At 52.4% G+C, this 67,939-nt stretch overlaps 2 protein-coding genes across 2 annotated transcripts in view; both read right to left on the bottom strand.

Moving 5' to 3' along the window:
- Window positions 1–21,215: 21,215 nt before the first annotated feature.
- On the bottom strand, window positions 21,216–34,942 carry LOC140189064 (transforming growth factor beta-2 proprotein-like). Its single transcript, XM_072245768.1, has 7 exons — window positions 33,358–34,942; window positions 31,615–31,778; window positions 30,865–30,997; window positions 30,166–30,276; window positions 29,002–29,167; window positions 25,737–25,890; window positions 21,216–21,844 (listed from the first exon to the last, which is right to left on the bottom strand). The coding sequence occupies exons 1-7, from the start codon at window positions 33,695–33,697 to the stop codon at window positions 21,686–21,688; spliced, it is 1,227 nt and encodes a 408-aa protein (XP_072101869.1). The 5' UTR covers window positions 33,698–34,942; the 3' UTR covers window positions 21,216–21,685.
- Window positions 34,943–64,207: 29,265 nt separating this feature from the next.
- trmt112 (tRNA methyltransferase activator subunit 11-2) overlaps window positions 64,208–67,939 on the bottom strand; it is a 10,260-nt gene continuing 6,528 nt past the window's right edge. Inside the window, exons 3-4 of the mRNA XM_072245492.1 lie at window positions 67,571–67,663; window positions 64,208–64,574 (exon numbers count right to left, since the gene is read on the bottom strand). Of these exons, the coding sequence (XP_072101593.1) occupies window positions 64,473–64,574; window positions 67,571–67,663 (195 nt within the window). The 3' untranslated portion in view covers window positions 64,208–64,472. The remainder of the gene's footprint in view (window positions 64,575–67,570; window positions 67,664–67,939) is intronic.

Here is a 67,939-nt window from a genome sequence, read left to right as displayed (position 1 = left end):
TGGAGAGGACGTTTCCTATCATGAGGGAGTCTAGGATCAGAGGTCACTGATAGAGAGGATGTGGAGAGGACATTTCCTATACTGGGGGAGTCTAGGACTGGAGGGCATAGATAGAGTGATGTGGAGAGGATGTTTCCTGTCGTGGGGGAGTCTAGGACCAGAGGGCACAGATAGAGTGGATGTGGAGAGGATGTTTCCTGTCGTGGGGAGTCTAGGACCAGAGAGTACAGCCTCAGAATACAAGAATGTCCATTTAGAACAGAGATGAGGAGGAATTTCTTTAGCCAGAGAGTGGAGAATCTGTGGAATTCATTGCCACAGACGGCTGTGGAGGCCAAGTCATTGGCCATATTTAAAGTGGAGGTTGATAGGTTCTTGATTAGTCAGACTGTAAAAGGTTATGGGAGAAGGCGGAGAATGGGGTTGAGAGGGATAATAAATCAGCCAAGATGGAATGGCAGAGCAGACCCGATGGGCCGAATGGCCTAATTCTGGTCTTATAGGCAGTGCCACAGTTTGCACACCACAGGAGACACTGGAATGTGCAGAGGGAGAGAGAATTTTTAAAAAGGTCAGCAGGGGCAGCCGACAAATTTTGCACGCCGCAGGATTGTGTAGAGGGAGGGAGAGTTTAAAATTAGCAAATGGGGGCAGTTGACACATTTTGTGAACCACAATCCAATGGGGGGGACATTGGATTATGCATAATTAGGCACTTGGAAAGGACCAACAAAAAGAAGTTGGGTCTGAGTGGAGCGGCCATTGTGTGAGTGGGCAGGTGTTGGAGTGGGTAGTTGAGGCTTTGGCAAGGAGAGGTGTCGGCCGTAGGTAGATTTTGTTTTCCTTAATTATGCTCTCTTTCTTTCTTATTGCACATTCGGAGCAGCAGGGATGCCAGACAGGATAGCGGAATTCTCCTCTTGTGGGAGACCTCCAGTGTCCCTGAAGACAGTGCAGCTGAAACTTCTAACAGACCATGTTAAGGAGCTGGAGGTGGAACTGGTTCATTCAGGAGACTGAGGGGTTGATAGGACATCCGGGGAAATAATTACACCTGGGGTGCAGGACGGTGTTGGGAAATGTATGATAATGCATTTTGGTAAAAGGAACAAAAGTGCGGACTATTATCTAAATGAGGAGAAGGTTCAAACATCAGAGGTGCAGAGAGACTTAGGAGTCCTCATGCAAGACTCCCAGAAGATTAATTTACAGGCTGAGTCTGTGGTAAAGAAGGCAAATGCAATGTTAACATATATTTCAAGGGGAATAGAATATAAAAACAAGGAGATAATGCCGAGCCATTACAAGACATTAGTCAGACTGCACTTGGAGTATTGTCAACAGTTTTGGGCCTCATATCTCAGAAAGGATGTGTTGTCATTGGAGAGAGTCCGGAGGAGGTTCAAGAGGATGATTCTGGGAATGAAGGGGTTAACATATGAGGAGCATTTGGCAGCTTTGGGCCTGTACTCACTGGAATTTAGAAGGATGCGGCGGGATCGCATTGAAACATACTGAATGTTGAAAAGACTAGACAGGGTGGATGTGGAGAGGGTGTTTCCTATGGTGGAGGTGTCCAGAATGAGAGGGAACAGCCTCAAAATTGAGAGACAACCCTTTAGAACAGAGGTAAGGAGGGTTTTTTTCAGCCAGAGAGTAGTGAGTCTGCCACAGACTGTGGTGGAGGCCAGGTCCGTGGGTATATTTAAGGCGGAAGTTGACCGTTTCCTGATCGGTCAGGGCATCAAAGGATACGGCGAGAAGGCAGGTGTGTGGGGTTGAGTGGGATCCGGGATCGGCCATGTTGGAATGCCGGAGCAGACTCGATGGGCTGAATGGCCTAATTCTGCTCCTATGTCTTTTATGGTCTTATGGACACGGGTAACTGGATGACTGTCAGGAGAGGGAAATGGGTTAAGTGGCTACCCGTCCCCCTCAACAACAGGTATATCGTGTTGGTTACCATCGGGAGGGAATGATCTAGCAGAGGACAGTCTCTGCCACTGAGGCGCAGAAGGGAAAGGAGAGAAGAGGAAAGCTGTGGTGAGACAGGATTTGTTGGGTTAGGGGAAACAGAAAGAACTTTTCTGTGGACGAGAACGAGATTTCTGGATGACGTCTTACCTCCCGGGTGCCAGGGTCCAGGACGTCTCGGACGAAGTCTGCGCAGCGTTCCGAAGTGCGAGGGCAAGCAGCCAGAGGGCGTGGGTCACGCCGGTACCAGTGAGGTGGGCAGAGTGGGCGATGAGGTCCTGTGAGGCGATTTCGGGGAGTTAGGTCCCAAGTCGAAGGACAGGACCTCCAGGGTTGTGATCTCAGGATTGATACCCGTGTCACATACCAATGAGGTCAGAACTAGGAAGATTATACAGTTTAACATGTGGCTAAGGAGATGGTGTGGCTCCAGATTTTTGGTCATTGGGCTCTTCTCCAGGAAAGGTGAAACCTGTACAGAAGAGACGGTTGGCACCTGAACTGGAGGGGGACTAATATCCTAGCAGGAAGGTTTGCCAGAGCCACACGGGGAGATTTAAACTAGAGTTCCAGGGGGATAAGAACCAGAGCTCCAGAACAGGTAGTGGAATGGTTGTGGAGGAAAGGTGTTGTTAAGCCTACATACAAGGCTAGGAATCAAAATGTTGAGCGTGGTGGGACTAATGTTCCGATCTGCATTTATTTAAATGCAAGGAGCATTGTAGGAAAGACAGACGAGCTCGGGGCATGGATCAACAATGGAACTATGACGTTGTAGCCATGAGTGAGACCTGGTCGCAGGAGGGGCAGGACTGGCAGCTCGATGTTAGACGTGATAGAGCGGGAGGGATGAAAGGGGGACGGGTGGCATTACTGGTCAGGGAAAATGTCGTGGCGGTGCTCAGTCTAGACAGACTGGAGAGCTCGTCTAGTGAGGCTTTATAGGTGGAACTGAGAAATAAGAAAGGTGTGACCATCCAGCAGTCCCAGGGACTTAGAGGAACAAATTTGCAAAGAGATCGCAGACTGTTGCAAGAAACATAAGTGGGTGATTTTAACTTTGCATGTATTAACTGGGACTCAGCACTAGAAATACAAATAGTACAACACAGTACAGGCCCTTCGGCCCACAATGTTGTGTCAACCCTCAAACCCTGCCTCCCATATAAGCCCCCACCTTAAATTCCTCCGTATACCTGTCTAGTAGTCTCTTAAACTTCACTAGTGTATCTGCCTCCACCACTGACTCAGGCAGTGCATTCCACGCACCAACCACTCTCTGAGTAAAAAACCTTCCTCTAATATCCCCCTTGAACTTCCCACCCCTTACCTTAAAGCCATGTATTGAGCAGTGGTGCCCTGGGGAAGAGGCGCTGGCTATCCACTCTATCTATTCCTCTTATTATCTTGTACACCTCTATCATGTCTCCTCTCATCCTCCTTCTCTCCAAAGAGTAAAGCCCGAGCTCCCTTAATCTCTGATCATAATGAATACCCTCTAAACCAGGCAGCATCCTGGTAAATCTCCTCTGTACCCTTTCCAATGCTTTCACATCCTTCCTATAGTGAGGCGACCAGAACTGGACACAGTACTCCAAATGTGGCCTAACCAGAGTTTTATAGAGCTGCATCATTACATCGCGACTCTTAAACTCTATCCCTCGACTTATGAAAGCTATCACCCCATAAGCTTTCTTAATTATCCTATCCACCTGTGAGGCAACTTTCAGGGATCTGTGGACATGTACCCCGAGATCCCTCTGCTCCTCCACACTACCAAGTATCCTGCCATTTACTTTGTACTCTGCCTTGGAGTTTGTCCTTCCAAAGTGAACCACCTCACACTTCTCCGGGTCTCATGCTGTAAAAGGACTAGATAGGATAGAGTCTGTCAAGTGCGTTTGGGGAAGTTCCCTCCACCGGTACGTAGAAGTCCCAACGGGAGAGGGTGTGGTACTTGATCTGCTATGAGGGAACGAGACAGGGCAGGTGACAGAAGTTTGTGCAGGGGAGCACTGTGCACCTAGTGACCGTAATGCCATTAGTTTCAAAGTAAGTATGCAAAAGGACGGGTCTGGTCTGCAGGTTGCGATTCCAAATTGGAGAGAGGCCAATTTTGCCAGAAACAGAAAGGATCTGGCAAGTGTGGATCGGGACAGGCTGCTTTCTGGAAAACGGGAGGCCTTCAAGAGCGAAATTTTAAGAGTAAAGGGTTTGTATGTTGCTGTCAGAATAAAAAGCAACACTTAAGAAGGAAATCAGGAGGGCTACAAGAAGGCATGAGGTTGCTCCAGCAGACACAGTGAAGGAGAATTCCAAGGACTTCTACAGGAATATTAAGAGCAAGAGGATTGCAAGGGGCAAAATTGGTCCTCTGGACAATCGGAGTGGTAATCAATGCGTGGAGACAAAAGAGATGGGGGAGATCATAAATGGATTTTTGCATCTGGAGACAGGAGTGTGGACTCGGGAGGCAGACAGAGTCTATAAATGTGAGGCAAAACAGCATCAGCATAGACCCTGTACAGATTAAAGAGGAGGAGGTGTTTGCTGTCTTGAGGCAAATTAGGGTGGATAAATCCCCAGGGCCTGAAAAGGTGTTCCCTCAGACCCTACGGGAGGCAAGTGCAGACATTGCAGGGGCCCAAGCAGAGATATTTAAAACGTTCTTAGCCACAGCGGAGGTGCTGGAGGATTGGAGGATAGCCAGTGTCGTTCTGTTGTTGCAGAAAGGCTCTAACAATAAGCCAAGAAACTCTAGGACTGTGGGTCTGATATCAGTAGTGGGAAAGTTACTGGAAGGTATTCTTGGATAGACATAGACTTATTAAGGATAGTCAACATGGCTTTGTGCGTGGTAGGTCATGTCTGAACCAATTTTCTGGAGTTTTTTGAGGAAGTTACCAAGAATGTTGAAGAAGGCTGAGCAGTGGATGTTGTCTACCTGGACTTGCGCAAGGCCTTTGACAAGGTCCTGCATGGGAGGCGGCTCAAGAAGGTTCAATCACTTGGCATTCAAGATGAGGTAGTAAGTTGGATGAGACATTGGCTTTGTGGGAGGAGCCAGAGAGTGGTAGTAGACGGTTGCCTCTCTGACCGGAGGCCTGTGACTAGTGGAGTGCCACAGGGATCGGTCCTGGGTCTGTTGTTGTTTGTCATCTGTATCACTGATCTGGATGATCATGTGGTTAACTGGATCAGTAAATTTGCAGATGACACCAAGATTGGGGGTGTAGTGGACAGTGAGGAAGACTATCATGGCTTGAAGTGGGATCTAGACCAGCTGGAAAAATGGGCTGAAAAATGGCAGATGGAATTTAACGCAGACAAGTATGAGATGTTGTACTTTGGTAGGACCAACCAGAGTAGGTCTTACACAGTGAATGGTCGGGCATTGAGGAGTGAGGTAGAACAGAGGGATCTGGGAATACAGGTCCATAATTCATTGAATGTGGCGTCACAGGTAGATAGGGTCGTAAAGAAAGCTTTTGACACATCAGCCTTCATAAATCAAAGTACTGAGTATAGGAGATGGGATGTTGTGTTGAAGTTGTACAAGACGTTGGTGAGACCTAATTTGGAGTATTGTGTGCAGTTTTGGTCACCTACCTACAGGAAAGATGTAAATAAGGTTGAAAGAGTACAGGGAAAATTTATGAGGGTGTTGCTGGGACTGGAGGACCTGAGTGATAAGGAAAGATTGAATAGGTTAGGACTTTATTTCCTAGAATGTAGAAGATTGAGGGGAGATTTGATAGAGGTATACAAAATTATGAGGGGTATAGATAGGGTAAATACAAGCAGGCTTTTTCCACTGAGGTTGGGTGGGGCGACAGCCAGAGGTCATGGGTTAAGGGTGAAAGGTGAAAAGTTTAAGGGGAACACGAGGGTGGTGAGGGTATGGAGCAAGCTGCCGGAGCAAGTGGTCCATGCGAGCCTGATTTCAACGTACGAGAGAAGTTTGGATAGGTACGTGGATGGGAGGGGTATGGAGGGCGATGGTCTGGGTGCAGGTCGATGGGAGTAGGCGTGGCATGGACCAGATGGGCCAAAGGGCCTGTTTCTGTGCTGTACTTTTCTATGACTCTACAGTATGAGCCTATAATTTCATACACCTCAATCAGGCCCCCTCCTCTCCTCCATGGAAAATAATCTCGGTCTCTCCGGTCTCTCCTGATAACTCCATCCCCGGCCAAGTCCGGGTGAACCTCCTCTACAGTCGCCTCCGTCCTGTAGCGTGGTGGCCAGGACTGAACGCCTTCTCCCCAGACCTCTCCCCTTCTGCTGCTGCCTTCAGGAGTCCTGGACTGGCACACTGAGGTCCACCAGCTCCTCAGTACTCCCTGCCACTCACGTTGTACGCCCGACGCCCCAGAATGCGTCACCCAACACTTCTCAGGGTTAAAATCCATCTGCCCTGCCTGCCCCATCGACTGGTCGGTATCACCTTGCGATCGCCATGTGTGGTCGGATGTCCAGACTGACGGAGAGTGGACAAAGGCCCCCCTTCCCCCAGGTCAGCGATTTCTCAGTGGGTCGGAGTCCTGTGCGGGCTTGAAGAACAAGTTCTGGTGCACTCCCCACCCATTCGGTTTGCAACTCAGTGAACCCGTTCCAGGCCTACTGTTCATGGTTCTGTCACCGGAGAGTTCTAGGCCCGGTGTTTGGTGGTCCCTGTGTCCTGGGGTAGACGCCGAGGATCGAGGCCCGAGGTTTGAACCGGAACTCTGGCGGTCGAAGCGATACCTGGTGCGCGCGGGCTCGAGTCGGTCCGCAAGAGGCTGGAGGCCTGTCCTGGGACAGTGTGTGTGTGTGTGTGCATGGGAGGGAGGGAGGGACGGGGCCTTGTGGTTGCCATTGTTGTTTGTTCTGCTGAGCATTGTGGGTATGTTACGTTGGCATCGGAGTGTGTGGCAACACCTGCGGGCTGCCTCTGCCCATTCTTGGGAGTGCTGGTTGCTGATGCAAACGACTCATTTCATTGTCTGTTTCGATGTACGTGTGACAAATAAATTTCAGCCTTGTACCCTCAATCTTTATTTATTTATTGGAATACAGGCCATTCCAGGCCTTTGAGCCACAATACCCAGCAAACCTCAAATGAACCCTCGGATCACGGGACAGTTTACAATGACCAATTAACCTACCGACAGTTGGTCTTTGGACTGTGGGAGGAAACAGGAGCACCCGGAGGAAACCCACACAGTCATGGGGGAGAGAACGTACAAACTCCTTACAGTCCGCGTCGGGAATTGAACTCGGGTCCGCCTGTACCGTAAGGCATTGCGCTAACCCTTGCCGTCCCATCTTGATCTTGATTTAAAACTACCCTCCTCACTATCGAAGCAACACACACACACACACACACACACACACACACACACAGTGCTGGAGGAACTCAGCAGGCCAGGCAGCATCCGTGGGGAAGCTCCTCTCTCCCGACGTCAAACTTTGTGTCGTCCGTAAACTTCCTGGCCCATTCCCGTCCAAGTCTGGCCACCTAAAACTTTGGCCAACTTCTACAGATGCCCGACTGGTTGCGTCGCGGCCTGGTACAGGAGCACCAACTTCCAAGAGCCGAAAAGCCTGCAGAAGGGAATGGATGTATCCTCATCCAAGGCAGGAAAATCCCTCCTCACCATTGAGCACAGCATCCATTGTCAAAGAACCCCCCCCAATCAGGCACTCACCTCAACTCTGAACTGACTCCACAATCTACTTCTAAGAACTCTACAAATCATGTTCTCAGAATTATTTATCTACCTATCTAGCTATTATTTCTTATTAAGATTTTTAAAAAAATATTTGTCTTCTATTGCACATTGGTTGTTGCTCTTTGTTCGTGTGTAATTTTTCATTGATTCTATTGTATGTCTTCGTTCTATTGCGAATGCCCGCAAGAAAATGAACCTCAGGGTGGTTCACGGTCACCTCAGTATATGTACTTCGATAATAAGTTTATTTAGGAGTTGAACTTTGAACCTTGTTGTTGTCTCGTACGTGACGAACAGACAGGGTCCCGGCACCAATTCCTGCCGGCCACAGGCTTCCGATCGGGAGAACATTTCACCCCCCCCCCCCGACCACCAGGGTCAAGGAAGTACATGGGAAATCAGGTGGGTCTCAGCCTGAAACTTTTCCGTAGACGCAGCCCGGCCTGGGAGTTCCTCCAGCGTTCTGTGCACGTAGCGGGGTGGGGGGTGTAGTGTTTGAGAAAGTCCGGCGAAGGCAGACTAAAAAAGTGCAAGGGTCACGACGAGGTCGACTGAGGGGTCGAGTTCGTCTTTCAGCGGGTGAGAGGTCCGGTCAAGGGTCTGAGAACAGCAGGGGAAGAAGTCCATAAGACCGTAGAGCGTAGGACATTCCCGCCACTGTCTGTAAGGAGTTTGTACGTTCTCCCTGTGACTGCTGGGGTTTCCCCCAGTTGCTCTGGTTTCCTCCCACAGTCCGGTCGCTGGGTTAATCAGTCACTGCAAATTGCCCTGCGGTTAGGCTAGGGTTAAATTGGGCGTGGGGGGGTGGCTGGGTAGGGCGGTCTGAGGGGTCAGGTGGGTCTATTCGTTCTGTAAAGTAAAGAAGCAGAATGAGGCCATTCAGCCCATCGGGTCTGCTCTGCTGCCCCATCACAGCCACCCTTGGGCCTGGAGGTACGCATCCTTCTGCCCGATGGGAGGGCGGGGGAGAAGGAAGAACGCCCGGGCTGGGAGGGGCCCTTGATTACATTGGCTGCCTTCCCGAAGCGAGGACTGGAACCACTAGAGGCGAGGCTGTGTTCTCTGTGACGGGCCGGGCCGAGTTCACAGCTCCCCTGTGGTTTCTTGCGGTCATGGGCAGGGGCAGGTGTCACATCAAGCCGTGGTGGGATACCTTCTGTGGTGCGTCAATAAAAATCGGGCCGCGGGACGGAAAAGCAGTCCGTATCATTTCCTGCACCAACTGTGCATGTGTCAAGAAACACAGGTCAAAACAAAACAGGTTTTGTGATATTTACACAAATTCTGTGCAGAGGATTTCATTGTACGGCTCAGATTTTTTTTGGAGTACCAGCAGCAGAGGAAATCTGTGGACGGCGGAAATCCAAAGCAACACACGCACACGCGCACCCACGCACGCACACGCACGCAACAAACTCAGCCGGCCGGGCAGCATCTACGAAAAGAGTAAACAGTCGACATTTCGGCCGAGACCCTTCGTCGGGACTGGGAAGGGAGGGGGAAGAGGTCAGGGTAGGAAGGTGGGGGGGAGGGGAGGGAAGATGTACCAGGAGGCAGGTGATGGGTGGAGCCGGGAGGAGGGGGCAGGGAGTGAAGGAAAGAGCTGGGAAGTTGATTAGTGAAAGCAATAAAGGGCTGGAGAAGGGGCACTCTGATAGGGGAGGGTAGAAGATCATGGAAGAAAGGGAAGGAGAAGGAACACCAGGAGAACATCTTTCCCTCCCCCTCCCGCACTTTCTGCTTTGCACAGGGATCGCTCCCTACGTGACTCTCTTGTCCATTTGTCCCCCCCATCCCTTCCCACCGATCTCCCTCCTGGCACTTATCCTTGTAAGCGGAACAAGTGCTACACATGCCCTTACACTTCCTCCCTTACCACCATTCAGGGCCCCAGGCAGTCCTTCCAGGTGAGGCACACTTCACCCGTAAGTCCGTTGGGGTCACCTACTGTGTCCGGCGCTCCCGGTGTGGCCTCCTGTACACCGGTGCGACCCGACGCAGATTAGGAAACTGTTTGCTTCGCTCCGTCCACCAGAAAAGGTGAGACGTCCCGCTGGCCGCCCACTTTAACTCACTTCCCATTCCAACTTGTCAGTCCACGGCCTCCTCTACTGTGACGATGAGGCCACACTCGGGTTGGAGAACAACACCTCATATTCCATCTGGGTATCCCCCGACCTGATGGCATTACGTCGATTCTCAAACTTACAGTAACTGTCCCCTCCTCCCCCCACTCTCACCATTCCCCATCCCCTTTTCCTTCTCTCACCTCATCTCCCTACCTGCCCATCGCCTCCCTCTGGTGCTCCTCCCCCCTTTTCTTCCACGGCCTCCCGTCCCATCCTCTCCTATCAGATTCCCCCCTTCTCAGCCCTGTATCTCTCTCACCCCGCAGGACGAGAACAAGACCTGTCGAAGGGCGGATGAACCCTCTCGTAGGGTCGACGGCCATCTAGCACACGCGTGCCGTGAAGCGCGGAAAGGGCATCCCTTGCATCGAAGCCTGGTCTGGCCGTTCGCTGCAACGGAACCTCCCCCCAGCCGTCTTGGACCCCACCATGCCGCTGGATCCGGGAGGGGATGTTGAGAGAGTGGGTCTGGACCTGTGCAACCCCCTACTCACCTAAAATCCACTCTCGCACACGCTGTTCCTTCCTGAGGGGTGGGGTATCCCTCAAACTCCACTAACTGACTGAAAGGAACCATCATCATCCTATGGGATGGATAGCCAGAGAGAGAGAGAGAGAGAGAGATCTCACCAATCAGCTTCCCAGCTCTTTACTTCACCCCTCCCCCTGTTTCACCTTTCACCCTGTGCTTCTTCCTCCCCTCCCCCCACCTGAACTCTGAACTCCTCACCCCTTTCTCTCCAGTCCTGACGAAGGGTCTCGGCCTGAAACGTCGACTGTACTCTTTTCCACCGAGGCTGCCTGGCCTGCTGAGTTCCTCCAGCTATTTGCGCGTGTGTTGAGTTGGATTTCCAGCCCCTGCAGGTTTTACTTGGTCGTTAACTCCGGGAAAGGAGGGGAGGCTGGAGTGGTAGACATGCTCGAGTCTACATTGTGGCGCGTGGCCAAGCGTTTCGGGCGTCGGACTAGCGGTCTGAGGGTCGTGAGTTCGAGCCCCAGCCGAGGCAGCGTGTTCTGTCCTCGAGCAAGGTGGTTAACCACACAATGCTCCAGTCCACCCAGCTGAGAATGGGTACCGGCAAAATGCTGGGGGTTAACCTCACGATAGACCGGCGTCCTATCTGGGGGTGGGGGGGGTCTCGTACTCTCAGTCGCTTCACGCCACGGAAACCGGCATAAGCACCGGCCTGATGGGCCGATAAGGCTCGGACAGACTTTAACCTTATCAAGTCTACATCAGCAGTGTTGATATTGAGAGAGTTGAGACCTCATGCGCCCAGGTGTGAACACCAGCAGCAGCCTGTCCCGGACTAGCGGTGTAGTCACGGCAACGCGGCGACACAACGATTAGCCCGTCGCTTTGCAGCGCCTGTGATCAATAATCGAAGTTCCATTCGTAAGAACATAAGAAATAGGAGCAGGAGTCGGCCATCTGGCCCGTCGAGCCTGCTCCACCATTCAATAAGATCATGGCTGATCTGACCATGGACTCATCTCCACCCACCTGCCTTTTCCCCACAACCCTTAATTCCCCCACTGTGCAAAAATCTATCCAACCTTGTCTTAAATATATTTACTGAGGCAGCCTCCACTGCTTCATTGGGCAGAGAATTCCACAGATTCACCACCCTCTGGGAAAAGCAGTTCCTCCTCATCTCCGTCCTAAATCTACTCCCCTGAATCTTGAGGCTGTGTCCCCTAGTTCTAGTCTCACCTAGCAGTGCAAACAACGTTCCTGCCTCTATTTTATCTATCCCTTTCATAATCTTATTTGTTTCTATAAGATCTCCTCTCATCTTCCTGAATTCCAGCGAGTACAGTCCCCTGGTGGACTCCATCTCTCCTCATAAGTTAATCCTCCTCATCTCTGGATCAACCTGGTGAACCTCCTCTGCACCGTCTCCAAAGCCAGTAGATCCTTCCTCAAGTGAGGAGACCAGAACTGCACGCAGTACTCCAGGTGTGGCCTCACCAGTACCCTGTACAGTTGCAACATAACCTCCCTGCTCTTAGATTCAATCCCTCCAGCAATGAAGGCCGACATCCCATTTGCCTCCTCGATAGCCTGCTGCACTTGCAAACCAACCTTCTGTGATTCACGCACAAGCCCTCCCAAGTCCCTCTGCACAGCAACATGCTGCAATCTTTCAAAATTTAAATAACCATCTGCTCGTCCTTTTTTCCCTTCCAAAGTGGATGACCTTAATAACGTTTAAGGATGTTGGGGAAGTAAGACATGGTTCTTAGACTCTTGTAAATAACGGGTTAAGAAACTTAAATACCACCCTATATGTGTTAGTGAACAGATTCTGTTGCTTTCGCTGAAGAGTATGCCCGTAGTTTGTTTAGATTAACAGCCCGTAGCTGCCTTTTCAAGGTGACATGAGGGCTGGAATTACTCATAGATCATGTTTTACTGTTTTGCTCCACTGATTTAAGTCTTTTCTTTGGAGAGGCTCAATGATAAAGGCATCTGTCTGTAATTAAGTCAGGGGCCTGGCGACAGGAACGACTGATACGGGGTGGACAATATATCTATTTGTAATTGAACTCTGATTTAGTGGACTCTCTTATCAAAGTAATTGGGTTTTGCTCTAACTGACTTAGCATACATTGTAACTGAGTGTTCTTTGTCTGCTCATTCTATAAATTGTAGCGCTTCTGATTTTAAATCAGAAGCTCGTTGAGCCGCCAGAGGGACAGAGGGATAAACTCTGTCTCTTCGATGTCTGGCTTAGAGCCCGGCTGAACTGGGAACAATAAACTGGTGAAGAGGTTAAAGTTAATAACTGTGTGGTGTGATTATTGGTCCGGCAATCTTTTTTAAGTTTACAACCTCGCGTTTAGCAGCGTGGTGCTCCATCTGCCAGACACATGCCCACTCACTTAACCTATCTATATCTCTCTGCAGACTCTCCGCATCCTCTGCACAACTTGCCTTTTCCACTCAATTTAGTGACATCAGCAAACTTAGATACACCGCACTCGGTCCCCTCTTCCAGATTGTTAACGCTTATCGTGAACGGTTGCGGGACACCGCTCGCCACTGACTGCCAACCAGAGTAACACCCATGTATCCCAACCCTCTGGCTTTCTATCGGTTAACCAATCCTCTGTCCATGCTAATACGTCACCCCCAACTCTAGGCATCCCTATCTTATGGAGAAGTCTTTTATGTGGCACCTTATCGAACGCCTTCTGGAAACTACGAAGGCCGCTGCCTGTAAGGAAGTTCTCCCTGTGACTACACATGTTTCCTCCGGGTGCTCCAGTTTCCTCCCACAGTCCAAAGACCTGCGGAATTTTTAATAGGCATCCGTTAGTCTCATGAGACCATGGATTTGCGCCTTGGAAGGTTTCCAGGATGCAGGCCTGGGCAAGGTTGTATGGAAGACCGGCAGTTGGCCATGCTGCAAGTCTCCCCTCTCCACGCCACTGATGTTATCCAAGGGAAGGGCATTAGGACCCCATACAGCTTGGCACCGGTGTCGTCGCAGAGCAATGTGTGGTTAAGTGCCTTGCTCAAGGACACAACATGCTGCCTCAGCCAAGGCTCGAACAAGCGACCTTCAGATCACTAGTCGAACACCTTAACCACTTGGCCACGTGCCAACACACGAATTAGGCTTAGTAAGTTGTGAGGGTGCTACGTCGGAGCCGGAAACACAGTGAGGGGGGTAGGTTGAAAGGGGGGGGTGTGAGGGGTAAGTTTTTTACTCAGAGAGTGGTGGATGCCTGGGATGTGCTGCCTGGTGTGGTGGTGGAGGCAAATATGTTTGAGGATTTTAAGAGACGTTTAGAGAGGCAGATGGAGGGATGTGGACATGGTGTAGGTAGGAGGGGTTCGTGTTTGGGTGTTTTTGATTTGCATTGAGGGCCGAATGGGAGAATCCGATGGGAGAGGACAGAAGACAATGGAAGAAAGGAAAGGGAAGAGGGCAGAGCACCAGGGGGAGATCAGTGAATGAACAAGGGAGTCAGGTAGGGAGCGATCCCTGCGGAAAGCAGAAAGTGGGGAGGGGAGTTGTTCTTGGGGGTGGGATCCCGTTCCCACAACTTTTCCATAACATTGCCAGTTCCCATAACCTTCACCAAAATAATCAGGTCGAATGGTGCCACAACCTCTCGCTCAACATCAGCGAAAGCGAAGAGCTGATTACCGAGGATCGAAGGAAGAAACTGGAGGCCCATGAGCCAGTCCTCGTCAGGTCATCAAAGTCCTGGGCGTTACCATTTCAGGGGTCCTGTCCCGGGATCAGTGCCTCTGATCCTGGAAGTTTTCTAAAACTTCAACAAACTTTTGTAGATGATCAGTGGAGAGCTGCCTCACGGCCTGGTACGGGAACTCCAGTGTCCAAGAGCGGAAAAGCCACAGAAAGGAACGGATACGGCCCAGCCCCATGGCAGGAAATGCCCTCCCCACCATTGAGCACATCTACAGGGAGCGCTGCTGCAAGAAAGCAGCATCCATCGTCGAGGACCCAACCATCCAGACCAAGCTCTCTTCTCACTGCTGCCATCGGGGAGGAGGTACAGGAGCCTCAGGTCCCACACCAACAATTATTGCCCCTTAACCAGTGTGGATAACTTCACTCACCTCAACTCTGAATTGATTCCACAATCTACAGACTCACTTATAGGGACTCTTCCCAACTCGTGTTCTATCTATCTGTTTGTTCATGTTTTTTTTTATATATCTGCACAGCGTATCGTATTTTGCCCATTGGTCATATGTTGGTCTTTGTGCGTAGTTTCTCACTGATCCTCTTGCATTTCTACTGCGAATGCCTGCAAGAAAATGAATCTCAGAGTTGTATCCGGTGACGAATGCGCATTTAGATAATAAATTTACTTTGGACTTTAAATCTATACCTGTAGTTACAATAGAGCATCATCTGTGCAAGGTCTGGACTGGAGGCTCAGTGATTTCCATGTCGTTCAGTAAATGGGCCAAGCTTGGTCAAGTGGGACAGGTTGAGATGGGAATCTTGGGTCGGCATGGACTAGTCGGGCTGAAGGGCCTGTTTCTGTGCTGAATGGCTCTATGGTTGCATTTTAACAATTGAAAAGGACTTAGATCAAGCTGAAACTAGGATGTCAGCTCCAGGTACAGCCGTAGAGCATTCCAGCACAGAAACAGACCCTTCGGCCCATCTACGCCATGCTGAATTATTAATCTGTTTAGTTCCCATTGAGCAGTACAGCATAGCCCCCCACACCCCTCTCACTCGAGTACTTATCCAAATTTCTCCTAAATGATGAAAACGAGCACGCATTCACCACTTCTGCTGGCAGCTCGTTCCACACTTTCAAGACCCTTTGAGTGAAGAGGATCCCCCCACCTCATACATTTCACCTTTCACCCTTAACCCATGATCTCTAGTTGTAGTCCCACCCAACCTCAGTGGAAAAAGCCTGCTTGCATTAACCCTATCTATACCCCTCATAATTCTGTACACTCTATCAAATCTCCTCTCAATCGTCTATGTTCCAAGGAATAAAGTCCTAACCTATTCAATCTTTCATTATAACTCGGGTCGTCCAGACCCAGCAATGTCAATAGAAGAGCAGATTATTATGTAAGTGGTGAAAGATTGCAGCACGCTGTTGTGCAGAGGGACTTGGGAGTGCTTGTGCATGAATTGCAAAAAGTTGGCTTGCAGGTACAACAGGTTATTTAAGAAGGCAAACATTATTTAAGAAGTTGGCCTTCATTGCTAGAGGGATTGAATCTAAGAGCAGGGAGGTTATGCTGCAACTGTACAGGGTACTGGTGAGACCACACCTGGAGTACTGCGTGCAGTTCTGGTCTCCTGACTTGAGGAAGGATCTACTGGCTTTGGAGGTGGTGCAGAGGAGGTTCACCAGGTTGATTCCAGGGATGAAGGGGCTAACCTATGAGGAGAAATTGAATCACATGGGCCTATTACTCTCTGGAACTCAGAAGGATGAGAGGGGAACCTACAGAAACATACAAAGTTTTGAAAGGGATAGATAAGATAGAAGTAGGAAAGTTGTTTCCTTTGGTAGGTGAGACTAGAACTAGGAGACATTCCCTCAAGATTCGGGGGAGAAGATTTAGGATGGAGATGAGGAGAAACTGTTTTTCCCAGAGAGTGGTGAATCTGTGGAATTCTCTGCCCAGGGAAGCAGTTGAGGCTTCTTCACTAAATATGCTTAAGATACAGTTAGATAGGTTTTTACATAGTAGGGGAATTTAGGGTTATGGGGAAAAGGCAGGTAGATGGAGCTGAGTTTATGGACAGATCAGCCATGATCTTATTGAATGGTGGGGCAGGCTCAATGGGCTGGATGGCCAAATTAGGTCTCACCGACGTCTTATACAAGTTCAACATAACATCCCATCTCCTGTACTCAATACTTTGATTTACGAAGGGCAATGTGCCAGAAGCTTTCTTGACAACCCTATCTACCTGTGACGCCACTTTCAAGGAATGATGGACCTGTATTCCCAGGTTCCTTTGTTCTACCTCACTCATCAGTGCCATTTTTCAGCCTATTTTTCCAGCTGCTCCAGATCCCTCTGCTCCACTATGTAGTCTTGGTGTCATCTGAAAATTTGACGAACCAGTTGCCCACATTGTCACCCAGACCGTCGATGAGGATGACCAACGACAACAGGCCCAGCACCGAGGCTGGGATCAGGGTGGTGGCCGGTTGGTTCAGGAACCGAATAGCTGACGAAGGGAAGGAGCTGTTCCCGAACCTGGTGGTGTGGGGCGTCAGGCCCAATGGGAGCTGTGAGAAGATGGCATGGCTTGGGTGGTGGGGGGTGTTTGATGATGGGGGCGTTACCTCCTGTAGCTACGACCGACAGTGGGGAGGGACATGCCGTGATGTACCGGATTGAGTCCACCACTCTCTGCGGATTCTTACGTTTCTGACTTTCAAATTGCCGTACCAGACCATGATGCAACTGTTTCGAGAGCATGTCTGTGGAGGTCTTTAGGAGGTTCAGTGGCGGCAGACCGTGCTGCGGCACGCTACTCAGAAGCATCGGAGTTGGCGCGGTGTAACCGTGGGAGATCGTCTCAGACATTTCACTCGCGACCGCAAGACTCTGTCGGACTGTGGTAATGCTAGTTGCGCAGGCTTGTTACCCTTGTCCGGTGGGGTGGGGGGGGGGGAGAGAGACAGTCGTCATGGAGCTGCGTAGCCTTGATTTTAGCAAGGGCTAGGCCTCAAGCTGCGGGCTCGCCTGCTGCTGCAGACCAGGTGAGAGATGCAGAAGCGCTACAGCATGGATGAGCTTGGCTGGGCCTCGCATGGTCTAGCGGTGGAATGACAGGCTGAATTGCGTCTGCGCACTGCCAGGGGACTGTACCATCGATTGCTGGACACGGTCGCTCAGGGTCTTGGACTATTTATGTATTTTTTTTTAATGAATATGCTTCTTTACTTGCTATTTTGAATTGTGTTACTTGCTATTCTTGAAGGTTTTCTTGCAATTTTGAATCATGTTACTCTCTATTTTTTTATGCTTGCTGGCTCTTTTGAGTGATTTGCACCTTGGCCCCAGAGGAACACAGTCCCAGCTGTATCTCTGTATGGTTTGGATGATAATTAAACTTGATTTGATATGATAAGCTGAACTTCCTTAGAAAGATGCTGGCACGCCTTCCTCGTGTTGGACTTGTAGATTAGCTAGACTACTGGATCTTAACCCCGTTAAGGTGGCACTGCTGACGACTTTATTAATGACATTTTAGATACGATCACTGCAATCAAACTTCCCTGTTGGGTTTGAGCGCCCGTACGACCTGGCGTTTTCCCGACGTGAACTGGATTCTCAGAGGTGCGGGGCTGGTATGGCGCTGGATCGAGGCTGCGGCGCCCAGGACCAAGCACGTACCGCAGCGGCAGGGCCCGGGTCTGGGAGAGACAGATGACAACGAAGTTTGGAGCACTGGCCCTGTCCAGAAGGGCAGGCTGTCGGACCGCGGGCCAGTCCGGCTGGCGGCTCTGCGAGTTTACTCCTCTCCGCGCTGAACTGAGGCTGAGGCCTGCAAGCGATGGGCTCTCGGAGCAGCTGCAGTGATGAACTGGCTTCACGGCTGCTGACTTGCTTTCGTGAACTCCACTTGCTTGCTTACTTTTATCGTCTGCACGTTCCTGCACACTGGGTGTTTGATGGTCTTTCTTTTAATGGGCTCTATTGGCTTACTTTGTCTCGTGGCTGCCTGTAAGGGGACGAATCTCAAAGTTGTATATACTTCGATAATAAATGTACTTTGAACTTTAAACCCGAACACTGACTTAGCCCCGCATTTTGTTTTTAGCCGTATGTCATGAGTGTTTCATTCCTCAGGGAAGCCGGTGAGGATAGAGGGAGCGGGAGATGTGAAATCTCTCCACAAACCCCAGCCCAGGTTCCAGAACACCGGCGAATGGACTCAGGCCTCACTTCTGGGCCCTATTCCGGTCTCCAGGCACAGAATCTCAAGCACAAGCAAGCGACCGTGTAGGCAGGTGAGGTGGGGGGGGGGGGTGTTTACGCCGGGGCTGCCGTGCTTCCACTGACGGAATGGCCGCAGGCCCTCCGGCCCATCGAGTCCCTGCCGGCTGCCAAGCCCTTGTGATCGTGTGGAAGGGGATAGCAGCTGCGAGGGGCTGAACGGCCTGCCCCTGAAGCCAAAGAAGCCAAGTCGATGAGGGTTGCTGTTCCCTCTCATCCCTCTCCCTCCCAGCGATCTCCTCATGCGTGCGTGTGTCGAGGAGTGGGACTTGGGAGGGAGGCAAATGCCTTCCCTGCCCGTTGCCCCCTCTCCATCTCGGTGCGCAGAGGGGAGGGCAGTCACTCGATGCCAACTGCTGATACACGGAGGGCGGTGCGGGCCGGGCCGGCAGGGACGGGGTTAAGCCTGCTCCTGGCGCTCCGGCGGCCGCTGATCAATGTGCCTCTGTGTCCCGCTCGCCTGCTCCGAGGCCCACACTGAGGCCTCAGTGTCAGCCCGACTGGGAGCCAGTTCACCGCAGCAACCACAGGGTCGCGGCCAGGGGGAGGGGAGGAGGGAGCGGCAGCCGGCACCGAGAGAGGCGAGCGGGGGGCAGTGTGCTGTGAGAGGCAGACAATGTATTTGTGCGTGAACACAGTGTCTGGCTGCAAAACTGTGGGTGGGTACTGCTGAGAGAGAGAGAGAGAGCACCCAATGTGTGTCTGTACTGGTGGGGAGAGAGGGGAGAGGGGAGAGGGGGAGAGAGAGAGGGGAGAGGGGGAGGGGGAGAGAGGGGAGAGGGGAAAGAGAGGGGAAAGAGAGGGGAGAGAGAGGGGGAGGAGGAGAGAGGGGAGAGGGGGAGGGGTAGAGAGGAGAGGGGAGATGGGGAGGGGAGAGAGGGGAGAGGGGAGAGAGAGAGGGGAGAGGGAGAGGGGGAGAGGAGAGGAGGGGGGAGAGGGAGAGAGGAGAGGAGGGGGGAGAGGAGAGAGGGGAGAGGGGGAGAGGGGGAGAGGGGGAGAGGGGGAGAGGGGGAGAGGGGGAGAGGGGGAGAGGGGGAGAGGGGGAGAGGGGGAGAGGGGAGAGGGGAGAGGGGAGAGGGGAGAGGGGAGAGGGGAGAGGGGGAGAGGGGGAGAGGGGGAGAGGGGGAGAGGGGGAGAGGGGGAGAGGGGAGGGGGGAGAGAGGAGAGAGGAGAGAGGGGAGAGGGGAGATGGGGAGGGGGGAGAGGGGGCAGGGGGAGAGAGGGGAGGGGAAGGGGAGAGGGAGAGGAGAGAGAGGGGAGGGGAGAGAGAGGAGGGGGAGGGGGAGAGAGGAGAGGGGGCGGGGAGAGAGGGTAGAGGGGGAGAGAGGGTAGAGGGGAGGGGGGAGAGAGGGTAGAGGGGGAGAGAGGAGAGGGGGGAGGGGGAGAGAGGAGAGGGGGGAGGGGGAGAGAGGAGAGGGGGGAGGGGGAGAGAGGAGAGGGGGAGGGGGAGAGGGAGGGGTAGAGAGGAGAGAGGGGAGATGGGGAGGGGGGAGAGGGGGCAGGGGGAGAGAGGGGAGGGGGAGAGAGGGGAGGGGGAAGGGAGAGGGAGAGGAGAGAGAGGGGAGGGGAGAGAGAGGAGGGGGAGGGGGAGAGAGGAGGGGGGAGAGAGGGTAGAGGGGAGGGGGAGGGGGAGAGAGGAGAGGGGGGAGGGGGGAGAGGGGAGGGGTAGAGAGGGGAGATGGGGAGGGGGAGATGGGGAGGGGGAGAGAGGGGAGGGGGAGAGAGGGGAGGGGGAGAGAGGGGGGAGAGAGGGGGAGGGGGAGAGAGGGGAGGGGGAAGGTGAGAGGGAGAGGAGAGAGAGGGGAGGGGAGAGAGAGGAGGGGGAGGGGGAGAGAGGAGAGGGGGCGGGGGAGAGAGCGGAAAGCCCAATGTGTGTCTGTACTGGTGGTGAGTGAGTGAGACAGAGATGGAAAGACAGTTAACAATAAATAGAGAGACAGAGACAGAGATAGAGAGTGAGAGAGAGAGAAAGAGAACGCCCATTTTGTGTGTGTGTGTGTGTGTGTGTGTGTGTGTGTGTGTGTGTGTGTGTGTGTGTGTGTGTGTGTGTGTGTGTGTGTAACACAGTGTCTGGGTGTAAAACTGTGTGTGGGTGGTGGTAGTGAGAAAGAGCGAGAGAGAGAGAAAACACCCAGTGTGTGTCTGTGACTGTGAGGGTGTGTGTCTGTGAGAATGTGCATCTTTGAGGGTGTGAGTGTCTGTGTGTGTGAGAGCGTGTTTGCATCTGTGCTCACACGCGTCTCTGTGTGAAGTCTGTGTATGCACATTTACTTGCACCCACATGCTTTTACTGAGAGAGAGACTGTGACATTGTGTCTGTGTGTGTGTGTGAGATGCTGTGTGTACGTACGTGTGGGTGACCGACTCTGAGACTGTGTGTGTGTGCGAGGGAGACTGTACGCCCACCCTCCGCGCGGCCGGCAGACAGCGAGCGCAGTGTGCGGGACCAGAAGACAAGAACCACAGACTGGCGGGGTCTGAAGATACACGTTTAATGGTCTGCACTAAACAGAGCTTTACAGCCGTTTTAACAATACGTGTAAAAATAGAACGACACTGTTTAAAACACACAAACACACACGCGCGCACACACACAAACTCACTCCCTTCCTCACCCGTACACTCCCTCTCTCCCAGCTGATTCCCTCATCCCTCTAACCTATCCCCCACCCTCCCTACAGCATATCAACCCCCTGTAAAGAACCCTGCCACCCAGTCACCCCCTCCCTCCCCGCAGACCCGTTTCATCTTCCCTCAAACCACCCCCCAGTCCACAGGCTCCAAACGCCGACCAGGACTTGTAGCTGACAACACTCCTGGATGGGACGCTCGCTCCCAATTTACTATGAGTGTCAGGGTCTCCAAATTTTGCCTGGGATGACTCTCTTCCCCCAACCCCCACCCACTACCACCACCCCCCCCCACCTCGACGGGACAGCCACTGTTTGTTGAGGGTTAGCTTGACCCCACCCCAAGGAGACTGATCACCAGGGAGGGTTTTGTCGGTGGGTAGGGTCACCCTCCCTGACCTGACACTACCCCTCCAATCCCATTCCAGGGCTTGCTCTGAAAACCCCAGCCCCAAAGTACCCAAAAAAAAACAAACAACCCTGGGAAGAGGTTATAAAAAGGCAATAAGCAACGTTTCATTTTGAAGGCACACAGGCGACGGGCCGAACGATCTCCACCAGCGTTAAGTTCAGGAAACAAGTGGAGGGGTAGGGTCGGGGATAGGGGACGGGCGGTCTTGATCGGCCAGTCACCCGTCTGAGGTCGTGTGAGGCTTCCCATTGGTGGGCGCAGCGTGATGGACATACGGGGTGACCAATGGAGGGCGGGGGGGGGCGGGGGAGGCAAGCCGGGCAGGGTCCCCCCGCCGACCCCATCCCGTCCTATCTGCACTTGCACGACTGCACCGCCATATCGGACAGCTTGGCGACCTTGGGGTTCCGGCCCACGTAGTACATGACAGCGAGGGAGTCCAGGTCGCTGGCCACGCAGCAGGGAGCGGCGGAGGCTTCGGGGTTCCGGAAGCTGTAGAGGTTCAGAATCTGTGGGAGAGGCCAGACAACGTCAGAGCCAGTGGTCACACGCAGGCCCTTTGGCCCATTGAGTCCCTGCTCAGGCCTCTACCTCCCCTTTAATCCTATCTCTCCTTCCCCTACCACCCTCCACTTTCCCCCGCCCATCACCTCCCTCCGATACCCCTCCTTCTCCCCTTCCCCCCAGCCCTCCTATCAGATTCCCTGTTCTTCAGCCCTTGTCCTCTTCCACCTATCACTTCCCAGCTTCTTGCTCCATCCCCCCGACCCTCCTTATTCTGACTTCTGCCCCCTTCCTTTCCAGTCCTGATGAAGGGTCTCGGCAACTGTTTATTCCCCTCCACAGATGCTGCCTGGCCTGCTGAGTTCCTCCAAATGTGTGTGTGTTTTCCACCGCTCAGGTTAATGCCCACATCCAAATGTCCCTTTAATCTTTTCCCCTTCTCACCTTAAATGCATGCCCTCCAGTCCTTGACATTTCTCCCCCAGGAAGAAGAAACTATTCTGCCTGCCTTCCCTGCACTTTTCATAATGTTAAAAGCTTCTATCAGGTGATCGCTCAGCCTCCGCCACTCCGGAGAAACCAGCCCTAGTTCGTATATCCTCTCCCTGTGGCTCTAGCCCACAGTGTGAACCTGTTTTGCCCCCACCCCTCCAAAGCCTCCACATCCTCCTGTAAGGGGCAACTAGGACTGCACGGATGAATAGAGCTGGAGATGGGCAGGTGGGTGGCAGATGCAGGATAGTGCTGGGGAGCGCGAGGTGTCTCACTTCGTTAGGACTTTGGGAGGAGGTGATACAACCCAGAGGGCACAATGCGACGAGGGGGGTGCTGGAGGAAGGGGGGCATTAGACAGGGCAGGTTGAGAAGGGGGTTACCAAGCTCACAGGGGTCTCGCACTTCGGAAATGGAGGCACAGATCACAGCGCACCATGGCGACCCTCGGCCACAGACAGAGCACCGTTCCAGGAAGTGCGCTTTGGGGAAGGAATGGGGGGGGGGGCGGGAGGAGGGTCGCCGAAATGTTTCTGGTTGGGAAGGGCTTTGGTTCCGTGGACGCTGGGCCTGTTCTCCTTGGGGCGGGGATTGGAGGGAGCATGATGGAGTTACGGTCCTGAAGGGCGTAGGGAGGGGAGAGGGAGGTGGGGAGGGGCTCAGGAAAGAGAGCGAATGAGGGAGAGGCCGTTCTCAGTGGAGGAGGGGGACAGAGAAGGAAGATGATTGGGTAAAGATCCAAGGAGAATATTGAAATGGGAATGGGAATGACGCATGGCACTTCGAGCTAGTACAGGCACAATGCCCTGCATGGCCTCTTTCTACTCCACGTGAATGAGGAATTTCCTGCAGAGGTCATTTGGGGGCTGGAGCTTATTGTCAGGAGGAGAGGGGGGAGCAGATCTGACAGAGGCCCTTAATGGGTAACTGGACACTTCACGGGGGCAGTGGGGGAGGTTTGTTGTTTACACATGGGGCCGAATGGCCTCACCATCACCATGCTGTGAGTCTGTGGGGGGGGTGGTGGTGGTGGAGGCAGGGGTGGGTCTTTTTTCTGTTTGGGAGTAGCATCTCAGGAAAACAGTCCCCATCCCCTCACACTCCTCCTCCTGGTGCGAGCTCACCCCCGATTTCCAGACAGCCCTCCCAGCCTGAAATGACCCCCGGATGCCTCTGGCTCCCGGATTGGCCCCCAGGGGGTGCCGAAGATCGCAGCCTCCCTCCTCCCACCCCTCAGGGGACTGCCACAGACCGTGGGATCTTGCTGTTCTGTTCTGTACAAGAGCCTCAGGACTCGCACCACCAGGTGCAAGAGTAGTCACTAGCCCTCAGCCTAACTTCACTCACCCCATCCACTGAACTGTTCCCACAACCTATGGACTCACTTTCAAGGACTCTTCATCTCATGTTCTTGATACTTAAGGCTTATTTATTTATAGTGTTGGGCATGTGGCCAAGTGGTTAAGGTGTTCATCTAGTGATCTGAAGGTCGCTAGTTTGAGCCTCAGCTGTGGCAGTGTGTTTGTGTCCTTGAGCAAGGCACTTAACCACACAGTGCTCTAGTGTCTGTGCGAGGAGTGGCGCCCCACACAGACTTCCAATCTGTGCCTTGTAAGGCACGAAAATGCCCGACACAGGTCTCTCATGGTCTGAGTCAACGTTCCCTCCCTCTGATTTATTATTATTATTCTATCTTTTCGTATTTACACAGTTTGTTGTCTTCTGCTCTCTGGTAGAATACCCTAGTTGGGTGGTCTTTCATTGATTCTGTAATGGCTCTTACTCTACAGATTTATTGAGTATGCCCACAAGAAAAAGAATCTCGGGGTTGTATGTGGTGACATATATGAAAGTACTTCGATCTCTGAACTTCGGCCCAACCTGTGCGGGCTGGCCAGGGCAGGAAGGTGAGGGGGGGCCGACGCGTGGCCGACTCAGGAAAGCACACGTTTCGCGTCGGCGTCATAACGTCGCCGGGTCGCACGCGGAGTACGGTGCGCAGTTCTGGTCGGCCCCGATACAGGGAGGGTGCAGAGGCTTCCGGAGAAGAGACTGACCTGGGTGAGAGGGCATGAGCCACGGGGAGAGGTTGCAGAGGCTTGGGCTGAGCCGTCTGGAACGACGCAGAATGAGGGAAGAACCGATAGAAGTTCCTGAGATTACGAGAGGCTTTGCTAGAGTGGCCAGTCAGAATCGTTCTCCCGATGTGGAAACGTCAAGTACGAGAGGGCCAGGGCGGGTAAGTTTAGTTTTGCACAGGGACTGGAACAGGCTGCCATCGGGGTGCTGGAGGCAGATATAGCTGAGGTGTTCAAGAAAAGGTTCAAGGTACAAAGTAAATTTCATTATCAGAGTACACACATGTCGCCATATACAACCCTGAGATTCATTTTCCTGTGGGCATACTCAGCAAATCTATAGAATAGTAACTGTAAACGGGATCAATGAACAATGAACGGCGAGGCTGGGAGGCCGGTGGATGTGAATATGCAGGAAACTCAGGGACTGGGATTTTGTGCAGGGAAGACAGACTGAGTTTACTTTGGTGCCAGGCTCAGCACGGATGTTGTGAGCCGAAGGGCCTGTTCTCCCTACTACACTGTTCCACGTACTGCGTGTGACACTTCACTCTGTGTCTGACCCCGAGAGTGTGTGATGAGACAGTGCGGAGGGAGATTCGCTCTGTGTCTGATCCCAGGAGTGTGTGATGGGACGGTGTGGAGGGAGTTTCACTCTGTGTCCGACCCCGGGAGTGTGTGATGGGACGGTGTGGAGGGAGCTTCACTCTGTGTCCGACCCCAGGAGTGTGTGATGGGATGGTGTGGAGGGAGCTTCACTCTGTGTCTGACCCCGGGAGTGTGTGATGGGACGGTGTGAGGGAGCTTCACTCTGTGTCTGACCCCGGGAGTGTGTGATGGGACGGTGTAGAGGGAGCTTCACTGTGTCTGACCCCGGGAGTGTGTGATGGGACGGTGTGGAGGGAGCTTCACTCTATGTCTGACCCTGGGGGTGTGTGATGGGACGGTGTGGAGGGAGTTTCACTCTGTGCCCGACCCCGGGAGTGTGTGATGGGACGGTGTGGAGGGAGCTTCACTCTGTGTCTGACCCCGGGAGTGTGTGATGGGACGGTGTGGAGGGAGCTTCACTCTGTGTCTGACCCCGGGAGGGTGTGATGGGACGGTGTGGAGGGAGCTTCACTCTGTGTCTGACCCCGGGAGGGTGTGTGTCCTGTTCTATGTTCTAAACCAGAGGTTCCCAACCTGGACCCCTAGCTGAACTGGTCCACGGCATAAAAAAGGTCGGATCCCCTGCTCTAAACTATCCAGCGGGATCCCACTCCTCTGGACCTCACTCCCCCACCCCTCACTGAGTGTCGCGGTTCCCTGTGCCGAGTCTCCGTCTTACCTTGCCGTATAGGATGTCTGTACTCCAGAAGTACGGGCAGGGCCCGCCGCAGAAGTTGGCCTTGTAGCCCCTAGGCTCGCGGATCCACTTCCAGTCCAGGTCGCGGCGGAAGTCCACGTAGAGCTGGTGCAGGCAGCACTCCTCCTCCACGGTCCTGAGGCCAAGAGACCGCCACGGCTGTTAGTGCCCGGTCTCTCCCGTCCGAATGGTGCCTCCCAGGGCCCCACGGTGGTGGGGTGGGTGGGGGGAAGAGGGTTTGAACCCCACCCACACCTCCTTCTTCCCCTCCACTGACCCCTCTCTGCCCACCCTCCCTCTGCCTTCCTTCCCTCATTCTACCTTCCCCACCGACCTCATAACAGAGGCTGTGGAGGAGGGCTCCCCAACCATTTTCGTGCCACAGACCCCTACCTTTAACTGAGGGGTCTGTGGACCGCAGGGTGGGAGCCCGTGCAGTGGACGGTCGCGTTATGATCGCTCTTTCCTTGATGCTCCCCATTGATTCTTGCTTTCAGTCGGGCTTATCGCCAACAAGGGAGAACCTGCAGGTGCTGGAAATCCTAGCAAAACACACACACGCACACACACAAAAAATGCTGGAGGAACTCAGCAGGCCAGACCACATCTGTGGAAAAGAGTAAACAGTCGACGTTTCAGGCCCGGAACCGATGAAGGGTCTCAGCCCGAAGCGTCAACTGTTTACTCTTTTCCACAGATGCCGTCTGGCGTGCTGAGTTCCTCCAGCATCTTGTGTGTGTCGCTTCAACTAGGCTTGCCTCGTCCTAAAACTCCTTGCTGGGGGAGAGGCAGAGAGGGCGTGCCCGTGCCTCGACTTTCTTGGAAGGTGAAGGGGGATCCAGACACTCGAGCAAACGTTTACAGGCGGGCCGGTGGGAGTGTCCGGTGCAGCAATTTACCGTAATTGCTCAGGAATGCAAGAAGCTCGTGGACTCTGCCCAATTCATCACGGGCGCATCCCTCCCCACCGCCGGCCTACGGGGGGGGGATGCTGTCTCAAGGAGGCAAAATCCACCATCAACGACCCCCACCATCCGGGCCGGGCCACCTTCTCACATCTCCCATTGTCCAGGAGGTACAGAGACCTGACGTCCCACACCACCAGGTTCAGGAACATCGACTTCCCGATCTATCAAAGACCCCCACCATCCGGGCCAGATCATCTCCTCACATCTCGCAGTGGGCAGGAGGTACAGGAGCCTGAAGTCCCCCACCACCAGGTTCGGGAACAGTGACTTCCCTTCAACCACTCAGTTATTGAACAGACTTACACAACCCTAATCATTACCATCGTAACAACCAGCTCTTACACTGCCTGCACTAAGGCCTTGTTTTACACAGTCTCTCTCTCTTCACCGTCTAGTATAACTGAGCCCTGACGAAGGGCCTTGGCTGGAAACATCAACGGTTCATTCCCCTCCATAGATGCTGCCTGACCCGCTGAGTTCCTCCAGCGTTTTATGTATGTTGCTAGGATAATCTATGTCCGCTGTGTTGTCCACACCTGTGATGCTGCTGCTGCTGAGATGTTCATCCTACCTGCCCCTCACTGGCCTTGTGGGACTACAGGGCCGTAAGATACAGGAGCAGAATCAGGCCATTTGGCCCTTCCAGTCTGCTCTGCCATTTCGTCACTTTCCTTCTCCCAGCCCCCAGTCTCCTGCCATCCCCCCGTATCCCTCCATGCCCCCGACCAATCAAGAATCTACCAATCTCTGCCTTAAATATACATAAAGACTTGGCCTCCACAGCTCTGCCAGTTGTAACAAACTCCATACATTCACCACTCTCTGGCTAAAGAAATTCTTCCTCATCTCCGTTCTGTGTGTCCAACAGAGTGATCAGCAGCACTGGGGCTCCACAGGGGACTGTCTCGTCTCCCTTTCTCTTCACCATTTACACCTCGGACTTCAACTACTGCACAGAGTCTTGTCATCTTCAGAAGTTTTCGGATGACTCTGCCATAGTTGGATGCACCAGCAAGGGAGGTGAGGCTGAGTACAGGGCTACGGTAGGAAACTTTGTCACATGGTGTGAGCAGAATTATCTGCAGCTTAATGTGAAAAAGACTGAGGAGCTGGTCGTAGACCTGAGGAGAGCTAAGGTACTGGTGACCCCTGTTTCCATCCAGGGGGTCAGTGTGGACATGGTGGAGGATTACAAATACCTGGGGATACAAATTGACAATAAACTGGACTGGTCAAAGAACACTGAGGCTGTCTACAAGAAGAGACAGAGCCGTCTCTATTTCCTGAGGAGACTGAGGTCCTTTAACATCTGCTGGACGATGCTGAGGATGTTCTACGAGTCTGTGGTGGCCAGTGCGATCATGTTTGCTGTTGTGTCCTGGGGCAGCAGGCTGAGGGTAGCAGACACCAACAGAATCAACAAACTCATTCGTAAGGCCAGTGATGTTGTGGGGATGGAACTGGACTCTCTGACGGTGGTGTCTGAAAAGAGGATGCTGTCCAAGTTGCATGCCATCTTGGACAATGTCTCCCATCCACTACATAATGTACTGGGTGGGCACAGGAGTACATTCAGCCAGAGACTCATTCCACCGAGATGCAGCACAGAGCGCCATAGGAAGTCATTCCTGCCTGTGGCCATCAAACTTTACAACTCCTCCCTTGGAGGGTCAGACACCCTGAGCCGATAGGCTGGTCCCAGACTTATTTCCTGGCATAATTTACATATTACTATTTAACTATTTATGGTTCTATTACTATTTATTATTTATGGTGCAACTGTAACGAAAACCAATTTTCCCCGGGATCAATAAAGTATGACTACAACTACAACTAGAAGGATGTTCTTCTATTCTGAGGCTGCGTCCTCTGGTCCTAGACTCCCCCCACCTCAGGAAACATCCTCTCCACATCCACTCTATCACGGCCTTTCAACTTTTGATAGGTTTCAACGAGATCCCCCTTCATTCTTCTGAATTCCAGTGAGTGCCGGCCCGGAGCCATCAAGCGCTCCTCCCGTGACAAGCCGTTCTATCCTGGAGTCACTTCTGCGGATGTTCTTTGAACCCTCTCAAAGGAAGTTCACAGAAGGCGGAACCCAACTTGACTACCCATCTCCCCACTCGGTCCGTACCCCTCCCTCCACTGCTCGTACCCGGCCCTCTCTCTCTCTCCCTCCATCGCCATCTCTGCCCCTCCTCATCCCTTCAACCCCTCGCCGTCTTCCGCAACCTCCCTCCACCTCTCCCCGCCCCCCGCCCCGCCCCGCGCCCCCTCACTTGGAGCAGGAGTGTCCGTCGGTCGCCCGCTTCCGGCGCAGCTGGTTGGAGCTGGGGCTGGACCGGGGCGGCTGCAGGAGGGTGAAGAGCAGGTGAGGGGTCCTGAAGGCGGCGAGCTCCTCCAGCCTCTCGCTCGAGTAGTCCCGGTATGGGTCGTCGTCGATTCCTGCCGTGCGGGGAGAGATCAGAGAGTGGGTCGCTCGTCCTCCCGGGGGGTGGGATGGGGGCAGCGCTGAGGGAGTGCAGCTTTGCCACCACCACCTCCAACATGGAGGACTGCGGGATGGGGAATTGGGGTCATTCGGCCCATCCAGACTATGCTGCCTCGTACCCAATCCCCTAACTGGGAAATCTTCCCCAATTCCTCGGTGGGGGGGGGGGGAACGAATAGAGAAACTCTGGGATCCTCCTGTGTGGTATGAGGGGTGGGGCTCCCCAACATGCCACTGGTTGTGGGGGGGGGGGGACTCTGGTCGGGTTGGGGACTGAGAGGATAGGCTTGGAGGGAGGCTGAAAGTTTACGGTCGGTTAGAGAGAGTGGGTGTGACAGTCGGACACGGGGATTTGGAGGGGGGGAGGAGGTGAAGGGAGGGGAGATTCAGAATGAGGAGGAAGTTGAAGGCAAGGGGGGGTGTTGAGGAGGAGAGGGAATGGGCAGAAGCACGGGCAGGACGGTAGGGGGAAGGAGGAGGGTTTTCATGAGTGTTAGGAGGGACTCAGAGGTCGTAGGGCAAGGGTCAGGGAGGGAGTTGGGAGAGAGGTTGGGGAGGGCAAAGGGTCGAAGGGAGAGGGCAGGGGTCAGAGGGTGGGCGAGGGGCTGACTGTCAGGGAGGGGGCAGGCGGCGGTGAGGTGTGGGGCTCTGCGAGGGGTTGGGGGAGGGGGGGCGAAGGTCGGGGAGGGGAGGAAGTCAGGGGACGGCCGAGTGGCTGGGGAGGAGTGGAGGTCAGGGAGGAAGTAGAGGGAGGGGGCAGGAATCAGGGAGGAGAGGAGGCTGGAGGAAGGGGGGGTGAAGGTAGGAGAGAGGGCAAAGTTTTGAAGGGGTCGGGGGGTCAGAGGGAGGGGACAGGGGTTGGAGAGGGGTCGAAGGGCAGGGGCGGGGTCGGAGAGAGGAGTTAGGGGTCAGAGGTCAGGTTTGGGTGGGGGAGAGCGGTCGGTGAACCTACCGGCGAAGCGAGCCTCCAGCTCCTCGGTCCTGTTGGGGACGATGTTGTTGGAGGAGGTGATGAAGGTGCAGCAGGGACAGTGGACGCTGATCTTCAGACCCTGGTTCCTGTCTGGGAAGCAGAAGCAGCTCGTTACGGGCCAGCCATCACTGGCGGCGGGGCGGGGGGGTGGGGGGAGATCAGGGCCCCTGACCGAACAGCACCCGACCTCTCTGGGGCTGGGTCGCAGCGAGTGACAGAAACCCCTGGGGTGGGGGGTGGCACAGCCTCCTGATGGATCGGCAGTCCCACCCTGGTCTTCACCCTCTTGGTTGGGGGGGGGGTGAAGACCCCTACAATAGAGGGCGGAGCCTCTAAGCACAAGGGCGGGGCGATCGGGAATGGGGCGGAGTCTCCCGGTCAAATGGGCGGAGATTCCACAGCATGGAGGAGGGGCTGTGACATCGCCGGGGGGGGAGCTCGCGCCTTGGAGGCGTGGCTTACCGCGGCATGGGCGGGGCTACCAGGCTTGGGGGCGGAGCCTTCCTGTGGCAAGGGCGGAGCCTCAGACACAGGGGCGGAGTCTTCCTTTCACAGTCTGTGTTAACCCGCCAACACCCCCCCTTCCCCATCTCCTCCCTGCTACCTACGTCCCCCCCCCCCACTACGGTGCACCCAGCAGTGACAAACCCACCCCACCCTTGGGTGCCAGTCACCTACCTCGCTGCAGCAGCCACTCGCTGATGGTCTCGGTGACATCGAAGGACAGCCACTCGCCAGCCGCCCTCGGCCGCACCACCCGGCTCTCGATGTACCTGTGGGCCGGCGAGGCGGGGTCGCGGCCCTTCAGCACCTGCGGCGGGTGACGGGAAGGCCGTGAGGCGGTGACGGCCCACGTCTCTCTCCCCCCCCCACCCTTCCCATGGGATCACCGCCCTCCTCTCCCCTCCACTCCGCCGCAGCAGGGCTCTCCCATCCCACTGACACCTCCCACCACCCAACTCATTCCCGGGGGACCCAGGACATTCAGCCCGTCCTGTCCATGCCAACTTGAGGCACACAACTTGGGAAAGGTCACCACCTGCCCCCAGTCCCTCAGAAAGCGAGGTTCACACCCAACCGCCCCAGCCACCCGCTCCAAAGCTCCTCCGTCCCAGCCCCAGCCCGTCCACTCTCTCCCCCCACCCCCCACACCTCCAGCCAAACCTCCCCGGTCACACTCAGGCCCTCTCCGGGCCTCGGACCAGTGGTGACCACAACAGGACACAGTGCTCCAATCAGTTGTGTGTGTGTGCACAGTTCCAAAATGGCCTCCAGTTACCTGGATTCACCCCCTCGGTGTCCTCAATTAACCCCCCTGAAACCTGGATTAATTTTTCTGGTTACCTGCATTGACCCCTGGGTCAACCCAATCACGAGTGAACCCTCTCCCCCCCCCCCGCCCGGTTAGGCGGATGAACCCCTGGTTACCTGGTACACCTCAATCCTCTGCTCGGCCACCTTGGCCTTCTGGTGTCTGATCCGGAAGAGGCGGAATTGCACCTTCGCCAGCTGGGAGACGTTCCGCTCCAGGATCGCCAGGTCAAAGTTCACCAGGCGGAAGTACGGGTTGTAAAGGCTGGTGGAGATCATGTCTGGGTCGGGGGTGAGTGTGGGGGGGGGAACGGGAGACAGGGCGAGGGAGGGGAGGGCGTAGAGAGAGAGGGGGGGCAGAGAAAGATGGAGGCAGAGAGAGAGAGGCAGAAAGAGAGAGGTCGATAGGTAGAGAGAGGGGAGGAGGGGACAGAGAGAGAGGCAGAGGTAGAGGGAGTGGGGAAGGAGTTGGGTGAGAGGAGGAGAAGGAGGTAAGAGAGGAGATGGAAGATAGGAGAGCAAGAGAGAGGGGGGGATGAGGGAAAGAAAGAGAAGCAGAAGAGAGGGGTGGAGGAAATGGGGAGGGAGGGGAAACAGGAGGGGCCAGCGAGATGGATGAGGTGAAGCAGAGATAGGAGGAATAAGGGAAGAGACACAGGGAGACGGGGAGAGGGATTGGGAGAGTGGGAGGAGGGGTGAGAGAAGAGATAGATGGGAAGAGGGTTGGGGAAAGAGAAGAGGGAGGCAGATAGGGAGAGAAGGAAGGGGAGGGAGGAGTGTGAAGGGGCAATGAGGGCAGAGAGGGGAATGGGGAGTGAGTGAGGGAGCGAGAGGGAAGAGGGAGTGGAGGGAGGAGGCAGAGAGAAAGAGAGGATGAGGGCAGAGAGGAGGTGGGAGAGATATGGCGAGAGGGGTGATAGGGGGAGTGATGAGGGGGAGAGAGGAGGTGGGAGAGATATGACAAGAGGGGAGATAGGGGGAGGGAGGAGGTGGGAGAGATATGGCGAGAGGGGAATAGGGGGAGGGAGGAGGTGGGAGAGATATGGCGAGAGGGGAAATAGGGGGAGGGAAGAGGTGGGAGAGATATGGTGAGAGGGGAGGTAGGGAAAGGGATGAGGAGGAAGGAGGAGGTGGAAGAGATATGATAAGAGGGAGATAGGGGAGGGATGGGGAGAGAGAGGAGGTGGGAGAGATATGACAAGAGGGGAGACAGGGGAGGGATGGGGAGAGAGAGGAGGTGGGAGAGATATGACAAGAGGGGAGACAGGGGAGGGATGGGGGAGAAAGAGCAGGATGGAGGGGAGGAAAGAATTATGAAATCAGTTGATTTGCCCAGCCCTGTGCAACGCAACCGAGGTCTCTCCCCTTGGGTCCTGACTATCTCCAACACAGAAGAGTTGGCGGGGGTGGGGGCGTCTGCTGTGTGAACCCCCTGGGAGGAGGGCCACAACTCCGGGCCCCTGCATCCCCGTCCCTCCCAACAGTGACGATGAAAGAAGTCTCACTCACCCTACAGAGGGAGCGACGGTGGGGAGGGAGAGCCGGGCGGCAGGCAGTGGAGGGGGTGGTTGGAGAAGGTATCACAAGAGGGGCGGCGAGGGGGGAGAGCCGGGCGGCAGGAAGGGAGGAGGGGGGTGTCGGAGGAACGGTGGCGAGGGGTGGGGGGAAAGAATCGCTGATCACCAATCCCACAGCCCCCGCTTTAAAACTAACACGGCGGGCAACACCCAACGGGTCGGGCAGCGTCTGCGGAGAGGGAATCGGCCCCGTTTAACGCCACGGACGTCCCCCAGCCCCACACCAGAACTCCCCCCCCCCGACTCCCCCGGCTTCTCCCACGCGTGTGGCCCGGCCCCTTACTCTCTTGGAAGCTGGCGGGCACCATGTCCATCCGGTACATCTGCTGCGCGTAGTACTGCATGCTGGACGTGGCCTGGCACAGCACGGCCCGGCGCCGGGCGTCCTCCCTCAGCTGGTCGCGGGTGCTGTTGTACAGGAGCGCCACCTCCAGCGGCACGTCGTCCGGCAGGTCGTCGAGGTCGGGCGCCTCGGACAGCTGCAACTTGCTGAGGATCTGGCCGCGGATGGCCTCCAGGCGCCGGCTCCGGTACATCTCCGGGTTCAGCACCTGGCAGGTGGAGAGAGCGCCCGCCCCCTGGGCCCAGCCCAGCGCCAGCAGCGGCAGCAGCACCAGCCACATCGGCCCCCAGCGGGGTTCGGCACCGGGGCTCGGGGAGGGTCCGGCGGGGTTAGGCACCGGGGCTCGGGGAGGGTCCGGCGGGGTTAGGCACCGGGGCTCGGGGAGGGTCCGGCGGGGTTAGGCACCGGGGCTCGGGGAGGGTCCGGCGGGGTTAGGCACCGGGGCTCGGGGAGGGTCCGGCGGGGTTAGGCACCGGGGCTCGGGGAGGGTCCGGCGGGGTTAGGCACCGGGGCTCGGGGAGGGTCCGGCGGGGTTAGGCACGGGGCGCGGGGAGGGTCCGGCGGGGTTAGGCACCGGGGCTCGGGGAGGGTCCGGCGGGGTTAGGCACGGGACGCGGGGAGGGTCCGGCGGCGTTAGACACGGGGCTCTGGGAGGGTCCGGCGGCGTTAGACACGGGGCTCCGGGAGGGAAGACCAAGAGGAACCCAAGGCAGCACCCACCTGACGGGGACTCTCCCTGAAGGAGCTCTCGGGGGCGGGGGGGGGGGGAATTCAAGCAGCAAGCAGGGTTCGACGGGCCGAATGGCCTGACTCTGCTCCGATATCTTATCCGCTAGGAGCTGGCAGGTAAGGGACTCGAAGTACCAGGACCCAACCGACAAGAGGCATGCAAGGGGACGAACCGAACAAAGAGCACCCAAGGGACTCGGCCCAGTAGGGACACCCAACTACTCAACGTCTGTTGGAAGCACCCAGCGGAAAAAAAAACTCATCCAGTGGGGAGTGAAGGGCTGAGAGCTGCCAGTCAGTCCCTCGCACTCTTCCCCGCCGCCGCTGTCTCCCTCTCTCTGTCCTGCTCCCCGTCTCCTGTCGGATCCTTCTCTGTTCTCTTCTTACCCCTTCTCTTACCCTCTCCCCTCCCTCTCTTTACCACGACCCCCCTCCCTGGCTTCACCTCTCCGTCCCCGGTCTCGCCGTCTGCGCTGGCGCCGCGGGTCAGCGCACCGTCTGCGGGCGTTCCCCGGGAATCCCCAGCGCCGCGGGGCTGGTCCGAGAGAGCACGCCGCGGTTTAAAGGCGGCCCCTCCACTGTATGTGCGGATTCGCGCTTGTGACCGAGCCCGGCGGGGGGAGGGAGGGAGGGAGGGAGGGAGGGAGGGGGGGGGCAGGGAAGGAGAGAGAGGGAAGGAGAAGGAGAAGAGAGGAAGTAAGAGAGAGAGGAGAGAGGGAATGAGAGAGAAGGAGGGAACGAAGAGAGAGGGAGAGAGAGAAGAGAGAGGAGTGAGACGGAGAGAGGTGAAAGGGGAGAGAGGTGAAAGGGGAGAGAGAGAGGTGAAAGGGGAGAGAGAGGTGAAAGGGGAGAGAGAGAGGTGAAATGGGAGAGAGGTGAAAGGGCGAGAGGGTGAAAGTGGAGGGAGAGAGGGTGAAAGGGGAGAGAGGTGAGAGGGAGAGAGGGCAAAAGAGAGGGAGGTGAAGGGTGTGAAAAAGGATAAAAGATCAAGAATCAACTTTATTCACCGTACACATTTACACACATTAGGAATTTGTTGTGCTGTGTTGGCACAGCACGAAACAAAAACAAAAACTTATAAAGAATGAAGAATTATATAAAAATAACATTAGAAATAATTATGGTTTAAAGTGTTCACAGTGGAATAATAGGTAGAGGGGACGGTGGGGGGCGAACTGGAATGGTTGATCAGATGAACTGCCTGGGAGATGAAACTTCCCACAGAGAGTGCTAGGTGTGTGGGACACCCTGCCAGGGCTGGTGGAAGAGACAGATACTTTAGGGGCAATTGAGAGACTCTTAGGCAGGCCCGCAGATGATAGAGAAGTGGAGGGCTGTGTCGGGGGAAGGGTTAGATTGGTCTTAGAGTAGGTTAAAGAGCACAAAGGTGATAGAAAAATGGAGAGGGCGGTGAGGTGGAGTTACCAGAGGAGGTGTGAGGGGCTCCTTCCCTCCGCTAGCCTGCAGGTCGACCTTGGGCGAGGTGTAGCACCTGTTTAGCCCCCCTCCCTTGATCAGGGTCACGTGAAGCCACGGAAGCAGGTCCTGGTTGAAGTCCTGGTTGTGCGACCACTGACGCCAGGCAGACAATCTCTGAAGAGTATTGATAGTGGCTGGGGAAGGGGAAGGGGTGTGGCATCAGTCTTTGTAAAGACACTGCCCAGAAGTACACGATGGCAAACTGCTTCTGTAGAAAAATCTGCCAAGAACAATCATGGTCATAGATCATGACCATGATCGCCCATGTCAGACGACACGGCGGATAATGATGATGTCATATGACACAGCGGATAATGATGATGTCATATGACAATGATGATGTCATATGACATGGCGAATAATAATGATGTCATACAAGAAGGCGGATAATGATGCTGATCATGATGTAGGTGAGCAGGGTTAGATTGATCTTAGAGTAGGTTAAAATGTCAGGACAAGATTGTGGGCTGAAGGGCCTGTTCTGTACTATAATGTTCCACGTATCATTTCCCTTGTGCACTTACAATCAAGATCTTTTCCCCATTGGAGAAACGTCAAACACCAGAGGACACGCCTCTAAGGTTGACGGTGAGGGGAAAGAGGATGTGTTTTTTTTTAACACAGAGAGATTGGTAGATCCCCGAAATGTGTTAACCAGAGGTAGTAATGGAAACGGGCAGTCAGTTCAGCCAACTTTAAGAGGCTTTCAGAAAGACACTGTGAATGTTAAAGGGCTGGAGGGATGTGATGATACTCAGGAGTAGCGGGGACACATTTAGTGCAAAGGGCTATCAAGATCAGCACAACATCGCCGGGCGGAGTGACCTGTCCAGCAACGATCCCTCAAGTGTGTGCGCAAAAATCTTGTGCCGCGCAGTTTTTCACCCAGTGACGACAACATGTGCGCGCAGAATTTTTAAGCGGAAGAAAACCCGAAGCCATTTTCTCGTGGCTGCACGTTTCCTGACCTCATGAGCTCTCGGTGGAGCTGTTTCTATGCTTCGCTGAGCCACTCTGCTTTAAATGTTCTTTGGAATTCGACATGAATAAATACGGTCAATAAATTCTTCACTAAAAAACAGTATAAATAAGCCAGTTCTAAAAATCTGCAGGCAAATCATCGCGAACTCTGCCGTCCGCATCAGAAACCGGGAAAGGAAATGTGATCGTGTACGGCCGTGAAATATACGGAACGTGCTGACGGGGTAGAGGGTGACAACCTTTTGTGCACAGTTTAAATTCCTTTGTGCGCTCCCCGCAAAAGATGTGTTGCCGCACGCACACACCTGAGAGGGAGCATTGCTGTCCGGTGCAACGCTGTTCGATGTTCACCTCCTCTGTTACTTTGTCTAAAGACTCACTCAGGTCAGTCAGTTAGCCGGTGACGCCTGCGGGCCGCCCCCAGCACATCCTCAGACTGTGCTGGCCACTGACGCAAATGGCACCTTCTTCTCTGGGTCTCGATCCAATCTGAAATCTTTACAATGAGCTTCACTAACTTTTCTGCAGCCAACCCAACCAGCTGCCGCCCCGTCGCGTTCCGCACTCTGTTATGGGAGAACCTCCATGCACTGATGGGATGGAACAATCTGTATGGATGGCCTGTTTTGCCACCTTATTTCTGTGGCAGAAATAAACCATTTTACCAAATTATTAGAAACATAGAAAATCTACAGCACAATACAGGCCCTTCAGCCCACAAAGCTGTGTCGAACCTTACCTTAGAAATTACTGAGGGTTACCCATAGCCCTCTATTTTTCTGAGCTCCATGTACCTATCCAGGAGTCTCTTAAAAGACCCTATCGTATCCGCCTCCACCACCATCACCAGCAGCCCATTCCACATACTCACCACTCTCTGTGTGAAAAACTTACCCCTGACATCTCCTCTGTACCTACTCCCCAGCACCTTAAAAATGTGCCCTCTCATGTTAGCCATTTCAGCCCTGGGAAAAAGCCTCTGACTATCCACACGATCAATGCCTCTCATCATCTTATACACCTCTGTCAGGTCACCGCTCATCCTCCGTCGCTCCAAGGCCAAGTTCACGCAACTTATTCTCATAAGGCATTCTCTCCAATCCAGGCAACATCCTTGTAAATCTCCTCTGCACCCTTTCTATGGTTTCCACATCCTTCCTGTAGTGAGGCGACCAGAACTGAGCACAGTACTCCAAGTGGGGTCTGACCAGGGTCCTATATAGCTGCAAAATTATTAGAAACTAATAATTCATGATTGATGAAGGCCAATGCACCGTGTGCTTTCTTAACCACAGAGTCAACCTTTGCAGCAGCTTTGAGTGTCCTATGGACTCAGACCCCAAGATCCCTCTGATCCTCCACACTGCCAAGAGTCTTACCATTAATACTATATTCTGCCATCATATTTGACCTACCAAAATGAACCACTTCACACTTATCTGGGTTGAACTCCATCTGCCACTTCTCAGCCCAGTTTTGCATCCTATCAATGTCCTGCTGTAACCTCTGACAGCCCTCCACACTATCCACAACACCTCCAACCTTTGTGTCATCAGCAAATTTATTAAACCATCCCTCCACTTCCTCATCCAGGTCATTTATAAAACTCACAAAGAGAAAGGGTCCCAGAACAGATCCCTGAGGCACACCACTGGTCACCGGCCTCCATGCAGAATATGACCCGTCTACAACCACTCTTTGCCTTCTGTGGGCAAGCCAGTTCTGGATCCACAAAGCAATGTCCCCTTGGATCCCATGTCTTCCATTGTTCCAAGACATTCCCCCACTGCCGAGGTTGATCCGTACCAATAGGGCTTACCTGCCCCGCTTTCTGGAACAACAGGCGGATACAACCCCAGCTATAGGGGGAGATTGTGGTCAGCGCTCTCCTTGAATGCCGCCTCTGCGACCCATGATGCATCACTTCTGAACCAGGTGACTCACCTGTGTTAAGTTCAGCCCGTCCTTCTAGCCCCAGAGAGTCGTAGCTTTGTTCAAAGTTCAAAGTAAATTTATTAACAAACAGGATTGAAGGAACCCCCAGCATCTCACCTCGGGGTGTAAAAATACCCCGTCACCCCCAACGCCATGCCTCATTCCCCTCAGTCCCCTCCTCAAAGTTCGAGAAGTTCAATATTATCAAAGTACATACTGTATCTGTCACCAAAAAAGACCCTGAGATTCATTTTCTTGCAGGCATTCACAGTAGAACAAAGAAATACAATGGAATCAGTGGAAAAACTACACACAAAGACTGACAAAGAACCAATGTGCAAGATACAAATAATACAATACAAATTAAATAGATAGATAGATAGACAGATAGATAGGTAAATAGACAAGATAGATGGATAGTTAGACAGATTGATTGATTGATGGATAGATGGATGGATAGATAGATAGGTGGATAAATAGATAGATAGATGAATAATATTGAGAATTTGAGTTGTAGAGGCCTTGAAAGTGGGTCCGTAGGCTGTGGAATCAGTTCAGTGCTGAGGTGAGTGAAGTTATCCACGCTGATTCAGGAGCCTGATGGTTAAGGGGTGATACCTGTTCCTGGTGGTGTGGGACCTGAGGCTCCTGTACCTCCTTTCCGATGGCAGCAGTGAGAAGAGAGTACGGCCCGGATGGTGGGGTTCTTGATGATGGAAGCTGCTTTCTTGTGGCAGGGCTCCTTCTAGATGTGCTGAATGGTGGCTGGGCTTTTCCAGTGATGGACTGGGCTGTGTGCATGACTTTTTGTAGGGTTTTCTGTTCATGGGCATTGCTGTTTCCATATCAGGCCATGGTACAGCCAGTGAGGATACTCTCCACCGTACATTCGAGACCAGGATACGTTGCTCACTTGACCACAGAGTATCTCAGCCGTGTCCTCTACCTGTGGTGAGCGAGGATCTCCTTTCCAATCTCTGACTGTCCCACCTTTCCTCCTCCTCACAGTGCTGTTGGTCTTCTGGCCCCCCCCCCCCCCACCACCTGCCTTTACTGCTGCTGGCTTGTGTAGGCGGTCGCCATCGTTTGCAGCGGGCCAGTGGCGGGACGCAGCTCCGGGCTGAGAAGGGGCAGACGGAGTTCAGTTTGGAAAGGCGTCAGGTGATCCACTCCAGAAGGTCGAGTTCGAGGGCGGAATACGGGGTTCACGGCAGGATTCTTGGTAGTGTGGGGGAACAGAGGGATCTTGGGGTCCACATCCACAGACCCCTCACAAAGATGCCACGCAGGTTGATAGGGTGGTGTGTTGGCGTGTTGGCCTTTACTAGTCGGGGGGGTGGGGATTGAATTCAAGAGCCGTGAGGTAACGTTGCAGCTCTATAAAACCCTGGCTGGACCACACTGGGAGTGATGTGTTCAGTTCCGGTCACCTCGTTATTGGAAGGATGTGGAAGCTTTAGAGAGGGTGTAGAGGAGATTCGCCAGGATGCTGCCTGGATTAGAGAGCGTGCAGAGGAGATTCGCCAGGATGCTGCCTGGATTAGAGAGCGTGCAGAGGAGATTCACCAGGATGCTGCCTGGATTAGAGAGCGTGCAGAGGAGATTCGCCAGGATGCTGCCTGGATTAGAGAGGATGCAGAGGAGATTCACCAGGATGCTGCCTGGATTAGAGAGCGTGCCTTTTGAGGATAGGTTGACTGAGGTCGGGCTTTTCTCTTCGGAGCAAAGGGGGATGAGAGGTGACTTGATAGAGGTGGACATGATGATAAGGAGGCAGAGACCTTTTTCCCCAAGGGCAGAAATGGCTCATATGATGTCATGAACAAGGATGCAATGTCAGGGCTTTATAAGGCTCTGGTGAGGCCTCACTTGGAGTATTGTGAGCAGTTTTGGGCCCCCGATCTGGGAAAGGATGTGCTGAAACTGGAGAGGGTTCAAAGGAGGTTTACGAAAATGATTCCAGGACTGAAAGGTCTGTCATATGAGGTGCGCTTGACGGCTCTGCTCGCCGGAATTCAGGTGAATGAGGGGGGTGACCGCATTGAAACCCATGAAACGCTGGAAGGCCTCGATAGAGGATGTTTCCTATAGTGGGGGAGTCCAGAACCAGAGGGCGCCTTTCAGAACGGAGACGAGGAGGAATTTCTTCAGCCGGAGGTTGGAGAGTCTGTGGAAGTTGTTGCCACGGGCGGCTGTGGAGGCCGGGTCTTTGGGTATATTTATGCCCAGAGGCTGATAGGTCTTCGTTAGCCAGGGCGTGAAGGGATGCGGGGAGAAACCAGGAGATTGAGGGCTGAGAGAGGAAATGGACTGGCCATAATGAAGTGAGGGGGGACAGACTCGATGGGCCAAATGGCCTAATTCTGCTCCCATATCTTATAACTTTAAGGTGATTGGAGGAGACTATGGGAGATTGGGGGAAGATGTCAGAGCTAGGTTTTTTTTTACACAAAGTGTGGCGGGTGGGTGGAACACGGTGCCAGGGGTGGGGGTAGAGGCAGATACATTAGGGACATTTAAGAGACTCTTATATGAGAAGAGTCTTGTTGGCCAAGTGGTTAAGGCATTGGACTAGTGACCTGAAGGTCGTGAGTTCGAGCCCCAGCTGAGGCAGCGTGTTGTGTCCTTGAGCAAGGCACTTAACCACACATTGCTCCGCGACGACACCGGTGCCAAGCTGTATGGGTCCTAATGCCCTTCCCTTGGTCAACATCGGTGTCGTGGAGAGGGGAGACTTGCAGCATGGGCAACTGCCGGTCTTCCATACAACCTTGCCCAGGGCTGCGCCCTGGAGAGTGAGGACTTTCCAGGCGCAGATCCACAGTCTCGCAAAAACTGACGGATGCCTTAAAAATACGAGAAACACATGGCTGATAGGAAAATGTAGACTATGAGGGAGGGGTTAGATTGATCTTAGAGAAGGTTAAAAGGGCTGGAGGGTCTACGTTCATTTAATAACCCTCACTCTAACCTTTCCGAAATATGCCAGTTGCCTATCATCTACTGCTACGTTCTGCCCTCTTTGTTTTGGCCTCATTGTTGTTGACTTTGGATTGGGATGTGCCTCAGACAGAGCTGGGACACCTCCGTCTTACAAACCTCCCGTTGTCCTGCTCCAAGCCTAGACCCCACTTTCCCTGGGTCGTACCATTTCTCGCTCCATTAAGCCTGACTCATTTCAGCTTTGCCCTTCTCCGTGGCCGCGCCGCAGTTTATATTGTGATCGCTCTTTCCTAGCTGCTCCCCGATGACACTTGCACCAATTGGTAGGCCCGTGTCCTAGAACTAAGTACAAACCATAGCCCAAGTCCGCCCCAGAGCTTCTTATTTTCTTAGAAGTTTAAGTATATTTGGCATGTTACCAAACTTCTACAGATGTAACGTTAAAAGTACACGGATTGGTTGCCTCGTTCTCTTGAATTCCCCTTCCTGTCTTCCAATGAACAGGACCACTAGAGGCTCCAGGGAAGAGCTGGTACTGTCCAGTCCTGTCACGGGCACAGACCTCCCCATACCGGCAACGTCTTCAGGAGGGTTTACCTCAAGAAGGGGGCCTCGAAATCAAGATGAGGCCACCCTCAGGGTGGAGGAGCAACACCTTATCTTCCATCTGAGCAAATTTCAGCCTGATGGCATGAATATCGATTTCTCTTTCTGGTTTAAAAATAAATCTCTCTCCCTCCCCACTAATCCTATTCCCCACTCTGGCCTTTTATCTCTTCTCATCTGCCTACTACTCTCCTCCTTCCCTTTCCCCTATGATCCACTCTCCTCTCCTATCAGATTCCTGCTTCTCCAGCCCTTGACCTTTCCCACCCGCCTGGCTTCACCTCTCACCTTCCAACCATCCCCCTTCCCCCTCTCACCCCCACAACCATTTTATTCTGGCGTCCTCCCCCACCCTTCACAGTCCTGATGAAAGGTCAAGCATTTGTTCATTTCCGCAGGTGCTGCCTGACCTGCCGAGTTCTTCCTGCACTTTGTCTGTGTTGCACTGGATTTCCAGCGTCCGCAGAGTCTCTCGTGTTTCGAATCAGGACGAGAGTCAGGCTTATTATCACTGACAAACGTCGCGGAACTTGTTGCTTTGCTGCAGCAGTACGGTGAAATACATAAATACTTATCGTAAGTGACAAAAATAATGAATAATTTACCATTCAGAAAGCTGACAGCAGAGGGGAAGAAGCTGTTCCTGAATCATTGAGTGTGGGTCTTCAGGCTCCTCTACCTCCTCCTTGAAGGCAGTGTTGTATAGAATATAGAACGTAGAAATCTACAGCACATTGCAGGCCCTTCAGCCCACAATGTTCTGCTGACCATGTAACCTACTCAAGAAACTGCCTAGAATTTCCCTACTGCAGAGCCCTCTATTTTTCTAAGCTCCATGTACCTATCCAGGAGTCTCTTAAAATACCGTATCGTATCCACCTCCACCACCGTCGCCGGCAGCCCATTCCACGCACCCACCACTCTCTGTGTGAAAAGTTTACCTCTGTACCTACTTCTGAGCACCTTAAAACTATGCCCTGTTACGTTAGCCATTTCAGCCCTGAGAAAAAAGCCTCTGACTATCCACACGATCAATGCCTCTCATCATCTTCTACACCTCTATCAGGAGAAAAGGCCGAGTTCACTCAACCTATTTCCATAAGGCATGCTCCCCAATCCAGACAACATCCTTGTAAATCTCCCCTGCACTCTCTCTATAGTATCCACATTCAATATCTCTGTAGTATCTAATAAAATCTCCTCTTCTTGAGCCGACCTGCAATTCCTGACCCAGCCTCAGCAACAGGACAGTTCGTACCTCACCTTGCACTGTCTCTGTTTTATTTCACTCTGAGGTCTTGTCTTGCACCCACTCTCCCTTCGCTGTCGTCTATATTCTGTGCGCTGTCTGTGCCCGCGCGCCCGCGGGCGTGCATCTCGCAGGTCGGTCAACTCGACTGGGCGCGGAGGCCCTGGGCGTCTCGAAACTTCTGCCTCCTCTCTGCGCCCGATGCCCCTGTCCCCACCACCCCAGTATCTGGGTGGCTGAAGTTTCCTCTTGCCCCTGCTCCGTGACTTCCACACATCGCTGCTACTTTTCTGCGCGTTTACACACCCCCCTCCGTCCCTCCAAATCCTCCCCTCTGGCGGACAGGCGACAGGACACTCCCAGGGGCCTGGTAGATATCTCCAACAGATCGATCTTTCACTGCCTTGGGACGACCCCCACCTCCTATATCTCTCTCGCTCTCTCTCTCTCTCTCTCTCTTTCATGTGCCCCTGGCCAAGAGAGAGGGCGAGGGCCTGAGGGAGGGAAGGGGAGAAGGAAGGAGGCGAATGGGAGGGGGAGTAGGATAGGAGGAGGGGAGATAGATGGAATGGGGGGAGAGAGAGAGTGGCTTCAGGGAGGAGGAGGAAAAGGAAAGGGAGTGAGGGTATAGATGGAGGGTTGAGGAGGGGAGGAAAATGGGGAAGGAGGGTTGATGAAGAAGGAGAGGGAAGGAGAGGGAGGAAGGAAAGGGGAGGGAGGGATGAGAGGGAGGGGAGTGGAGGTAAGGAAGGGATGACAGGGAGGGGAGAGGGAAGGAGGAGGTGGGAGGGGGAGAGGGGATGAGGAAGGGGCGAGAGGGAGGGATGAGAGGGAAGGTGTGAGAGAGGGGAAAGAAGGAGAGGGAGCAATGAGAGGAAGGGGAGAAGGAGAGACTGGGGAGGGGTGGGAGGGAGAGAGAGTGGGGGTGGGGAGGGGTGGGAGGGGGAGAGAGTGAGGAGGGTAGAGGGAGGGATGAGAGGGGGGGAGAGCGAGCGAGGAGAGAGGGAATGGATAAACTGTGCCTGGGATTTTCCTCGCTCTGGCCCTGAGGAGGCAAGGGTGCAGCAGGAAACCACCAGGGCAGGGAGCTGGCAGAGGGGAAGCTCGGACACTGCCAGGGCGGAGGGTAACCCCAGCACACTGACCCAACGCCACTCTCCCGCCCAGCACCCCTCCCCAGGCTATTCGACCGCGAGGGGCAGCACCGTGAGTGGATAGCCCACTAGGTGGCACCGCCTGCCCTCTCAGCACCCCTCAGGGATTCTGCCAGAGGGGGACAGGAACCACACACAGCAGACGCCCGTCGCTACCCATCCTACCTCGGGCTATTCAACTTCGGACGGCATCGCTTTGTCCCTGTCCGATGGGAAATCCGTTCAAGGAGATGTTTCGGGAATCCTGGATCACGGCCTTGCGGGGTAGGAAGGAGGGTTGAACGGCCTCCTCCTGTTCCCCACCCTCTCCCCACCTCTCCAGTCCCTCCAAGCCCAGGGATGTGGGAAGGTGAGGGTGTCTCTGCATTATTGGGATGCATGGGAGCTGCTGCATGCAACCAGGGCGCCACCTGCTGCTGGAGGAGGGGATGGCACCGAGCCGACAGAGCAAAAGGCCGCAGAGGCTGCAAACCCGACACCGATCCTGGGATCCACAAAAAAGGGCGGGAGGAGGTGATAGCAGCGTGCGCAGCCCTCTGGTGGAAAATGATATTGTATCCGTTAAATAGGGGCCGTGGACAATTCTGATTTGATGGAGATGGACGTGAAAGCACAGAGGAGCATCTGGAGAAATTTCTGAAATGCCCGTTCGCTGCCGCTGTTACTGGGCGATCGAGAATCTTCCGGAGGGAAGGCCTCAAAATCCCCGGCTTTGCCTGCTGTTGGCGACCAAGGCTGAGGTCGAAGCGTTCGGCAGAGATGGCGCTCGGTACTCGGTGTCGAAGAGCTGATCGGAGGCTCGAAGTTTTCGGATGGCTCAGATTCGGACTGTGGTCGGGCATGGCAGGGAGAGTTTTTCTTCCTTCTCCCGTCCGCGTGAGATGTGGGACATTTGAGAGACTTTGAACTTTTTACTGTGCTCATGGACTTCTTCATCAAGTTGTGGTATTGTTGCACTGTTGTAACTGTATGTTCTAATTATGTGGTTTTGTCAGTTTTTTTCAGTCTTGGTGTGTCCTGTGTTTTGTGATATCACACTGGAGGAAATATTGTATCATTTCTTAATGCATGCATTACTAAATGACAATAAAAGAGGACTGTGTGTCTTCATAATCTAAATCTAAACCCTCTCTCAACATAAGATGTTGCTAGACTGCTGGGCATTTGTGTTATATTTTCTTCCCAAGCCCCCAACCCTTCTATCCTCAATTACTGTCTCTAACTATAGGACCGTAAGATATAGGAGCAGAATTAAACCATTTGTCCCATCGTGGGGAGAGGAACAGAGATTTGGGCCAATGGACTTTAGTGGGAATTAGGGGAAGTTTGGAATCACAAAGAGCTGAGAAAACGCAGCAAATCAAATTAAGTCGAATGGTCATTCAAACCAAAGCTGAATGAGGCAGTGGTCCTCTGGGGCCAAGACGCAAAACATTCAAAATAGCATTCATCTTGAGGGGACTAGAAAATAAAAGCAAGGATGTAATGCTGAGGCTTTATACAGCACTGGTGAGGCCTCACTTGGAGTATTGTGAGCAGTTTTAGGCCCCGTATCTCAGAAAGGATGCCTTGTCACAGGGGAGAGTCCAGAGGAGGTTCACGAGGATGGTTCTGGGAATGAAGGGGTTAACATGTGAGGACCGTTTGGCAGCTTTAGGCCTGCACTCACTGGAATTTAGAAGAATGTCGGGGGGATCTCATTGAAACCTACCGAATGTTGAAAGGACGAGATTGGGTGAGTGCGGAGAGGATGTTTCCTATGGTGGGGGTGTCCAGAACTAGAGGACATGGCCCCAAAACTTTGGGGCGACCCTTTAGAACAGAGGTCAGGAGGAATTTTGTTTTGGCCAGAGAGTGGTGAATCTGTGGAACACTCTGCCACAGACTGCAGTGGAGGCCAAGTCCGTGGGTGTATTTAAGGCGGAAGTTGATTGTTTCCTGATCGGTCAGGGAATCAAAGGATAGGGAGAGGAAACAGGTGTATGGAGTTGAGTGGGATCCGGGATCAGCCATGATGGGATGGTGGAGCAGACTCGATGGGCTGAATGGCCTGATTCTGCTCCTATGTCTTGTGGTCTTATGGACCTGACATTTTCTCTCCCTCTCTCTCTGTCTCTCCACGTTCACACTCTCCTCTCCCAGTGGTTGGATAAAAGGCGGGAGGCGCCTGGTCATTATTTAAACTTCCCATAATGAGATTATTAGTGGTCTGCCTGCTCTCTGGTTCCCAGTGGCCGGCCGTGGACTGATATTGTTTCATTCAGTCCCCGACCTGAGATACACTGTCCCACCGAGGGGTTTCGGCCCAGAACTCCTTCTCCACGGGCGCTGCCCGGCCTGCTGAGCTCCTCCAGCGTTTTATGTGCGTTGCTCGGATTTCCAGCATCTGCAGGTTTCCTCTTGTTTCAGGCGAACCCTCCGTTGCATTCTACCAGGCATGGGCTGGGCTTCCAGCGCGTTCTGCATTCTAGACAGGAATCTAGAATCAGGTTTACCGTCACCGGCAAACGCCGTGAAATGTGTCGCTGTGCGGCAGCAGAACGGTGCAAGGCACTTAGAAAAAATCCCACTGATTACAAGAACGTAACAGCCAAACGAATCCAAAATCAAAACAATTGTCACTTGTCCGTGACCGTATGGACGGTTATACCTGCATGGCACACCCACGGCGCCAATTACGGCTCCAATAGTCCTACCTTTTATTAACAATTAGCAAACATACAATTAAGCATTATTGAGATTCAAGTTCCAAAGTGCATTTATTATCAAAATACGTATAAATTATACAACCTTGAGATTTGTCTGCTTACTGGCAGCCACAAAGCGAGAAACCTGAAATAACCCAATTAAAGAGAAGACAATAAAAGACCAACACCCGGAGCGCAAGAGAAAGAAAAACAAAACAAATCTTGCAAACAACGTTCTGAAACAAATTGAGTCCTCGGATCGGAACCCCGGAGTAGGCCCAAAGTTTTAAGAGGGTCAAGGTACACAGTCTTCTTTTCTCCCTAGGGTTGGGGTATCGAGACCTAGAGGGCACAGGTCGAAGGTGGGAGGGGACAGATTTAACAGGAACCTGAGGGGAAACCTTTTCACCCTGAGGGCGGTCCGTATATGGAACGAGCTGCACGGAGGAAGTGGTTGAGGCAAGTATATTAACAACCTTTAGAACCATAGAACCATAGAAACTACAGCACAGAAACAGGCCCTTTGGCCCTTCTTGGCTGTGCCGAACCATTTTCTGCCTAGTCCCACTGACCTGCACACGGACCATATCCCTCCATACACCTCCCATCCATGTATCCGTCCAATTTATTCTTAAATGTTAAAAAAGAACCCGCATTTACCACCTCGTCTGGCAGCTCATTCCATACTCCCACCACTCTCTGTGTGAAGAAGCCCCCACTAATGTTCCCTTTAAACTTTTCCCCCCCTCACCCTTAACCCATGTCCTCTGGTTTTTTTCTCCCCTTGCCTCAGTGGAAAAAGCCTGCTTGCATTCACTCTATCTATACCCATCATAATTTTATACACCTCTATCAAATCTCCCCTCATTTTTCTATGCTCCAGGGAATAAAGTCCTAACATATTCAACCTTTCCCTGTAACTGAGTTTCTCAAGTCCCGGCAACATCCTTGTAAACCTTCTCTGCACTCTTTCAACCTTATTTATATCCTTCCTGTAATTTGGTGACCAAAACTGAACACAATACTCCAGATTCGGCCTCACCAATGCCTTATACAACCTCATCATAACATTCCAGCTCTTATACTCAATACTTTGATTAATAAAGGCCAATGTACCAAAAGCTCTCTTTACGACCCTATCTACCTGTGACGACACTTTTAGGGAATTTTGTATCTGTATTCCCAGATCCCTCTGGTCTACTGCACTCCTCAGTGCCTTACCATTAACCCTGTACGTTCTACCTTGGTTTGTCCTTCCAATGTGCAATACCTCACACTTGTCTGTATTAAACTCCATCTGCCATTTTTCAGCCCATTTTTCCAGCTGGTCCAAGTCCCTCTGCAGGCTCTGAAAACCTTCCTCACTGTCTACTACACCTCCAATCTTTGTATCATCAGCAAACTTGCTGATCCAATTTACCACATTATCATCCAGATCATTGATACAGATGACAAATAACAATGGACCCAGCACTGATCCCTGTGGCACTCCACTAGTCACAGGATAGGTTCTTGGCCAGGAAAATAAAAGACCAACACCCGATGCGCAAGAGAAAGAAAAAGAAAACACAAATCATGCAAACAATTGAAGCCAACAATAGGATCAAAATCAGAATCAGGTTTGCTATCACTGGCATGTGACATGAAATTTATTAACTTAGCAGCAGCAGTTCAATGCAATACATAATCTAGCAGAGAAAAATAAATAACAATAGTAAATAAAATAAAACATAATAAATAAACAAGAAAATCAACTATGTATATTGAATAGATTTTTTAAAATGTGCAAAAACAGAAATATTGTATATTAAAAAAGTGAGGTGGTGTTCACGGGTTCGATGTCCATTTAGGAATCGGATGGCAGAGGGGAAGAAACTGTTCCTGAATCACTGAGTGTGTGCCTTCAGGCTTCTGTATCTCCTTCCTGATGGTAACAGTGAGAAAAGGGCACGCCCTGGGTGCTGGAGGTCCTTAATAATGGTCGCTGCCTTTCTGAGACACCGCTCCCTGAAGACGTCCTGGGTACTCTGCAGGCTAGTACTCAAGATGGAGCCGATTAGATTTACAACCTTCTGCAGCTTCTTTCGGTCCTGTGCAGTAGACAAACCCCCCCCTCCATACCAGACAGTGATGCAGCCTGTCAGAATGCTCTCCATGGTACATCTATAGAAGTTTTTGAGTGTATTTGTTGTCATACCAAATCTCTTCAAACTCTTAATGAAGTACAGTCGCTGTCTTGCCTTCTTTATGACTGCATCGATATGTTGGGACCAGGTTAGATCCTCAGAGATCTTGACACCCAGGAACTTGAAACTGCTCACTCTCTCCACTTCTGATTCCTCTATGAGAATTGGTATGTGTTCCTTTGTCTTACCTTTCCTGAAGTCCACAATCAGCTCTTTCGTCTTACTGACGTTGAGTGCCAGGTTGTTGCTGTGACACCACTCCAGTAGTTGGCATATCTCACTCCTGTACGCCCTCTCACCTCCACCTGACATTCTAGCAACAATGGTTTTATTGTCGGCAAATTTATAGATGGTATTTGAGCTATGCCTAGCCACACAGTCATGTGTATACAGATAGCATTCCAAGCCAAAACCGAGTCCTCAGCTCCGAGCCCCAGGGTAGGCCCAAAGCTTCAGTTGTCAGTTCATCATATTAGCGGGCATGGAGCGCAGAAGCCAGGGCAGACTTCATAGCCTCAGCGCCACGGAGAAAGGAGTGAACTTCGCGGAGAGCCAGCGGAGTCAGCTCTCGTCCCAGATCCCCTCATCCTGTCTTTGCAGGATGTCTGGGCTGCTGGGCATTATCTCAGTGACCCCCCGGCGGTCAGCGAGAAATACGACCTCCGCCTGTCCCGTGCTACAAACGGCAATGAAGTAAGCAAGAATACGGAACTTATTCCCCTTCGCTTTGGCTACGCCCCCACCCGTGACTGGTTACCATAATAGGCAGAGCACAAACACAACTCAGAATACAGTACAGATAGGGAATGGATACATGGTTCCTACAAATAAGAAAACCAAATAAATAAATAAAATGCAAAAGAGGGCAAAACCACCAGTTTGTGTTCATGGACCATTCAGAAATCTGATGGGAGAGGGGAAGAAGCTGTTCCTAAAACTGGGTGTGTGTCTTCAGACCCCTACACCTCCCCTCTGGTGGTAGTAATGAGGAGAGGGGCACGTCCTAGAATTTAGAAGGATGAGAGGGGATCTGATTGGAACATATAAGATTGTTAAGGGATTGGAGACGCTAGAGGCAGGAAACATGTTCCCGATGTATGGGGAGTCCAGAACCAGAGGCCACAGTTTAAGAATAAGGGGTAGACCATTTAGAACGGAGCTGAGGAAAAACTTTTTCACACAGAGGGTTGTGGTTCTGTGGAATGCTCTGCCTCAGAAGGCAGTGGAGGCCAATTCTCTGGATTCTTTCAAGAAGGATTTAGATAGAGGTCTTAAAGATAGCGGAGTGAAGGGATATGGGGAGAAGGCAGGAACGGGGTACTGATTGTGGATGATCAGCCATGATCACAGTGAATGGCGGTGCTGGCTCGAAGGGCTGAATGGCCTACTCCTGCACCTATTGTCTATTCTCCTGGGTGGTGAGGCAGAAGAAAGGAAATTATAGGCCTGCTGGCTTGACCCCAGTGGTGGGAAGATGTTGGAGTCCATTGTTAAGGAAGTGGTTTTGAGGTTCTTGGAGGCACATGGTAAAATGGGCCATAGTCAGCATGGTTTCCTCAGGGGAAAATCTTGCCTGACAAATCTGTTGGAATTCTTGAAGAAATTACAAGCAGGAAAGACGAAGGAGAATCGGTTGATGTTGTGTACTTGGATTTTCAGAAGGCCTTTGACAAGGTGCCATAAGTGAGGCTGCTTAACAAGCTACTACAGGAAAGATTCTAACATGCATAGAGCATTGGCTGAGTATCAGGGGGCAAAGAGTGGGAATAAAGGGAGACTTTTCTGGTTGGCCGCCGGTGACTAGTGGTGTTCCACAGGGCTCTGTGTTGGGACCGAATCTTTTTATGTTGTATGTCAATGATTTGGATGAGAGAATTTATAGCTTTGTGGCCAAGTTTGCAGATGATACAAAAACAGGTGGAGGGGCAGGTAGTGTTGAGGAAGTAAAGACGTTACAGGGGAAGATTAGGAGAGTGGGCAAAGAAGTGTCAAATTAGATGCAGTGACGGGAAGTGTATAGTCATGCACTTTGGTAGAAGAAGTAAAGGCTTAAACTATTTGCTAAATTGGGAGAAAAGTTCAAAATTCCAAGGTGCGAAGGGACTTGGGGGGTGCTCGTGCAAGGTTCATTTGCAGGTTGAGTCGGTGGTGAGGAAGGCAGATGTGATGTTAACATTCGTTTCGAGGGGACCAGAATATGCAAGCAAGGATGTAATGCTGAGGCTTTATAAGGCACTGGTGAGGCCCCACTTGGAGTGTTGTCAGCAGTTTTTGGGCCCCCCCCATCTTAGAGAGGAAGTACTGACATTAGAGAGGGTTCAGAGAAGGTTCGAGAAAACGATTCCAGGATTGTATGAGGAACGATTTTTGCCTCTGGATTTTACTTGCCGGAATTTAGAAGAATGGTGAGGAGGGGGGTGGGGTGGGATATTATTGAAACCTACCGAAATTGAAAGGCCTCGATAGAGTGGACGTGGAGAGGATGTATCCTATGTTGTGGAGCCTAGAACCAGAGAGACGTCCATTTAGAATGGAGATGTGGAGAGACCGGAAGTGATGGCAACTCGGACGGAACAAATTGCTTTCTGCCCCTGGGGTGAAGGTTTGTAGATGGCGGCGATGAGGGCGTGTTGTTTCCGAGTCTGCCACTACCACTGTTCCCACAACTATGGACTCACTTTCAAGGAGGCACTGAGGAGTGAGGTAGAAAAGAGGGATCTGGGAATGCAGGTCCATAATTCCCTGAGAGTGGTGTCACAGGTAGACAGGGTCATAAAGAAAGCTTTTGGCTCACTGGCCTTCATAAATCAAAGTACTGAGTGCGGGAGATGGGATGTTATGTTCAAGTTGTATAAGACGTTGGTGAGGCTTAATTTGGAGTATTGTGAGCAGTTTTGGTCACCTACCTAGAGGAAGGATGTAAGTAGGGTTGAAAGAGTGCAGAGGAAATTTACAAGGATGTTGCTGGGTCTGGAGGACCTGAGTTATAAGGAAAGATTGAATAGATTCGGACTTTATTCCTGGGAACATAGAAGGTTTTTTTTTGGAAGTGTACAACATTATGAGGGGTATAGATAAGGTAAATGCAAGCAGGCTTTTTCCACTGAGGTTGGGTGGGACTGCGACCAGAGGTCATGGGTTAAGGGTGAGAGGTGAGATGTTTAAGGGGAACGTGAGGGGAAACTTCTTCACTCGGAGGGTGGTGAGAGTGTGGGAACGAGCTGCCAGCACAAGTGGTGTACACGAGCTCAATGCAAGTTTGGACAGGGACATGGACGGTAGGGCTATGGAGGGCTATGGTCCTGGTGCAGGTCGATGGCAGGGGGGGTGTCGGCAGTTTAAATGGTTTCAGCACGGACTAGATGGTCCGAAGGGCTTGTGTCGGTCCTGTTCTTTTCTATGACGTTATGACTCTTCATCTCACCTTCTTGATATTTATTGCTTATATGATTATGAGGACACGCAATCCCCTTTTATTGTCATTTAGTAATGCATGCATTAAAAAATGATAAAATGTTTTTCCAGAATGATATCATGAAAAACACATGACAAACCGACTTAAAAACTGACAAAAACCACATAATTATAACATATAGTTACAACAGTGCAAAGCAATACTGTAATTTGATAAGAACAGACCATGGGCATGGTAAAAGTCTCAAAGTCTCTCGAAAGTCCCATCATCTCACACAGACGGTGAACCTCCAGCCCCGCCAACTTGCCGATGCAGCATCCCAGAAGCATCCGACCACAGTCAGACTCCGAGTCCGTCCGAAAAACTCCGAGCCTCCGACCAGCTCTCCGACACCGAGCACCGAGCACCATCTCTGCCGAGCGTTTCGACTCCGGCCCCGGCAACAGGCAATAGGCAAAGCCGAGGATTTGGGGCCTTCGTCTCCAAAGATTCTCGATCGCACAGTAGCAGCGGCAGCGAAGCGGGCATTACAGAAGTTTCTCCAGATGTTCCTCCGTGCTTCTCACATCCGTCTCCATCAAATCCGGATTGTGCACGGCCCCTAGTTACACATACAATATTCATTCAGAATGGCCGTGCACGCTGTGTCACGTCGCCATCTTCTCCTCCCTCCTCCAAATTATTTATTTATTATTATTTCTATTTTTTTCTTCCTGTATTTGCACAGTTTGTTTTGCCTTTTGCACATCGGTTGTTTGACCATCCCTGTTGGGTACGGTCTTTCGTTAAATCTATTGTGCTCCCTGTATTCACTGTGCCTCCCCGCAAGAAAATGAATCTCAGGGTTGTGAATGGTGACTTATATGTACAGTGGTTATAAAAATTATTCAACCCCCCCCCCCTCCCCTTGGAAGTTTTCATGTTTTATTGTTTTACAACATTGAATCACATGGATTCAATTTGGCTTTTTTTTTTTACACTGATCGCCAGGAACAGACTTTTTCATGTCCAAGTGAAAACAGATCTCTACAAAGTGATCTAAATTAATAACAATATAAAACTCAAAATAGTTCATTGCATAAGTATTCACCCCCTTCAAGTCAGTAGATGCACCTTTGGCAGCAGTTACAGCCTTGAGTCTGTGTGGATTGGTCTCTATCAGCTTTGCACATCTGGACACTGCAATTTTTCCCCATTCTTCTTTATAAAACTGCTCAAGCTCTGTTAGATTGCGTGGGGATCATGAGTGAACAGCCCTTTTCAAGTCCAGCCACAAATTCTCAATTGGATTGAGGTCTGGACTCTGACTTGGCCACTCTAGGACATTAACTTTGTTGTTTTTAAGTCATTCCTGTGTAGCTTTGGCTTTATGCTTGGGCTCATTGTTTTGCTGGTAACACATCTTCTGCCAAGTTGCAGTTCTCTTGCAGACTGCATCAGGTTTTCCTCTAGGATTTCCCTGTATTTTGCTGCATTCATTTTACCCTCTACCTTCACAAGCCTTGCAGGGCCTGCTGCAGTGACGCATCCCCACAGCGTGATGCAGCCTCCACCATGCTTCACGGTAGGGATGGTGTGTTTTCAATTATATGTGGTGCTTGGCTTACGCCAAACATAGCGTTTAGTCTGTTGGCCAAAAAGCTTAATTTTGGTTTCAACAGACCATAGAACCTTCTTCCAGCTGACTTCAGAGTCTCCCACATGCCTTCTGGCAAACTCTAGCCAAGATTTCATGTCAAATTTTTTCAACAGTGGCTTTCTCTTTGCCACTCTCCCATTACGCTGCGACTGGTGAAGCACCTGGGCAGCAGATGTTGTAAGCACAGTCTCTCCCATCTCAGCCACTTAAGCTTGGAACTCCTCCAGAGTTGTCATAGGTCTCTCGGTGGCCTCCCTCACTAGTCCCCTTCTTGCACAGTCACTTAGTTTTTGAGGACAGCCTGCTCTGGGCAGATTTACAGCCGTGCCATATTCTTTCCATTTCTTGATGATTGACTTAACCGTACTCCAAGGGATAGTCAGTGACCTGGAAATATTGTTGTATCCATCTCCTGACTTGTGCTTTTCAATAACATTTCTGCAGAGTTGCTTGGAGTGCTCTTTTGTTTTTGTGGTGTAATTTTTGCCAGGATACTGACTCACCAGCAAAGCTGGACCTTCCAGATACAAGTGTATTTTAACTACAATCAATTGAACCACCTTGAATGCACATAGGTCTCCAAAAACAGATCTCCATTTAACTAGTTATGTGACTTTGAAAACCAATTGGCTGCACCAGTGATGATTAGGTGTGTCATATTAAAGGGGGTGAATACTTATGCAATTATTTTGCGTCTTATATTTGAACTTAGTTTAGACCACTTTGTAGAGATCCGTTTTCACTTTGACACGAAAGAATCTTTTTCTGTTGATCACTGTCAAAAAAGCCAAATTAAATCCACTGTGATTCAATGTTGTAAAACAATAAAACATGAAAACTTCTGGGGGGGGGAGAATACTATTTTATAGGCCCTCTACTTTGATAATAAATTTACTTTGAACTTTGAATCTCGCCAGTTTGTGGACACTTCCCTGCATTGCCTACCTGGCCCAGGGCTTCTCAATTGAATTCATCCCCTTCCTCAGCTGACATTCTGGTCGTGGCTACCCAGCTGTGACGGGATCCTGAATTATCCCTATGGACTGTGCTTTTAAAAAGAGAGAGAGTTGTTCAACACAAACACCTTGTTATTGAGAGAGAGAGGGGCGAAGACTGCTCAGTTTTTGTCTGGGATTTCTGCAAGGACACTGGCAGCTTCTCAGTTCTCACAGAGAGAGAAGGGAGGAGCTACATGATGGACAGCTGGTGTTCAGCACGACAGTATTCAAACCAGCTTGTTTCACAGGACACGCAGACGCACAAGGGTGTGGTGAAGTTATCACTATCCTTCCCTGGTGCCCCTGAGTGTGAGACTGAGGATCGATTGAGAGGGATCGATCTGCGATTATTAGTGCGTTAAAGAGTGACCCTGTGAAGTCTGTCAGTGTGTCTAACCTTTGCCCGGGTTGGTAGGCTATCACCTGAAGACGGTGCTCTTAAGTTGGTCAAGTTTGGCTAACTTGGAAGTTTTGGAGGACAACGGGAAGGATCGATGGCATCGGCTTACTCAGACAACCATAACATCTCTCTCTCTCTCCATCACTACTCAACTCAGTACCACAAACTGAACTGATTTCATTTACCCATCATCGTTAAGACTGTATCCATTTACCCGCTAAGCTTGAAGAAGCTTGGTTTTTATATTTCCACACTTATATATATATAAAATCATTGCTAACCTGTTTGATTTATCTGAATTATATTACTGTATTGCGTATTTACTAACAAATACCATTAGTTAATAGCAATACCAGACTTCAAGGTGTCTTCCATTTCTGCTGGTTCTTTAACGTGACACGGCAAACACCCGACTGTTGGGCCTCATCTCATTTGCCTCCCAGTCTGGCCGCGTCACTGTTCGGCCTATTTTTCACCAGTCCCCCTCTCTTGCATTAAGTGTTCAAACTGTTCTTTCCATCCACCCAGTTCTGCTTGCACGCGGTCTCTCTGCTCTCCGTGTTCAGCCCTCTGCAGCCTCTCAATGGCCTCTGTATTAGATACCTCCTGTACCTCCTAATGAGTGTAGATTCGTGGCTGTCCGCGGCTGTAGCTTCCAGATTCGACGTGCTCGTTTGCACACCTCCGTTACATCAGAATCAGGTTTAATATCACCAGCAAATGGCAACGTGCGCAGCCTCTCCGGTGAAATGATATCGTATTTGTTAAATAGGGGCCGTGCACAATTCTGATTTGATGGAGACGGATGTGAGAAGCACGGAGGAACATCTGGAGTAACTTCTGAAATGCCCGGTTCGCTACCACTGCTACTGTGCGATCGAGAATCTCCGGAGGGAAGGCCCCAGATCCTTAGCTTTGCCTGCTGCTAGCGGCTGGGGCCGGGGTCGAAGCGCTCGGCAGAGATGGTGCTCAGTGTCGGAGGCTCGAAGTTTTCGGACGGATTCAGAGTCGGACTGTGGTCGGGTGCTTCCAGGGTGCTGCATCGGCAAGTTTGCGGTGCTGGAAGCTCATGGTAGGGTCAGTTTCTCCCTTCAACCACCTGTGTGAGATGATGGGCTATCGGGACTTTGAGACTTTTTTTTTTACCGTGCCCATGGTCTGTTCTTATCAAATTACGATGTTGCACTGTTGTAACTATATGTTATAATTATGTGGTTTTTGTCAGTTTTTCAGTCTTGGCTTGTCTTGCGTCTCTGTGATATCATACCAGAGGAACATTGTATCATTTCTTAACGCATGCATTACTAAATGACAATAAAAGAGGACTGCGTGTCCTTATAATCTAATCTAATCTAAAAAAATGTGAGATTTGTTGTCTTTGCAGTACAATGCAATACATGATAATGGAGAAAAAACTCTGAATTACAGTAAGATATGTATATTAAATAGTTAAATTTAATAAGTAGTACATAAATAAAAATTAACAGGAAGTAATGAGATATGGTCTTGCGTTCAGTGTCCCTTCAGAAACCGGACTCGAGGGTCGAGGCGTGCGGCTGCGAAGCAGAGACAGAGTAGGGTCGAGGCATGACCGGGGAGAAGATGCTCTGGGCCTGTACTCACTGGGGTTCGGAAGGATGAGGGGTGACCTTGTTGAAGCCTATCGAATGGTGAAAGGTCTCGATGGAGTGCATGTGGAGAGGATGCTTCCCATGGTGCTGGAATCTAAGACCGGAGGGACACGGCCTCAGAATAGAGGGGTGCCATTTTAGAACAGAGACAAGGAGGGACTTCTTTAGCCAGAGAGTGGTGAATCTGTGGAATTCGTTGCCACAGGTGGATGTGGAGGCCAAGTCTTTGTGTACATTTAAGGCAGAGATTGATAGATTTTTGATTAGTCTGGGCATGAGGGGATACAGAGGAGAAGACAGGTGATTGGGGATGAAAGGGAAATTGGATTGGCCATGATGGAATGGCAGAGCAGACTTGATGGGCCAAATGGCCTAATTCTGCTCCTATATCTTATGGTCTAGGGGTGCACCTGGATGACAGCAGAGCACCAACACAGAGGCTGTGTACTAGAAGGGCCAGAGTCGCCTGTACTTCCTGAGGAGACTGAGGTCCTTTGGAGTGTGCAGGCCTCTCCTTCACATGTTCCACCAGTCTGTTGTCGCCAGTACAATCTTCTACGTGGTGGTGTGCTGGGGCAATGGCATCAACACGGGTGAAGCCAGCAAGCTCAAACTGATCAGAAAGGCTGGCTCTGTTATCGGAGTCAAACTGGACACACTGGAGGCTGGGGTAGAACAAGGGACCCTCCGGAAAATCCTGGCAATTCTAGACAACGTTTCCCACCCTCTGCGTGCCACCTTGGCTGAACAGAGGAGCACTTTTAGTACAGACTGAGACAACTGCCCTGCTCCAAAGAGCGCGATATGAGGTCATTCTTACCCTCAGCCATTAGGCTCGATAATGAGTCAACCTATCGCCGGGGAAGTGATGACCCCCTCCTGTTAGACTGTTTGAACATAGAACATAGAATAGTACAGCACAGTGCAGGCCCTTCAGCCCACAATGTTGTGCCGACCCTCAAACCCTGCCTCCCATATAAGCCCCCACCTTAGATTCCTCCATATACCTGTCTAGTAGTCTCTTAAACTTCACTAGTGTATCTGAGGTAACTTTTTTTTTATTCTTTCTTACTTCTCTTCTAGTATTTGTATACCTGTGCACCTGTAATGCTACTGTGACACTGTAATTTCTTCTGGGATCAATAAAGTATTTGTCTATCTTACGGACGTCGTATCTTTTGTTGACCACCTAATTACGCTTAATTTTGCTCAAGTTCCATCTGTTCATGATTGTACCTCGGCTAATTGTTAATAAAGGATGAAATTCATTTCTTCGACTTTGGAACAATCATTATTTGAGCTGAGGGCGCGCCGTACAGATATAACAAACCCGTGGGTGTCGCCAGTAGCGGCAATCGGCTCGGTTAGAATTGGCCGCTATGTTAACCAAAAGGGTAAGACAAAACACTTCGAAATTTAGTTCTTGAGAGGGACGGAGACGTCGACACTAAGGTTTTCTTTTTTTAAAAATTTTTACGTTGCCCAGGTCTTTTTTAAGTTTAGTTGATTAATTCTGTTTAGGTCAGTTTTTTTTTGAGGGGGTTTTATTTTTTTCTTTTTTGAAGATTTTTGTCGAGGTATTTTCTTTTCGTCCTGTATTTTTCATTGGTATCCTATATGATCGGGAGTTTTGTCAATTAAATACTATTTGGTTTTATAATTACTCATGTTAAGTATAACAATGTATTCCCAACAACTGTATTATCGCTATGTTATGTTTATATTTTACGAAGCTAATAAAAAGATTGAAAAAGAAAGAAAGAAACTTAGTTCTTTTGGAAAGTTTGTTGTGATGCGATCACAGTGTGTGCCTGTCATGAAATGAGAATGAGTCGTCGGGATTCGGGTCTCCTGGAATACAGAAAATGGAATCTGCTCCAGGTCCAGAGTGCGTCTGGCAGCGTTTGTCTGAGAGTTCAGCTTAGATCGGGGACTGAGTGGAAAAGCATCAGTCCACTGCCGGTCTTTGGGAACCAGAGAAAAGGCAGACAAAGTGAGTGAGTCGCCACGGATGTTGCGTCCTAGCTATCTAGATACACAAGCCCGGGCGGTACGATACGGAGAGCGAAGTGTTGCCCCGTGTAGCAGGCTCCCCCTCTCCACGCACCTGATGAACCCAAAGGAACGGCAGAGACCGATACAGTTTGGCACCAGGAGTTGCCAGTCAGTATTGAGCCCAGCTCCGGATTTTACCCTCGGGGTTCACTCCCTCTGAGCCGGTACAGCCACAAAGCAGCGGTGGCTTGAGATCAGAGTTTTCCTTCTCCCAGATGAGCTGCCAACCACGGGCTGACGAGCCCCATCTGCCCGGAGGGACCGGTTTTAAGGCGCCGGTAACCCGCCTCGGCCCCTTCTCCTGTCAGTAGAAACGGTTCCCGCCGGGGTGAACGGCTGTGGACAGGGTGGCCGCCAAGCCGCCTCTGTGACCTGTAGGAGGTCAGGGCCGCAGTCACCCGGGCAAGTGGAGAGTGTCCCATCACAATCCTGACTTAAGTAGATAGTGCAAACACGAGGAATCCTGCAGATGCTGGAAATTCAAGCGACACACATCAAAGTTGCTGGTGAACGCAGCAGGCCAGGCAGCATCTGTAGGAAGAGGTACAGTCGACGTTTCAGGCCGAGACCCTTCATCAGGACTAACTGAAAGAAGAGCTAGTAAGAGATTTGAAAGTGGGAGGGTGCGGGGGAGATCCAAAATGATGGGAGAAGACAGGAGGGGGAGGGATGGAGCCCTTCCCTCCACCACCAGCTCTGCTCTCAAACGCATCTCCCCCATTTCACGCACATCTGCTCTCACCCCATCCTCCCACCACCCCACTAAGAATAGGGTTCCCCTGGTCCTCACCTACCACCCCACCAGCCTCCGGGTCCAACATATAATTCTCCGTAACTTCCGCCACCTCCAACGGGATCCCACCACTAAGCACATCTTTCCCTCCCCCCCCCCACTTTCCGCACGGATCGCTTCCTATGCAACTCCCTTGTCCATTCGTTCCCCCATCCTTCCCCACTGATCTCCCTCCTGGCACTTATCCATAGAAACCGTAGAAACTACAGCACAGAAACAGGCCTTTTGGCCCTTCTTGGCTGTGCCGAACCATTTTCTGCCTAGTCCCACTGACCTGCACACGGACCATATCCCTCCATACACTTCCCATCCATGTATCTGTCCAATTTATTCTTAAATGTTAAAAAAGAACCCACATTTACCACCTCATCTGGCAGTTCATTCCATACTCCCACCACTCTCTGTGTGAAGAAGCCCCCACTAATGTTCCCTTTAAACTTTTCCCCCCTCACCCTTAACCCATGTCCTTTGGTTTTTCTCTCCCCTTGCCTCAGTGGAAAAAGCCTGCTTGCATTCACTCTATCTATACCCATCATAATTTTATATACCTCTATCAAATCTCCCCTCATTCTTCTACGCTCCAGGGAATAAAGTCCTAACCTATTCAACCTTTCTCTGTAACTGAGTTTCTCAAGTCCCGGCAACATCCTTGTAAACCTTCTCTGCACTCTTTCAACCTTATTTATATCCTTCCTGTAATTTGGTGACCAAAACTGAACACAATACTCCAGATTCGGCCTCACCAATGCCTTATACAACCTCATCATAACATTCCAGCTCTTATACTCAATACTTTGATTAATAAAGGCCAATGTACCAAAAGCTCTCTTTATGACCCTATCTACCTGTGACACCACTTTTAGGGAATTTTGTATCTGTATTCCCAGATCCCTCTGTTCCACTGCACTCCTCAGTGCCTTACCATTAACCCTGTATGTTCTACCTTGGTAAGCGGAACAAGTGCTACACATGCCCTTACACTTCCTCCCTCACCACCATTCAGGGCCCCAGACAGTCCTTCCAGGTGAGGCGACACTTCACCTGTGAGTCGGCTGGGGTGATATACTGTGTCCAGTGCTCCCGATGTGGCCTTCTATATATTGGTGAGACCCGACGCAGACTGGGAGATCGTTTTGCTGAACACCTATGCTCTGTCCACCAGAGAAAGCAGGATCTCCCAATGGCCGCACATTTTAATTCCACGTCCCATTCCCATTCTGATATGTCTATCCACGGCCACCCCTACTGTCAAGATGAAGCCACACTCAGGTTGGAGGAACAACACCTTATATTCCGTCTGGCTAGCCTCCAACCTAATGGCATGAACATTGACTTCTCTAACTTCCGCTAATGCCCCACCTCCCCCTCGTACCCCATCTGTTATTTATATATATATACACACATTTTCTCTCTCTTTCCTTTTTCTCCCCCCGTCCCTCTGACTATACCCCTTGCCCATCCTCTGGGCTTCCCCCCTCTCCCTTATCTTTCTCCCCGGACCTCCTGTCCCATGATCCTCTCGTATCCCTTTTGCCAATCACCTGTCCAGCTCTTGGCTCCATCCCTCGCCCCTCCTGTCTTCTCCTATCATTTCGGATCTCCCCCTCCCCCTCCCACTTTCAAATCCCTTACTAGCTCTTCCTTCAGTTAGTCCTGACGAAGGGTCTCGGCCTGAAATATCCACTGTACCTCTTCCTAGAGATGCTGCCTGGCCTGCCATGTTCACCAGCAACTTTTATGTGTGATGCTTAAGCAGATGGTGGACGGGCTTTGGGGAGTGAGGATTCCCGGTCTCTGGCCTGGTCTTGTCGCCACATTTTGTACAGACCTCACCTGGGACATGGCGTACGATTCTGGTCCCCTCACCAAAAGAACAAGACAGAAACCCTGGAAACAGTCCAAGGGAGATTCATCAGGCCAGTTCTTGCGACGGGAGGCCCGTCCCAGAAGAGAATGGACAGTTTTGGATCTGTACTCCCTGGAGTTTGGGAGATTGAGGGGAGAACTGTTCAGACAGATAAGTTTCTGGGGGAGCTGAGGTAGTGAGAGGTGGTCGATTACGGGAAGTGTTTAAAGAGGAGGAGGATAAATATTTTGATCAGTCAGAGAATGGAAAGGTACGGAGGAATAGCATAGCAGAGGAGTTGGTCAGCCGTGACATATGGCAGAAGAGGGTGGGAGGGTCTTGAGATGCCCTTGATAATTGGAATCAGAATTGGGATTAATATCAGCGGTATATGTCGTGAAATTTCTTAATTTTGCAGCAGCAGTACAAGATAATATAGAAAAAAAAGTAAATCAATTATAGTAAGTATATTATATTAAATAGTTCAATTAAAAATAGTGCAAAAACAGCCTTTTTTAAAGTGAGGTAGTGTTCAAGGTTTAATGTCCATTCAGGAATCGGACGGCAGAGGGGAAGAAGCTGTTCCTGAATTGTTGAGTGTGTGTCTTCACCCCTCTCTCTCGCCGGCCCAAAGCGTCGACCGTTTACTCCGTGGATGCTGAGTTCTCGCAGCATTTTGTGGGCGCATTTCCGACGCCCGCAGATTTTCTCTTGTTTCGGGTTTAACATCACCAGCTGCGTGCTGGGCCAGGGGGCGGGTTAGCGGGGGACACCCCTCAGCCGTCCCACCTTCTCGGGGCCCGGCTAAGGTTTAGCACGGACCTGCAGATGGCCGGTCCTTCGATACAGAGCGTGGGCCATTCAGTCCTAACCCTGCCCTCGGGGGGAGGGGGGCAAGCCTGCTGCCCCGAGGGCCAATCTGAGGAACCTGCACTGACTCCCTGTCACGGCTGCCCCACGAAGCAACTGGAACCGTTGATGCGTGGTGACTGGAGAGATCTGAGGGGTGGGGAACAAGATTGTTTTTCTTTGAAATGGTTTTCTATCGACCGTGAATGCCCACAAGAAAATGAATCTCAGGCGACTTTGATAGTAAATTTACTCTGAACCCTGAGGAGGGGACTGAGGGATGGTTGGAGGGGAATGAGGCAAGGCGTTGGGGGTGACGGGGTATTTTTCCACCTGAGGTAGGACGGCGAGGATCCCACTGATCCTGTGAGGGTGAGAGAACCGACAGGCCTTTTGCAGATGGCGGTGCGCGGTGGGCTGCCGTCAATGTGGCCGCTTCAGGGCCTTTGGCGCCTGCTGGCCGACCCTGGCCCCGTTCTGGTCCAAGGGTCCCGACGGGTGGTGGCCGGGGTCCGGCGGGATGGACGTGCCTCAGTTGGCTGAGAGGCAGGGGATTGCTGGGAGCAGAGAGGAGGGTGTGGATCAGGGTGAGTGGAATGAGCTGGGGGTTTTCATGTGGGATTACAGAGAAGAGTGACCGGGGGAAGGGGGCAGAACAGGAGGGAGGGGGTGGTCTCTGACAGTGCATCCTCAACACTGCCCTCCACCCCTCGATACTGTCGGAGGATGTTACCAAAGTTCTGCGATTTATGGATCGGACTGTGGACTGTAGATCAAGTCGGTCTCTTTCATGGTTTTTTTGTTTCGTGGCTATCTGGAGAAGACAGATCTCAGAGTTGTATACTGCCTACATACTTTGATAATGAACGAACCTTTGAACCCACAGATCAGCGGAGATTCACGGACTGAGGCAGTGAAGATGAACGACGAGAACAAGAACTGAAATTCCTAATTCTAACTTTGGACGAGGCAGCCATCATGTGCAAAGTAAGATCCCGAAGGCCACAGAGGGAGCGCGCAGCTGCCCTTGGGTCAGAGTCGCGAAGCCTTCTGCAGTCAAGCAGCCCCGACTGCGGCAACAGCGAGTCGGCGGCTGAAGGTTTCGCAGTCGAGTCTTTGAATGAGCAAAGGACTCTCGTTTTTAAGACAAATCGATTAATTTATTTTAAATAACGACTGCCCCTTGCAGCTGGGGCAACCCTTCCAACCCCCTCCCCCAGCCAGTTTTCCTGCAACCCACAGCCGCCCCGCCCTAGCGCCGCGCTCGCCCCCCCAACACAGGCGTACGTCTGTTCTGACGTACAGGAGCGCAGCGGTTTCCCGGGAGCGCCACGTCCCCACGCCATGAACAGTTCCAGAGCTTCAAGCTGAAGCAGGACCCCCCCCACCCCCACCGGCCGTCTGGTACTGCAAGGTGGGGGGGGACACGAACGTCAACAGGGGAACCCAGATCGAGCTGGGCAATCATCGCGAGGGCGGATTAGGCCTCGTCCTCGTTCAACAGCATGTTTGGAATTCCTTTCGAGATGGGGAATTCTCGGCCAGATTCCGGGCATTTCAAGACTCCTTCCACTACCTCTACCTGGAACGACAAAAGCAACCAGCTTAGAAGAGAGCAGCCCGAAACGGGACACGTACGTGTTTCATCACATACGCCCAAATGACAGAACGAAGCTAATGTGTTCTCCTCTGCCCCAAACCTGACCTGTTCCACAAAAGGCTGGAGGAACTCAGCAGGCCAGGCAGCAGCTACGCAAAAGAGCACAGTTGACATTTCGGGCCGAGAGTCCCCACGCGACTCCCCTGTCCATTCGTCCCTCCCCCCACTGACCTCCCTCCCGGAACTTATCCTCGCAAGCGAAACAAGTGCCACACCTGCCCCTACGCCTCCTCCCTCACTACCATCCAGGGCCCCAAACAGTCCTCCCAGGTGAGGCGACACTTCACCTGTGAGTCTGTTGGGGTCATATACTGTGTCCGGTGCTCCCAGCATGGCCTCCGGTATATCGGTGAGACCCGAAGTAGATTGGGAGACCGCTTCGCCAAGCATCTACGCTCCGTCCTCCAGGACTAGCGGGATCTCCCAGTGGTCACCCATTTAATTCCACCTCCCATTCCCATTCCGATATGTCCATCCACTGTCAGCTCAGTAGGATGGAGGTTTTCCATCTGGGTAGCCTCCAACCTGATGGCACGAACATCGATTTTTCAAACCTCTGGTAATGGCCCCCTTCACTATTCCCCATCCCTGTTTCCCTCTGTCACCTCATCTCCTTGCCCGCCCATCGTCTCCCTCTCGTGCTTCCCCGCGCTCTTCTTTCTTCCATGGCCTTCTGTCCTCTCCTGTCAGACTCCCCCTTCTCCAGCCGTGTATCTCTTTCACCAATGGACCTCCCAGCTCTTTACTTCACCCCCCTCACCCTCCCAGTTTCACCCATCACCTTGTGTTTCTCCCTTCCCTTCCCCCCCCACTTCCCATCTCTTCCCCCCCCAGTCCTACCGAAGGGCCTCGCCCCGAAACGTCGGCCGTTTGCCCTCTCCCGTCGACGGCCTGCTGAGTTCCTCCAGCACGTTCTGCACGTTGCTCTGGATTTCCAGCGCCTGCAGGTTCTCCCTTGTCCTTGGCTGGGGCCAGGCTGCCCCGACGCCCCAGCCTGCAGCGTGAGCGGTGGCCGGCGGGGGGGAGCCGCGACGCCCCGGGCCTTCGCCCCACAGAACCGTGAGCCACGCACGGCGAGGCGGACGAGATCCGCCCACAAACACCTCCAAACAGCGAGAGCCGAGCGTCAGACTCTCAGGTGGAGGGGTGTGCCGTTGGAAACACACTGGTGTCAAGAAAGCCCACCGTCATGCTCGGCTGGTCAGGATGTTGGCGACTGGGGCTTCAGGAACGGTCAAAGACAAAAATCGCTTCAAAATATTGTACAACTGAACACTGACTGAACTCATGTTGAAGGACAGTTCACCTCCTGCCTGTTTATTACTTCATTTTATTGTCTCCCCTGATTTGTACAGATCGTTGGCTTTTTTCCCTGCACAAGGAATGCTGTCTGTCCTGTTGGGCGTGAGTGTTTCCTGTATTTACAATGAATGCCCCATTAAAATGAATCTTGTGGTTCCGCTCGCTGACAAAAATGTACTCAAAAATTTACTATGAATGGTGACTTGGGATAGACACTGGCTTGGGCTAGTTCTCCCTTCCTCACGCACTGCTGAGTTATGGGGTAACAGAGTGAAGCTCCCTCCACACCGTCCCATCACACACTCCCGGGGTCAGACACAGAGTGAAGCTCCCTCCGCATCGTCCCATCACACACTCCCAGGGTCAGACACAGAGTGAAGCTCCCTCCACACCGTCCCATCACACACACCCGGGGTCAGACACAGAGTGAAACTCCCTCCACACCGTCCCATCACACACACACGGGGTCAGACACAGAGTGAAGCTCCCTCCACACCGTCCCATCACACACTCCCGGGGTCAGACACAGAGTGAAGCTCCCTCCGCATCGTCCCATCACACACTCCCGGGGTCAGACACAGAGTGAAGCTCCCTCCACACTGTCCCATCACACACTCCCGGGGTCAGACACAGAGTGAAGCTCCCTCCGCATCGTCCCATCACACACTCCCGGGGTCAGACACAGAGTGGAGCTCCTTCTACACCGTCCCATCACACACTCCCGGGGTCAGACACAGAGTGAAGCTCCCTCCGCATCGTCCCATCACACACTCCCAGGGTCAGACACAGAGTGAAGCTCCCTCCACACCGTCCCATCACACACACCCGGGGTCAGACACAGAGTGAAACTCCCTCCACACCGTCCCATCACACACACACGGGGTCAGACACAGAGTGAAGCTCCCTCCACACCGTCCCATCACACACTCCCGGGGTCAGACACAGAGTGAAGCTCCCTCCGCATCGTCCCATCACACACTCCCGGGGTCAGACACAGAGTGAAGCTCCCTCCACACTGTCCCATCACACACTCCCGGGGTCAGACACAGAGTGAAGCTCCCTCCGCATCGTCCCATCACACACTCCCGGGGTCAGACACAGAGTGGAGCTCCTTCTACACCGTCCCATCACACACTCCCGGGGTCAGACACAGACTGAAGCTCCCTCCGCACCGTCCCATCACACACTCCTGGGGTCAGACACAGAGTGAAGCTCCCTCTACACTGTCCCATCACACACTCCCGGGGTCAGACACAGAGTGAAGCTCCCTCCACACCGTCCCATCACACACTCCCGGGGTCAGACACAGAGTGAAGCTCCCTCCACACCGTCCCATCACACACTCCCGGGGTCAGACACAGAGTGAAGCTCCCTCTGGGCTGTATATCCCCAGACTGGAGGCGTCCCATTGGCTGAGAGCCAGACAGCGATGGGGATTGAAGGAGCCCATGGCCCTGGGTCTGTGACCATCACTGGGCAGCCTGCACGAAAGTGGGGGGTCCTCACCCCACTGAGCCATCGCGCCCCCACCACTGGTACCCGGCAGCCAGCAAGCCGGACCGTCAGACGGGGAGCCAGCGGGTCGGGGTCTGTGTCCTGGCGGCCGCGGCCCTCACCTCCAGCAGGACGTGATGTAACTTCTGCAGGAAGTCCTCGTCACTCTGACCCGCTTGCGGCAGCTCCTGCGGCAGCCCGTTCCGATGTCCGATCTGTACCCGGGAGGGGGTCGGAGAGGGGGGGGGGGGAGGAGAAGGAAAGGAGAGAGAGAACGGAAAACGGTGAGAAGCCATTCCCCACCGGTAGATTTTTCAGCCCCTGTGGGCAAACAGCCGGGACTGTTTCTGCACCTGCTCCCAGTCTCCATCGACATTAAATCCACGTCCCTTTGGCTGCACACACACACACAAAGTGCAGGAGGAACTCAACAGGTCAGGCGGTGTTTACAGAGGGAAATAATCCAGTCTATATTTTGGGCTGAGACCCTT

This window comes from Mobula birostris, chromosome 28 (assembly GCF_030028105.1).
Source record: "Mobula birostris isolate sMobBir1 chromosome 28, sMobBir1.hap1, whole genome shotgun sequence".
NCBI classification, from domain to species: Eukaryota; Metazoa; Chordata; class Chondrichthyes; order Myliobatiformes; family Myliobatidae; genus Mobula; species Mobula birostris.
Note: the sequence above shows the minus strand (reverse complement) of the source record. Positions and strands in the feature narration are given on the sequence as shown.

Excerpts from the sequence above, each read along its gene's own strand:
- LOC140189064 (XM_072245768.1), bottom strand. The coding sequence starts at position 33,697 with ATGTGGCTGGTGCTGCTGCCGCTGCTGGCGCTGGGCTGGGCCCAGGGG. Across the intron at positions 29,168-30,165 it reads GCTGGAGGCTCGCTTCGCCG|GAATCGACGACGACCCATAC; the intron begins GTAGGTTCACCG and ends CCCGCACGGCAG. Across the intron at positions 25,891-29,001 it reads GACGGACACTCCTGCTCCAA|GACCGTGGAGGAGGAGTGCT; the intron begins GTGAGGGGGCGC and ends TCTTGGCCTCAG.